This window comes from Oncorhynchus tshawytscha, linkage group LG16, assembly GCF_018296145.1.
Source record: "Oncorhynchus tshawytscha isolate Ot180627B linkage group LG16, Otsh_v2.0, whole genome shotgun sequence".
NCBI lineage: Eukaryota > Metazoa > Chordata > Actinopteri > Salmoniformes > Salmonidae > Oncorhynchus > Oncorhynchus tshawytscha.
In genome coordinates, this window is record NC_056444.1 from 83,079,071 (window position 1) to 83,135,710 (window position 56,640).

At 44.0% G+C, this 56,640-nt stretch overlaps 2 protein-coding genes across 23 annotated transcripts; both read right to left on the reverse strand.

Annotated features, from left to right (window-relative positions):
* Positions 1–3,350: 3,350 nt before the first annotated feature.
* On the reverse strand, positions 3,351–28,217 carry tpd52l2b (tpd52 like 2b). 21 transcript variants are annotated; one of them, XM_024376421.2, is made up of 11 exons: positions 27,942–28,217; positions 19,843–19,997; positions 18,333–18,481; positions 17,437–17,496; positions 15,857–15,904; positions 13,659–13,760; positions 9,228–9,254; positions 8,393–8,437; positions 7,831–7,879; positions 5,864–5,897; positions 3,351–5,522 (listed from the first exon to the last, which is right to left on the reverse strand). In XM_024376421.2, the coding sequence occupies exons 1-10, from the start codon at positions 27,958–27,960 to the stop codon at positions 5,889–5,891; spliced, it is 663 nt and encodes a 220-aa protein (XP_024232189.1). In that variant the 5' UTR covers positions 27,961–28,217; the 3' UTR covers positions 3,351–5,522; positions 5,864–5,888. The 21 variants fall into 21 exon arrangements, with proteins under 21 accessions (XP_024232189.1, XP_024232181.1, XP_024232180.1 ...); XM_024376413.2 differs by lacking the exon at positions 5,864–5,897 and having other exon boundaries at positions 8,393–8,434; XM_024376412.2 differs by lacking the exon at positions 5,864–5,897.
* A 4,268-nt stretch (positions 28,218–32,485) lies between these two features.
* On the reverse strand, positions 32,486–55,625 carry trim101 (tripartite motif containing 101). 2 transcript variants are annotated; one of them, XM_024376432.2, is made up of 11 exons: positions 55,350–55,625; positions 54,863–55,054; positions 50,046–50,179; positions 49,584–49,761; positions 49,076–49,171; positions 47,999–48,232; positions 40,947–40,969; positions 40,549–40,673; positions 39,884–40,377; positions 37,363–37,498; positions 32,486–33,823 (listed from the first exon to the last, which is right to left on the reverse strand). In XM_024376432.2, the coding sequence occupies exons 2-10, from the start codon at positions 55,034–55,036 to the stop codon at positions 37,412–37,414; spliced, it is 1,545 nt and encodes a 514-aa protein (XP_024232200.1). In that variant the 5' UTR covers positions 55,037–55,054; positions 55,350–55,625; the 3' UTR covers positions 32,486–33,823; positions 37,363–37,411. The 2 variants fall into 2 exon arrangements, with proteins under 2 accessions (XP_024232200.1, XP_024232199.1); XM_024376431.2 differs by having other exon boundaries at positions 54,863–55,625.
* Positions 55,626–56,640: the final 1,015 nt, after the last annotated feature.

Consider the following 56,640-nt stretch of genomic DNA (forward strand, 5'->3'; position numbering starts at 1 on the left):
AATAACACCTGTGGGGAGAGGGGCATTCTTCTGACCAAACCACATTACCTTTGTTTTGGAGGTGTTCAGAACAGGGTTAAGGGCAGAGAAAGCTTGTTGCATACTAAGAAAGCTTTGTTGTAGAAAATGGATGAGAGAGCTTCCTACTGCCTGAGCTATGTGGTTGATGTAAATTAAGAAGAGCGTGGGGCCTAGGATCGAGCCTTGGGGTACTCCCTTGGTGACAGGCAGTGGCTGAGACAGCAGATGTTCTGACTTTATACACTGCATTCTTTGAGAGAGGTAGTTAGCAAACCAGGCCAAAGACCCCTCAGAGACACCAATACTCCTTAGCCGTCCCACAATAATTTAATGGTCTACCGTATCAAAAGCTTTGGCCAAGTCAATAAAAATAGCAGTGCAACATTGCTTAGAATCAAGAGCAATGGTGACATCATTTAGGACCTTTAAGGTTGCAGTGACACATCCATAACCTGAGCGGAAACCAGATTGTAAACCAGAGAGAATACTATTGACATCAATAAGTTTTTTCCCCCCAACACTTTTGATAAAAAGGGAAAAATAGAATTTGACCTATAACAGTTCGGATCAGCTTGATCTCCCCCTTGAAATAAAGGACGTACTGTGGCTGCCTTCCAAGCAATGGGAACCTCCCCAGAGAGGAGAGAGAGTCTCGGCGACCTTAAAGAAGAAAGGGTCTAAACCATCTGACTCAGATGTTTTTTGGGGGTCAAGTTTAAGGAGTTCCTTTAGCACCTCAGGCTGTGACCTCTTGCAGGGAGAAACTTTGTAGCGGGGCAGGAGGAAAAGTGGGAGGAGCAGCAGAACTAGTCGCATTAGAAGGGGTGGGAGATGAGGAAGTGTTGGACAGTCAATGAGGTATGGCTGAGTCAAATAGGAATCGTGACTTAATGAAGTGGTGATTAAAGACCTCAGCCATGTACTTCTTGTCAGTAACAACCACATCATCAACATTAAGGGACATGGGCAGCTGTGAGGAAGAAGGTTTATTCTCCAGGTCTTTAACTGTTTTCCAGAACTTCTTGGGGTTAGACCCACAGAGCGAGAACTGAGCCTTAAAGTGACTAACTTTGGCCTTCCGGATAGCCTGAGTGCACTTATTTCTCATTTGCCTGAACGACAGCCAGTCAGCCTAAGTATGCGTGTGCCGAGCCTTTCACCAAATGGTATCCTTGAGGTGGAGTAACTGCAAGATCACGGTGGAACCAGGGGCTGAACCTGTTTTTAATTCTCATTTTCTTTATGGGGGCGTGTTTGTTAACAATACCACTGAAAATTTAAAAAAAGAAGGTCCAAGCGTCTTCTACAGAGTGAATCAAGCTGATTCTATACCAATTTAAAGAGGCTAGGTCATGAAGTAAGGCTTGCTCATTAAAGTTTTTTAGCAAGTGTCTATGACAAAGCAGGACAGGTCGTTTCACTGAGCAGCCATTACGAACACAGGCTGTAAAACAGTGATCACTAAGGTCATTACAGAAAACACCAGACTGATACCTATTAGGATTATTTGTGAGGATAACATCAAGGAGAGTAGCCTTTTCTGGGTGTTTGAAGTCATACCTTGTGGGATTGGTAATAATCTGAGAAAGATTTAGAGAGTCCCATTGCTTTAAGACTTGGTCAGGTGGTTTAAGCATGTCCCAGTTTAGGTCACCTAAGCAGGACAGATTCAGATTTAGTGTAAGGGGTCAGGAGAGAGCTTAGGGCAGGTTGGGTACAGGCCGGTGCTGATGGTGGACGATAACAACCAGCAACAGTCAACAAAGAGCTATTTGAAAGTTTAATGCTTAAAACCAGCAAATCAAATTTTTTGGGGACAGACTTGGTGGAGACAACCGAGCACTGAAGGTGATCCTTGGTAATGATTGCCACTACACCACCTTTGGAAGATCTGTCTTGATGAAAAAAGTTATAACCAGAAAGGTTAACATCAGTGTTCAAAACACTCTTTCTGAACCACGTCTCAGTAATGACCAACACATATGGATTGCAGCTGTGAACCCACACCTTCAATTGATACATTTGAGTTCATAAGCATCTAGTGTTAACGTAAAGAAAACACAGGCTTTTATGAGAGCAGAAATCAGTGAAACATATATCAGAGCACAAGTCCGAATTGGGGCTAGCAACATTAGATTGGCCAGGGCGTACATGCACATTTCCAGATATCATCAGCATTAATACAATCAGGGCACGGCAGAGGACCGGGAGAGCTCTGCAGTGTTGATTTTTTTTAATGACATTTGAATGTGTATCAGATGGCAACAAGATCATATTGTATAGCAATTTCATCAGGTAAAATGAATACAAAAATAGGCAAAAGAACATTGAGCAATAAAGAAATTGAATAATTTACCTGATCAAACCAGAAACCTTTCAATATATAAATTCAAACAATACATTAGAACCATTTAAATATAATAAATTGGAAGGTTGTGCAGGACTATGGCAGATGAAGGAATCAATCTATCATTTCAGACTGTTAAAGAGTATTGATCTGGTCAATATGTTTGTGTATTAAGTGTTACGTTTGTAACAATGTGTTATATGTGAAAATGTGATTGTATTATAAATTGTATTTTAACGTTTAAGGGCTCTTGGAAGACCAGTCCAAATGAGGACTAAAATATAATTATTGCTACCAACACACAAACAGAGCGTGCGTTAGCTAGCTATATTGAAAACTTTATTTTTTAGTGACAGAGTGTTTTCCAGGCAAAGGTGTGATATAGATGGCTTCCAGATTGAGCTACTCTTGTTGGCTAATGTTAACTTGTTTACGTTAGCAAACGCTAGACAAAGAGAACGAACAAACATGTTTACTCTGCTGAAGGTACCAGTTTAGCAGTAACTACCATGGCATAACCTAAATTGATAAGACAGTGTGTATACAAAAGATACTTCACTGCTGAAAATTAAAGTGCATGGAGAACGGTGTAATTTATATCATAAAAAAACAAAGTAGATGTTCACCTCGGAACCAACAGGTTGCTTGACCTTATTCATCGTGCATAAAGTCAGTAGCGGTGCGTGGCCAATCACAGTGGAAGCCAGGAAAAAAGTAGAACACAACCGTTTTTGAATAATTTGAGGTCAGAATATGGTGTAACTGTAGACACACCTTAATTGATTTGATCTCCACCCTAAACAAATAGCGGGTGAATATCGTGCTATTCTCACGCTTTGAGTTCAATGTCAGAATACACGTAGACAAAAGTTTGTTAATAAAAAGAGAATTACGTTCCATTTACACACGCTTAACTCAGATAGGAAATCCCTCCTTTATGATCTGCGGAGGTCAAATAAAATGTCAACACTAACCACACAACTCTCCTTTAAATGAATGCTTTATTTGAAATCCAAACATAAACCACAATTATTATTTTTCAGCCAACATTCGCTTATCTGATCCCTTTAATGTCTACAACTAGACTCACGTCCTAAATAAAGCAATTATATAGTCATTCTTTCATCCCGTTGCAAAAAATGTACATTTGATCCAAACATTTGCAGCTCTACACAAAGTTACATAATGCCTTTCTCTTTGCCATGTCATAACCAGAGACAATAGAAACCTACTGTACTTAACGGCGTTTACTCAGGCAAGCCCAATTCTGATCTTTTAACCAATCAGATATTTTAACAATAATTGTCCAAAACATCAGAATTAGGCTGCCTGTGAGAACCGGTCTGCCAACACTGATTAAAGACCAGTCCTGGACTAAAAAGTATTCTCAATGGAGATTATCTGGGTCTAGGAAACCAGTATCGGTGTTATTATCTTCTGTTCTCGTCTACAATAGTTCTGTAGGTCATATATTTAGTTTCATGTAGACCCCAGGAAGAGTAGCTGCTGCATGTGCAACAGCTAAATGGGCATCCTAATGAAATCTAAACTTTAGGATTCGAGAGAAATATAACAGGCAGGTTTAATAAATCAAAACGATTTACAGATGGCACTTAAATACAAAAATGACTCTTATACTCCACCCAAGAGAAGAATCTAAAATGCATCACCCAAGTAGGACTACTAAAAATGAAGACAGATTTAAAAAAAAAAAGTAAATTACTTAAGTAGGATAGATAAAGGCTAAATGAACATCCAATCCCATGGATAGAAAGAGATCAGGCAAAAAAAAAAAATAGGTACTTCATGTTGAAAATAACCAAAAGTGACGGTGCTACCAAACCAACGGCTGCTGTTGAAGGTTGTGGCAGGATAACGGTGACAGCTAGTTGATCATCCGCGTTAAAAAAGGCTGGATTAGTCCACACTGGCTAAAACAGGAAGTATTGGTGATCATAACAGTGACGTTAGTCTGTGGGAGTGTATGGTGTGTGCACGAGACAAGTGTGATATATATATATATATATACACACACGGTGGGGAATTAGTTCTGTGACATGGGGACAATTCTTCATATAATAAAGATCAGAATGTCTGGACTGAATTTCAAAGTAGATCATCTCAGATGTGGCACATCAGCAGTGAGCCAACACAGTGATAAAACCCCCTCCCCTTTTAAACCCTTTTCTACAACTTAAAAAAACAAAAATCCCCAAAAGAAACCTTTCTACCAACAAAGTAATAGGAGTGAAAGAATAAGGCCAAAAGACAGTTTCTACATTCACCAGGTAGCTATACAGCAAAGCATTGCTTCACATTCTGTTCAGTGTAGAAAATAAACTGAAGTAAAATGCCCAGCAGGGTAGAAAACAGAGATCGTTGTTTTATTCATAGTGTTTGTTTATTTTAGACATATATTCTCTCTCCTCTTTTGGAAATTTTTTGCACTCGTGTTTCCTCGAGACTCTCCATCCTCCTTACCTACTGATAAATGCCGACTTGCAGTATTGTTTACAATATATCTATTCATATATAATTTTACACATAGATAAAAGTTATGTAAAAGCAGTGTAAAATAGTTATAAATACAAAATGGTTTAACAGTTTGTTGTTTTTTTACAAGCGGTGGTGATTTGATGTTGTGTAACCTGTTGTCCTTTGCGGTCGACTGAGATGAGATATGCACATGCTTTTAGTAGGCGAGGAGGCTGAGGGAGATTCTAGATCGACCCTTAAGCCCATAACTCCCGAGGTACTTGTGTAGAGATGAAGTTGACTAGATAGGCGTGCAAGCAATCTGGCAACAACTCAGATCGGTTTAAACAATATGGTGAGTGGCTCCACCTTCTCATAGGATACGTGCAATTGTTGCCGTATTGCTTACACCTATCCAGTCCTAATCAGATCTCCACAAGGGCCTAGGAGCCAAGGGCCCATTTAGGACTGGGCTATAGGTAACTGAGGGAGGCAGTAGTGAGTAATGGCATATGGTGTGGAGGGTGATGTCACAGGTCAAGGGTCACTCTGCGATGATGTCGTCCCGGTGATAAGCGCGGAAGGAGGAGCTTCAGAAGGGTGCGTTGTCCTGAACGGGGTTAGTTTCGGTCGGGGACTGGACAGCTTCTCCGTTACGTCTGGGTCCAACCACCATGTACTGAAGGATGAGAGAGAGAATTATTATTATTATTATTTTAAATGGTCTGGTAAATCTTCTCAGAAGTCATTTCACTCAAAAGGAGCTGTGTGCGAGAGATTAACCCAGTATTTTGAAGTTAATTCATACTGATCATGCATCTGTTAAGAAGTTTCACACTTAAAAAAAATAAAATAAAAAAAAAGCCTGGGCTGCAGCACCAGTAAAAAATTTAAAAATAAAGTGACAAACTCTGAGGGTGACACCAAGCTAGAATACAATCTAACAATAACCCAAACAAGCCCGTTAGTAAATACTAGGTACAACTCTTATCAACTTTCCCCAGGCCACGTTTTGTTTACCTGTGCTGCAGCGAAGGGACACAAATCAGCCCAACTGTGAACAGAAGAGATGGTCAATCTTCAGGGAGACAGTCATTTAAAAAAAAAATAGATGTTTGAGAGACAGTCATTTAAAAAAAAAAAAAAAATAGATGTTTGAAAAATTTAAAAAAAAAAAAAATAGATGTTTGAGAGACAGTCATTTAAAAAAAAAAAAAAATAGATGTTTGAGAGACAGTCATTTAAAAAAAAAAAAATAGATGTTTGAGAGACAGTCATTTAAAAAAAAAATAGATGTTTGAGAGACAGTCATTTAAAAAAAAAATAGATGTTTGAGAGACAGTCATTTAAAAAAAAATAGATGTTTGAGAGACAGTCATTTAAAAAAATAGATGTTTGAGAGACAGTCATTTAAAAAAAAAATAGATGTTTGGACAGTCATTTAAAAAAAAATAGATGTTTGAGAGACAGTCATTTAAAAAAAAAATAGATGTTTGAGAGACAGTCATTTAAAAAAAAAAATAGATGTTTGAGAGACAGTCATTTAAAAAAAAATAGATGTTTGAGAGACAGTCATTTAAAAAAAAAAAATAGATGTTTGAGAGACAGTCATTTAAAAAAAAAATAGATGTTTGAGAGACAGTCATTTAAAAAAAAAAAATAGATGTTTGAGAGACAGTCATTTAAAAAAAAATAGATTTTTGAGAGACAGTTCAGAATAATCCAATATCATTTTTTATTTTTTTAAATGGGATACTTAACCAAGGCTCGAGGGGGTTTGGTATATGAACAATATACCACAGCTAAGGGCTGTTCTTAAGCACGACGCAACACGGAGTGCCTGGATACAGCCCTTAGCCGTGGTATATTGGCCATATACCACAAACCCCCCGAGGTTCCTTATTGCTATTATAAACTGGTTACCGACGTAATTAGAGGAGTAAAAATAAAATGTGTCATACCAATGGTTTATGGTCTGATATACCACAGCTTTCAGCCAATCAGCATTCAGGGATGAACTACCCAGTTTATCGAAGCATTTATAACCTCCAACTCATTTGTAGGGTACACTTGTTGGCAGCGCAGCAAAAATATGCTGTTAGTGCACAATGCAGATAATTATTATTATTATTACTTAAAATGTACAAACTAGAAAAATATACTTTTCCATTTGACTTGGCTTGTTGGTACATTTCAGTTCAAAATAGAGTTGTGTTAAGTCAGCGTCTACTAGAATAGAGGTTCTCAAAGTTGGGTTCAGGTCCTTCAGATCCGCGACCAGACGGCAAAACACACACATATACATATATATATATTTTTATTTTTGTAATATTGCAAGCAATAACAGATTAAACTAATTTTTGGACAAGGGATGTGGAAAACGTTGAGGGTGAGATGTAGTATTATTCATCCACAGCGTCTTGACCCTCAGATGCAAAGCCTGGGCGGCTCGCAGGGGATATTGGTATCCACAAGTCATCAATGATACAATTCTTGTATTTGCCAGAAGGTTCCTTTTTGAACATAAATGCACTAATTCAAAGACGTGAGCCCGGTTCTTTAGCGACACACACGTTTTAAACCTCCCGTTTTGGGCTGGATGTGTCTGTGTAATTCATACATGCATAATCTATGAGCAGAATTACTGTTTTACTTCAATTAGCCACAAAATCACTAGTTTGAAAGTGACTGTTTTCTTGAAGGTGTGCCGTGCCACAATAAGCTTTAAAAAACAGCAACATTCTCTGATGTCAAGATGGAACCTTTAAAATGTTCTTTCCCAGGGCCTGAGACTTAGTCAGGCCCTGCACTGCAGAAGTCATAGTAAAATTGGTTGTATGGGATATTTAAATGTATATATATATATAATTTTTAATCACTCTAAATTAAGTTGTGTTCTGATATGGTCCCTGATGAATTGGTTATCAAGAGTGGTCCCTGACGCAGTACAACGTCATCATCTGCCCATGAACCACTTTTCAGCTCACCTTGATGTTACCAACTTTGTCCTCGAACGACTTGAAGGTAGGAGAGTTTCTGCAAAACAGATATTACAAAACATTCAAGCAAATAAATAAAAAAATAAAGTCTACACATGAGCACATAGGAATATCACTGACTAAACAACACAACTTCCAGAAGTGTTCATTCACAATAGAAACCCCCAGATGCTAAAAGAATAATCCTCCCCTTTAATTAAAGTACATTTAGAATACTAAAGATGCTCAACCACCAGATTCCTTAAATCCAGGGTTAAACTGACGGAGATGACATCTTTACACATCTGGTCATACGCTCGTCTTAAGAGAGTTGCTTTAAAAAAAAAACGTAGTCAACTCTGTATTGTGTGAGACTATGATTCTGATTACCAGCAATCTCCAATTACAAAAGCCAAATTATTTTATTTTAAACACACCATCACAAACAAGACCACACAACTGTTAATCTAAAATGCTAATTTCATTAAAGTGATCAATAAAATAAACTATAATTTCTAAAAAAAATATTTTTAAAAAAAAGAGAAAAAAATAAAAGTCAGAGCCAATTTACCTCATCGTTGGCATACTTATCGATTGGCGGATGGCGTAGTTGCTACTTTGTAAGCGTTAAAGGGAAGGAGACAAGGAAGTGTGAGTGTTAGGAGCCAAGCAGAGAGAGGACTCTAGACTCCCAAACGCTCGTTTTAGCATTGGGTAGCGCCATTGATGACTTTCACCATTTTGAAGTAGTCATCTAGGGTTAATGATCACATGATGCCAACTAGGTCATCAGGAGGGATCAGCCAACATTTCATAACTGCAGGTGGCAGTAAATCACCAGCCTTGGCTTCATACCTGTTCAAACACCCTCCAGGTGGCAGTATGCACCCTTTCAGTTTGTTTACCAACTCATAGAGATAGTAGAAGAAGAAGAAAATGGACTACTTCAAAATGGAGATGTCCTCAATGTCACTGCCCCATGCTTTCACAGATGCCCTAATGGAGACAGATACAATGTTGCTTCTTGAAACCATCTTTAAAAAGGGACAGAAAGATTCAAGAGCAGACAAGCAGACCCAGTTAAAGAATGTCTGCAGACAAAGTCTGTGCAAGTTGAGACTGGTGACCACTTCAGTCAACAAATCAGATTAACAGGCATACTCATATACAGGGAAACTGACTTCCCCCCCAAAAAAATACAAATAAAATAATAATCAATAGGATATTCATGATCATAACAGCAAGAGGGATGACAAATTAGCATTCAATAAAAGTTCAAATGAATTCACTTCTGCAGCAGATCAGTATACAGACTAGCAGTATTTACTGTACAGATCTGCTATAGAAGTTGATCAAGTAGCTTAATTGGGATGTTTCGGGTCCCAGCAGCAGCAGAGTACTCTTACCCAAAGGAGTTTGAGAAAGGCAGCGCTCTGTAGACCAATCGCAGCAATTAAAAAACAAAACAGGAAAAACGAAAACAGGGTGAGGAACAAGCAGTGGTGGGTCGAGCAGAGTTAGCCTATCAGGTTGGGGCATAGATAAGCTACTGTAGGGCAGGGTTGCAGAGGAAGTGTCCTAGACGGCATGGCACACTATTTAGGGCATCACTTTTGACCATAGGGTTCAGGTCTAAAGTAGTGCACTATATAGGGAATAGGGTCCCATAGGACTCTGGTCTAAAGTAATACACTAGATAGGAGAAAAAGGGAGCCATTTGGGACAACATACGTTTAAGAGACAAAGAATTTTACGCAGGTCAGCCATGGTGGCTACATGTGTTAGATGGCATGAACAGGGACATGTCATGAAGCCCCACTGTAGGGGGTGTTAGGACCTATTATCAGAAATCAATTAGTCAGGCTTGGTGATGAAAATGACAAAAACAAAACAATGATCAAAGACCGGGGGCGTAACGGAGCTGGGAAACCACGGCTCGAACCGGGAGCGTAACGAGCTGGGAAACCACGGCTCGAACCGGGAGCGTAACGAGCTGGGAAACCACGGCTCGAACCGGGAGCGTAACGAGCTGGGAAACCACGGCTCGAACCGGGAGCGTAACGGAGCTGAGAAACCACGGCTCGAACCGGGGCGTAACGGAGCTGAGAAACCACGGCTCGAACCGGGAGCGTAACGGAGCTGAGAAACCACGGCTCGAACCGGGAGCGTAACGAGCTGAGAAACCACGGCTCGAACCGGGGCGAACGGAGCTGAGAAACCACGGCTCGAACCGGGGGCGTAACGAGCTGAGAAACCACGGCTCGAACCGGGGCGTAACGAGCTGAGAAACCACGGCTCGAACCGGGGGCGTAACGGAGCTGGGAAACCACGGCTCGAACCGGGGCATAACGGAGCTGAGAAACCACGGCTCGAACCGGGAGCGTAACGAGCTGAGAAACCACGGCTCGAACCGGGAGCGTAACGGAGCTGAGAAACCACGGCTCGAACGGGGGCGTAACGGAGCTGAGAAACCACGGCTCGAACCGGGGGAGCGTAACGAGCTGAGAAACCACGGCTCGAACCGGGGCGTAACGAGCTGAGAAACCACGGCTCGAACCGGGGGCGTAACGAGCTGAGAAACCACGGCTCGAACCGGGAGCGTAACGAGCTGAGAAACCACGGCTCGAACCGGGGGCGTAACGAGCTGAGAAACCACGGCTCGAACCGGGGGCGTAACGAGCTGAGAAACCACGGCTCGAACCGGGGGCGTAACGAGCTGAGAAACCACGGCTCGAACCGGGGGCGTAACGAGCTGAGAAACCACGGCTCGAACCGGGGAGCGTAACGAGCTGAGAAACCACGGCTCGAACCGGGAGCGTAACGAGCTGAGAAACCACGGCTCGAACCGGGAGCGTAACGAGCTGAGAAACCACGGCTCGAACCGGGAGCGTAACGAGCTGAGAAACCACGGCTCGAACCGGGAGCGTAACGAGCTGAGAAACCACGGCTCGAACCGGGAGCGTAACGAGCTGAGAAACCACGGCTCGAACCGGGAGCGTAACGAGCTGAGAAACCACGGCTCGAACCGGGAGCGTAACGAGCTGAGAAACCACGGCTCGAACCGGGAGCGTAACGAGCTGAGAAACCACGGCTCGAACCGGGAGCGTAACGAGCTGAGAAACCACGGCTCGAACCGGGAGCGTAACGAGCTGAGAAACCACGGCTCGAACCGGGAGCGTAACGAGCTGAGAAACCACGGCTCGAACCGGGAGCGTAACGAGCTGAGAAACCACGGCTCGAACCGGGAGCGTAACGAGCTGAGAAACCACGGCTCGAACCGGGAGCGTAACGAGCTGGGAAACCACGGCTCGAACCGGGGGCGTAACGGAGCTGGGAAACCACGGCTCGAACCGGGGGCGTAACGGAGCTGAGAAACCACGGCTCGAACCGGGGGCGTAACGGAGCTGAGAAACCACGGCTCGAACCGGGGGCGTAACGGAGCTGAGAAACCACGGCTCGAACCGGGGGCGTAACGGAGCTGAGAAACCACGGCTCGAACCGGGGCGTAACGGAGCTGAGAAACCACGGCTCGAACCGGGGCGTAACGGAGGGAAACCACGGCTCAAACGGGGGGTAAGGAGCTGAGAAACCACGAAGAAACCTGGGGCGTTAAAATGTTAGCTGAAAACCACTGCCCGAACCGGGGGCGTAATTAGGAGCTGAGAAACCACGGCTCGAATGGACAGGGGCTTATTTAAGCTGAGAAACCACGGCTTGAACCATGAAGGCATCTTCAATGTAGCTGAGAAACCACGGCTCGAACCAAGAGAAAGTGGGGGAGCTGAAATAAAAGATCCCAGAAATGGGAGAAACCACGGCTCGAACCGGGAGCACAAACGGAGCTGGGAAACCACGGCTCGAACCGGGGGCGTAACGGAGCTGACCACGGCTCGAACCGGGGGCGTAACGGAGCTGGGAAACCACGGCTCGAACCGGGGGCGTAAAACGGAGCTGGGAAACCACGGCTCGAACCGGGGGCGTTAAATTGGAGCTGGGAAACCACGAGCTCGAACCGGGGAATTTAACGGAGCTGGGAAACCACGGCTCGAACCGGGGGCGTAACGGAGCTGGGAAACCACGGCTCGAACCGGGGGCGTAACGGAGCTGGGAAACCACGGCTCGAACCGGGGGCGTAACGGAGCTGGGAAACCACGGCTCGAACCGGGGGGGGCGTAACGGAGCTGGGAAACCACGGCTCGAACCGGGGAGCGTAACGGAGCTGGGAAACCACGGCTCAAACCGGGGAGGATTCCAACACACACACACACACTGAAGTGGACCTGGAAACGTTAAAATGTTAATGAACAAGCATATTCCCAGGTCCCTTAGATAGTGGAGTTAGTATGTAATTAGGAGGGTGATTAAAGTGTAGGTGATGAATGGACAGATGGGCTTATTTAACATATGTATAAACATGAATGACAGCGTTGCTTTGAACCATGAAGGCATCTTCAATGTAGCTGTACAAAAAGTATGGTCCACATGCCATCTCCACTGAACACAAATATAAACTCAACAAGAGAAAGTGTTGGTCCCATGTTTCATGAGCTGAAATAAAAGATCCCAGAAATGTTCTATTCACACAAAAAGCCTCTCAAATTTTTGATGCACAAATTTGTTTACATTGTTAGTGAGCAATTCTCCTTTGCCAAGATAAATCTATCCACCTGACCGGTGTGGCATATCAAGAAGCTGATTAAACAGCATGATCTTTACACAGGAGCACCTTGTGCTGGGGACAATAAAAGGCCACCAAAATGTGCAGATGTGTCACACAACACAATGCCACAGATGTCTCGAGTTTTGAAGGAGAGTTAAATTGGCATGCTGAGTGCAGTAACATCCACCAGAGCTGTTGCCAGAGAATTTAATGTTAATTAGACGGAGAGGGGGAGAGAGAGATGGGAGTAGAGGGAAGATGGTAGCATAAGCCAATGTCGTTTTAGAGAATCTGGCAGTACGATCTAACCGGCCGCAACCACAGATCACATGTATGTGAACCTTGTGAACAAAGGGCCCCGTGGTGGTGGTGGTGGGGTTATGGTATGGGCAGGCATAAGCTACAGACAACGAACACAATTGCATTTTATCAAAGGAAATTTGAATGCACAGAGTTACCGTGAAGAGATCCTGAGGCCCGTTGTGGTGCCATTCATCCACCACCATCACCTCATGTTTCAGCCTGATAATGCACGGCACCATGTGACATGGATCTAGACACAATTCCTGGAAGTTAAAAATGTCCCAGTTCTTCCATGGCCTGCATACTCACCAGACATGTCACCCATTGAGCATGTTTGGGATGCTCTGGATCAACGTGTACGACAGCGTTCCAGTTCCCGCCAATATCCAGCAACTTTACTTAGCCATTGAAGAGTGGAACATTCCAGTCTACAATCAACAGCCTGATCAACTCTATGTGAAGGAGATGTGTCGCACTGCATGACGCAAATGGTGGCAACACCAGATACTGACTGTTGTTCTGATCCACTCCCTTACCTTTAAGGTATCTGTGGCATCAGGGGTAGTCAACCCTCTTCCTGGATAACTACTGGGTAGTACACAGGTATTTGCTCCAGTCCTGCTGTAATCCCCGATTCAGCTAATCAAGCTCCTGAGGTACAGCTGATTAGTAGATTTGCTACAACCTAGAGGGTTGGTCTATATAAATACTACAATTAACATACCCAAGTCACTGTTCTGTAACAGTGAAAACATTTGTTATCCGAGGGGCTTTAAAAAATAAATGTAAAAATCTTTTAAAAATCTAGTTATGGTTTTCCACCCCTGTTCTACAGGAAGGGCCGGCGGCAGCCATTTTGTGTCTTGGTCTGTACCTCATGTCTCCCAGTTTCCTGCTGAGGACAGTGCCCATGGTGGAGAAGGCAGCGGTGGTCTTCTGTCCAGCCACAGACAGGGTCTCAGAAGTCTTCTTATACCTGTAAGGGGAGAGAAGAAAATAAGGGAGAGAGAGAGATGGGAGTAGAGGGAAGATGGGAGTAGAGGGAAGATGGTAGACCGAGAGAGATGGGAGTAGAGGGAAGATGGTAGTAGACGGAGAGGGGGAGAGAGAGATGGGAGTAGAGGGAAGATGGTAGACCGAGAGAGAGAGAGGGAGAGAGAGATGGGAGTAGAGGGAAGATGGTAGACCGAGAGGGAGAGAGAGAGATGGGAGTAGAGGGAAGATGGTAGACCGAGAGGGAGAGAGAGAGAGATGGGAGTAGAGGGAAGATGGTAGACCGAGAGGGGGCGAGAGAGAGGGCGAGAGAATCTCCTTAGAACATGACTGAAAACCAGCCTCACTTGGTTTAGAACAGATTAAGCAGTCAGGAAGTCAGCCACTAAAGGAGTCAAATCACAGACAAAAGCTGCCTTTAAAAAAAAACAGAGCAGCCCAATTCTGATAAGTTTCCACTAATTGGTCTTTGAACCAATCAGCTCCTTTGACAAATTGGACAAAAACATCAGAATTGGGCCTTTGACTGACTAATTAACAGCCATATAGGAGAAATACTGCAGAAACACAGAGGACACAAGTGAAGAGAAAATAGCACACAGCAACAGCTTGTATCCAATGTGACCAATGTCTCCACCAAGAACACTAAATTAAGCATCAGGTCTCCGCTCAATGGTTTGATTGAAAATTATATTAAAAATGGCTTCATCAACAGCCAGTAAGTTTATAAGGGACAAAGACTTCTCTACTTTATGTCTACATTACACTACCAGTGGGAGCTCCGACGGACCCCAGTGGGCAAGACGGGACTACTGACCCCATATACAGTATTTTTAAGTTCAACTGGGTGGGTGGATCAATTGCACAACGCAGCAGCCTAAAACAAATCTCGAAACTCAAAAAAAAAAAAAAAGTTATTTTAAATTGTACTATAAATTGAAAACAGTAGTAAAAGAGTCTTTACATTAAACGATCTCGGCCTCCTTAACAAACCTCAATGTGACCAACCTAAAGCAGGAATCTACCCTGACAAGACTGTGCTGAGGGGAGGACGGCTCGTAGTAATGGCTGGAATAGAATGGTATCAAAACCATGGAAACCACGTGTTCCATTCTACACACATTCCTGACAATGCCCATAATATTGTATAATCCCATCATATACAGATATCCCTCAATGCATGACTGTTAGTGCCACCCCTGTATAGGCCTCCACAGACAGACGACTGAGCAGAGGTGGCGATTGTCTCTAGCGTGGCATCAATAGCTACGTCACCCTGATAGCGCAAGCATCACTTACTAGACAGCCATTCAGTACACAAGTCTATAGGGTCTAAGTCCTCATCCTTAAAGATTGATTTCTATTCAGACTGACCAATACAAAAAAAAAAAAATGGTATTGGGGAAATACCAACACAGTTGGGGAAACTATGCAGCTAGTGGACAATGAATGAATGAATGATTGTTACACCTTGTAAAGCAGGTCAATCTGAGTGTCTGCAGGAGATGAGATGACTAAGAAGAAGGCCGGTACACCCAGCCAGGCCAGGCCGGTACACCCAGCCAGGCCAGGCCGGTACACCCAGCCAGGCCAGGCCGGTACACCCAGCCAGGCCAGGCCGGTACACCCAGCCAGGCCAGGCCGGTACACCCAGCCAGGCCAGGCCGGTACACCCAGCCAGGCCAGGCCTTCAAGAGGAAAAAAAAAAAAAAAAAAAGCCTCAACTTCAGTCCTCAAGTCACCAACAACTTATGTTGTTGCCCCACACAAGCTATAATAATAATAAAATGTAGGCATGTGCAAGGCTAAGCCAAAAATGTGACTTTTTTGGGGAGGGCTCCAGGGCTGCAGTTGAGGAACAGGGCCTAAAGAACCAAGAGAGAGAGAAGCTACCATCAAACCCACACTGAAACCCCTCACCATCCACCACACACCACCAGCCGAACAGAACAGAAGCATGGTCAGACAGAACAACTCCTCCCTCCAAGCACCAAGCAAATGGCATGAAGACAGAAGCCCCTTTACCCCTGCTGAAACCAACAAATGAACAAAAAAAGTAATGTATATATATAGACTCACGCTTCAGATTGGGCAATGCCATCCAAAGTTTCAGACGCTGTCAGATATCTACGGACACACAGTACGACATTGAACATTTTAACCCCCAAAAAATATACTTTTTACATGGAAGGAAAGGGCAGGTTAGAGACTTGACATTTATATGAAATTGGACTTCACACACACACACACAAATTCAAAATCACTGCGTCAGGACAACAGTGACACAATATTTTTTTTAAATATATTTATTAAAAATAAGTCTTTGGAAAATTTCAGACGTGACAAATGACCAATTCCGCAGAATTTCTAGGGCTTCAAGTACATAACGGGGGTTGCACTAAACTAGTCTATGTTTAGGGATTAGAACTCCCTTAGTAACCCACTAAGAGTATCCAGCATAGGAATATTTGATAAGTCATTCAGTTCGCACTAACCAAACAGTGCCTGAAACAAAACATGGAATTAGTGGTATCCTGCAGATCCTGTTTTGTCGGAATGGAAAGGAGGATGTGGCTACGTTTCTGCTGACTAGAAAGGAAACCGGAAAGCAATACATACCATAGCTGTAGTCTTTCTAAAAATAGGCTAAATTAACACTTTACTTTCTTCTATATCGGTAAATACTGATACAAATCAAAATGTATTTATAAAGCTTTTGTAAGAAAAAGTGCTGCGACAGAAACTCAGCCTAAAAACACCAAACAATGCATATTTAGAAGCACAGTGGCTCAGAAAAACTCCCTAGAAAAAGGCAGGAACCTAGGAAGAAACCTAGAGAGGAAGCAGGATCTGAGAGGTGGCCAGTCCTGGCTGGAGATTATAACAGAACATGGCCATTAAAGCTAGATTGTTCTTCAAAATGTTCATAGATGACCAACAGGGTCAAATAATAATAATAATAATAATCATCACAGTGGTTGTAGAGGGTGCAAAAGGTCAGCGCTTCAGGAGTAAAATGTCAGTTGGCTTTTCAAAATGTGTCTGGTCACAATGCAATCTCACAGGTGCACACACAGCCAACTAGCTCTCTCTCTCAATTGGTGTCTCTCTCTCTAACATTCCATTCCTCACCCACACAATCCTGTTAAGAGTAAAACTATGTGTGTGTATGTACACTGAAAGAACAGTGCAAGATAGCTCACAAATAAGCCACTTACCAAGCCTGTTAATATTGGCCTACAGCCATTCAGATTTTTTTGTTTGTTGCTGTAGCAACAGTGGTGGCGTGAGAAGGTTAGTTTTACTACCTTTTCACATAGATGTAGGATATAAATACTGTAGCAAGGAAGAGGGGGGGCATTAGGTCTCCCCCCCCCCGTTTCCCTAGCTTTAAGCGCAACTAACTACCACCAAACTAATAACAGAAGTGTAAAAACAAATATTGGTTGTTGGTTCAGATGGTCTCACAGGGAACGGGAGTTTCCACCACGTAGCAGGCAGAGGAACATGCTCACTACAGACAAAGACAGGTTTTATAATAAAATGGTGAGATACAGCAGCCATGTTATTAAAGTTCTGAGCAGGGGGGAAGAGCGCAAACAAACTAGTTGCAGGCGACAGGTGGCGATCGATTTGAGCAGTAAAAACAGGAGACTCACAACTCTGAACCGGTAACTTTCTCATTCCACTCGCCAAGTTTCTCAGTGGTTCTGACATAGCTAGAAGACAGAGACTGGGGTCAGAGATGTACAGCTCAGCGGTGTGCCCACGGTTAGCCGTCTGTCTGGTCACCTGATTCATGCTATAAGGGTAGATCCAGAACCGTAAACGGGCTCAGATATTTTCTATTCACCATGTCATTTACAGAACGGTTCCAGAACGATAACCAGGCTTAGCACAGCACAGCCCTACAGTAAGAGTCAAGCATTTGTAAGAGGCTTAGGTTGATATGATATCTGAGAAGGGAATGATCCAGTAGCTACTACCACAGATAGAATAATGAGCCAGATGTTTCACCGGATGTATAAAATGTGAAGCATCCACTACCAAATATGGTGACGAGAGGAAGCCCAGTGGCCGGCAGTGGGAGGAGACAGATTTGGGCCAACATTCTGCCAATTTTCTCATCGATTAAACATTGGACCGCAATCCAGTTTTCAGTTCTCAAAACTAAAATCTGGTATGAACAGAGTGGACTAAGTTTTGTAGACTTGACCCTTTTCCAAAGTATAAAATGTTGTTGTTTACGAGTGCCAGGGCAAATTGAGTTACTGCACATGTGCACTTCAGAGTAGGCGTTCCCTAAAGGAAATATATTTACAAATACAACGCGTCAAAAGGATCTCGGTAGCTCATGCTTGGCTCTGCCCACTAGGACTCATTTTCTCCCATTGAAAAACGACAGGTTATCATCGTCGGTCATTAAAAATCAGTTACAATGACTCATACAGAAACTTTAAAAAACACAAGAGGTTTCACCCATCTAGTTTGACTTGGTGTTTTTTTTAACCAAGGATTTGAACTTTTTTTTTTTTTTAAAGGATATTCTACTTACGCATTGGAGGTCTGGACATCCTGCCACCCCTTGGTGAGGTTCTGTTTGAGCTCGTTGAGGGGGCTCAGCCCCAGCTTCCTCTTTAGCTCAGCAGAATGCTTCTCTTTGGCCAGGAGCACCTGTCTCAGGGTGTTGATCTCCTCCTCCACCTGACAACAACACACAGGAGAGGTCAGAGGTCAAGTCAAGGCTCCTTTCTCCAGTGTGGGTTAACTGAAGAGACCTTTGGGTGAATAGTCCTAAAGCATGCAAACTACATTGAACCAAAATATAAAAACGCAACAATTTAAGATTTTACTGAGTTACAGTTCACATAAGGACGTCAGTCAATTGAAATAAATAAATTAGGCCCTAATCTATAGATTTCACATGAATAGATATACAGACAAGCATGTTGGTCACAGATACCTTAAAACAAAGGTTGGACGTGGATCAGAAAACCAGTCCGTATCTGGTGTGTCCACCATTAGCCTCATGCAGCGCGACACATCTCCTTCAGAGTCGATCAGGCTGTTGATTGTGGCCTGTGGAATGTTGTCCCACTCCTCTTCAATGGCTGGGTGAAGTTGGTGGATATTGGCGGGATCTGGAACGAGCTGTCCTACACGTCGATCCAGAGCATCCCAAACATGCGCAATAGGTGACATGTCTGGTGAGTATGCAGACCATGGAAAAACTGGGACTTTTTCAGCTTCCAGTAATTGTGTCCAGATCCATGTAACATGGGGCTGTGCATTATCATGCTGAAACATGAGTTGATGGAGGTGGATGAATGGCACCACAATGGGCCTCAGGATCTCTTCACGGTATCTCTGTGCATTCAAATTGCCATCGATAAAATGCAAGTGTGTTCATTGTCCGTAGCTTATGCCTGCCCCCCGTACCATAACCCCACCGTGTGGCACTCTGTTGACATCAGCAAACCGCTCACCCACACGATGCCACACTTGTTTTGCCCACTATGACTCATTTGTTCCCATTGGAAAGGACAGGCTGTGGTCTATCTTAGTTATGAAGATCTTTGGTGCACCTGTGTAATGATCATGCTGTTTAATCAGCTTCTTGATATGCCACTTCCTGTCAGGTGGGTGGATTATCTTGGCCAAGGAGAAATGCTCACTAACAGGGAAGTAAACAAATGTGAGCACCACATTTGAGAGAAATCTGTTTTTTTGTGCGTATGGAACACTTCTGGGATCTTTTATTTCAGCTCATGAAACATGGGACCAACACTTGACATGTTTATAATTTTGTTCAGTGTCCCCATTGTCTGAAACGGAGTTCCTCAAATGTTTGTTGAATGGATGATTAGTAAACCAAACAGACAGGACGACAGGGCCTACATTGGTGAGTTCAGACCTACAGACAGGACGACAGACAGATGAAGACACAGGAACCTAGCTTGGCTGGTTGAGAGTGGAGCTCCTCTGCGAGCCCTGGGGGCAGCGTGTTGATGGCTACTACACCCATGGCTACCTCTAACCCCAACAGACAGGACAACAGGGCCTACCTTGGCTAGATCAGAGTAGAGCTCCTCTGCCTCTTCCTCCGTGAGCCCAGGGGGCAGCGTGTTGGCAGCTGCTACGCCCATGGCTCCCCCCTCTGTTAGGGAGTCTACTCCTCCTGCGGGGCCAAGGCCCTTGTTGGGGGAGTTCAGGTTGATGTCTGGTTCGAGAGAGAGAGAGGGGGGCCTTGAATTTTAATTGTTAATGCCATCAACAGTAAAGGGTTTAGACATCTGCATCTTTCACCCACTGTCTTTAGTCACACCTAGCTAGGTTTCCATGGTGACAGAAATTCATTAGAATATTCTAAAATAAAATAAGCGCATTTTCCCCATCAGAGATGTTTCCATCAATTTGACTTGTTGCAGATCAAAAGGATGTGCGTTGAAGACGTATCGCACATAAAAACAATTTGTGCGGTTGAATAAAATAAGCGAAAGTCAAATGGGTTTCCATCGCCTTGTCCCAACCGATGTTGCGTTATATAGCGAATGTGGCCACTCTAGTCTTGGCACTTTGGCTCTAGTCAACAGCTCGCAAATTATTATAACCATTTTTATTTATTTTTTACCTTTAACTAGGCAAGTCAGTTAAGAATAAAATTCTTATTTTACAATTACGGCCCCCGCCCAAACCCAGACAACGCTGGGTCAAATTGTGCCCCACCCCTATGGGACTCCCAATCACAGCCGGATGTGATCCAGCCTGGATTCGAACCAGGGACTGTAGTGACGCCTCTTACACCGAGATGCAGCGCCTTAGACCGCTGCGCCACTCAGGAGCCCGAGTGACAGGTAGACAACCTATAATGAACGTGATGATATTAATGGCGAAATGTATTTTTGTGAGTCAAGCATCAATCATCTCCAGAATATTATTAAGACTGTCATAATTTAGTGGAAAGGAGCAGGGTAGCCTAGTGGTTAGAGTGGAGGGGAGGGAAGGGTAGCCTAGTGGTTAGAGTGGAGGGACGGCAGGGTAGCCTAGTGGTTAGAGTGTAGGGGTGGCAGGTAGAGTGGTTAGAGTGGAGGGGTGGCAGGGTAGCCTAGTGGTTAGAGTGGAGGGGCGGCAGGGTAGCCTAGTGGTTAGAGTGGAGGGGTGGCAAGTAGCCTAGTGGTTAGAGTGGAGGGGTGGCAGGTAGCCTAGTGGTTAGAGCATTGGACTAGTAACCGGAAGGTTGCAAGTTCAAACCCCTGAGCTGACAAGGTACAAATCTGTCGTTCTACCCCTGAACAGGCAGCTAACCCACTGTTCCTAGACTGTCATTGAAAATAAGAATTTGTTCTTAACTGACTTGCCTAGTTAAATAAAAGGTAATTAAAAAAATTTAAAAATCCTCCTGTATGTGGGAGAACACAGGGCCTTCATTCAGAAAATATTCACACCAAGACTTTTCCCAGTTACAAAGTGGGAGTGAACTGGATATAATTGCCATTTTTTGTGTGTGTGTGTGTCAGCAATCTACACAAAATACTCTAAAAACATGTCAAAGTGGAAGAACAGTGAAGTAATGTGTTGGATTTGCCCCAAACACTGTATTCAGAACAAACCATTCACTGTTTTTTTGTTTGTTGCCGTTTTACTTTAGGATGCATGTTTTGGAATATTTGTGTCCTGTCTTGACTGAGGGACATTACAGATAATTAATTGCATGTGTTGTGGTACAGAGATGAGCTGGTCATTGAAAAAAAAAAAATCATGTTAAAACCCCCATTGCTGCACACAGATAGTTCATGCAACTTATGTGACTTGTTAAGCACATTTTTACTACTGAACTTATTTAGGCTTAACATAAAAGGGGTAGAATACTTGACTTAAAAGACATTTCAGCTGTTCATTTAGAAATTAAATTTGTAGAAAAGTCTGAAAAACACAATTCCACTTTGACATTATGGGGTTAATAGGTGACAAAATAGATTTCTAAATTCAGGCTAACAACAAGATGTGGAAAAGTCAAGAGGTGCAAAATTTGCACCCAAGGCACCATCATCACATGACCCCCCCAAGTGTACTTCCGTGTGATGGTTATTATATCAATATTTGCGCCGCCATTTCTTACGTAATACATTTGACAGAATAAACGATCCCACCTTGCCTAAGGCATTCTGTTTTGTTGACATTTTGAAAGTTTACAGACAAATTTGCTGTTTCTATCAGGCCTGTCGTGACTTTATCCGGCTTATTTTTTATCACACACAGAGAGAGAGAGAGAGAGAGACACACACGGGCAGAGAGAGAGAGAGAGAGACACACACGGGCAGCGACAGAGAGAGAGAGACACACACGGGCAGTTACACAGAGAGAGAGACACACACGGGCAGTTACACAGAGAGAGAGACACACACGGGCAGCTAGAGAGAGAGAGAGAGACACACGGGCAGCAGAGAGAGAGAGAGACACACGGGCAGAGAGAGAGAGAGAGACACACGGGCAGCTAGAGAGAGAGAGAGAGACACACGGGCAGCTAGAGAGAGAGAGAGACACACACGGGCAGCTAGAGAGAGAGAGAGACACACGGGCAGCTAGAGAGAGAGAGACACACACGGGCAGCTAGAGAGAGAGAGACACACACGGGCAGCTAGAGAGAGAGAGAGACACACACGGGCAGCTAGAGAGAGAGAGAGACACACACGGGCAGCTAGAGAGAGAGAGAGACACACACGGGCAGCTAGAGAGAGAGAGACACACACGGGCAGCTAGAGAGAGAGAGAGACACACACGGGCAGCTAGAGAGAGAGAGAGAGAGACACACACGGGCAGCTAGAGAGAGAGAGAGACACACACGGGCAGCTAGAGAGAGAGAGACACACACGGGCAGCTAGAGAGAGAGAGAGACACACACGGGCAGCTAGAGAGAGAGAGAGACACACACGGGCAGCTAGAGAGAGAGAGACACACACGGGCAGCTAGAGAGAGAGAGACACACACGGGCAGCTAGAGAGAGAGAGAGACACACACGGGCAGCTAGAGAGAGAGAGAGACACACACGGGCAGCTAGAGAGAGAGAGAGACACACACGGGCAGCTAGAGAGAGAGAGAGACACACACGGGCAGCTAGAGAGAGAGAGAGACACACACGGGCAGCTAGAGAGAGAGAGAGACACACACGGGCAGCTAGAGAGAGAGAGAGACACACACGGGCAGCTAGAGAGAGCGAGAGACACACACGGGCAGCTAGAGAGAGAGAGACACACACGGGCAGCTAGAGAGCGAGAGACACACACGGGCAGCTAGAGAGAGAGACACACACGGGCAGCTAGAGAGAGAGAGAGACACACGGGCAGCTAGAGAGAGAGAGAGACACACACGGGCAGCTAGAGAGAGAGAGAGAGACACACGGGCAGCTAGAGAGAGAGAGAGACACACACGGGCAGCTAGAGAGAGAGAGAGACACACGGGCAGCTAGAGAGAGAGAGAGACACACACGGGCAGCTAGAGAGAGAGAGAGACACACACGGGCAGCTAGAGAGAGAGAGACACACACGGGCAGCTAGAGAGAGAGAGAGACACACGGGCAGCTAGAGAGAGAGAGAGAGACACACGGGCAGCTAGAGAGAGAGAGAGAGACACACGGGCAGCTAGAGAGAGAGAGACACACACGGGCAGCTAGAGAGAGAGAGAGACACACACGGGCAGCTAGAGAGAGAGAGAGAGACACACGGGCAGCTACACAGAGAGAGAGTGACACGGGCAGCAACAGAGACACGGGCAGCAACAGAGACAGGGCAGCAACAGAGACACGGGCAGCAACAGAGACACGGGCAGCAACAGAGACACGGGCAGCAACAGAGACACGGGCAGCAACAGAGACACGGGCAGCAACAGAGACACGGGCAGCAACAGAGACACGGGCAGCAGCAGAGAGAGAGACAGGCAGCTACAGAAATGGATAAGGAGATTGAAACAGCGACACGATGTAAGGAAAGTGCTTAGTGCCGTCAAATGCAGAAGACTCCCGGAGGAGAGCGGGAATAATTACAGAGTTAGGCCTAAACGTTCTTCTAAGAGGAAAGAGCCCACCACGGAAGCAGCAGCCTTTTAAAAATGTCCATTAGTTCACTCCTGTCTCTCTATCCTCTTGAGTGGACTGGGCTACGCTGGTGTCCCAAATGGCCCCACTACTTTTGATGTGGCTGCACTACATAGGGAATAGGGTGCAATTTAGGACAGAGGAAACACTTTTTTTGGTTACATGATTCCATATGTTTTATTTCATAGTTTGTCTGTCTTCACTATTATTTTACAATGTAGAAAATAGTTCAACAAAAACCCTGGAATGAGAACGTGTCCAAACTTTTAACTGGTACGGGGATATACAAGTGCATTCAGGAAGTACTCAGACCCCCTGACTTCTTTCACATTTTGTTATGTTACAGCCTTTTCTAAAAAATGGATTACACAACAACAAAATCCTCAATCTACACACAATGCACCATAATGGCAAACCGAAAGAAATTTTAGCACATTTATTAAAAATGAAAAATAGAAATACCGTATTCAAACCCTTTGGCATGAGATTCGTAATTGAGCTCAGGTGCATTCTGTTCCCATTGATCATCCTTGAGATATTTCTACAACTTTGTTGGAGACCACCTGTGGGATGTTCAATTGATTGGACATGATTTGGAAAGGCAAACACCTGTCTATAAAATGTCTCAGTTGACAGTGCATGTCAGAGCGAAAACCAAGCCATGAGGACGAAGGAATTGTCCGTCGAGCTCTGAGACAGGATTGTGTCGAGGCAACAGATCTGGGGAAGGGTACCAAAACATGTCTGCAACATTGAAGGTCCCCAAGAACACAGTGGCCTCCATTCTTAAATGGAAGACGTTTGGAACAACCAAGACTCTCCCTAGAGCTGGCCGCTCGGCCAAACTGAGCAATCGGGGACGACGGGCCTTGGTCAGGGAGGTGACCAAGAACCCGATGGTCACTGACAGAGCTCCAGAGTTCTTCAGGGAATGGTTGTTCTTCTAGGAGTTTCTCCCATCTCTGCAGAACTCCACCAATCAGGCCTTTATGGTAGAGTGGCCAGACAGAACCCACTCCTCAGTAAAAAGCACATGACAGCCTGCTTGGAGTTGGCCAAAAGGCACCTAAAGATTGTCAGACCATGAGAAACAAGATTCTCTGATATGATTAATAACAAGATTGAACTCTTTGGCCTGAATGACAAGTGCCACGTCTGCAGGAAACCTGAAACCTGTTGTGGGGGTTGTTATTTCAGCAGGTTTTTTTGTGTAAAAAAATAATAATCAATAAACCCGTTTTTGCTTTATCATTATGGGGTGTTGCGTGTAGATTATTATTATTGTTATAATTATTATTATTTATTTTTTTACATCTAATCTATTTTAGAATAAGGCTGTAACGTAACAAAATCTAGAAATAAAATCAAGGGGTCTGAATACACTGTGTATATATATATATATATAATAAATTACATTTAGGTTTTTAATTTTATAAAATGCAGACAGAATTTGTTTGTTCGACATGGTGGAATCTTTGTGTCTGTCAAATGTATTATGCGACAAATGGCGACAGGAAACGTCTTTATGTGCTAATATTAATATAATAACCATATATAATAACCCTATAAAAGTAAACTTGGGAGTCACACGATGATACTCTGTACTTTGTGTGGTCCTCCCACTACAACTCAGGAAACCATGCAGTTTATTGCAGTTTATTAGGCTACAGATTAAGTCATGATAAACTTCACAGGGTGGTGAAAGTGTATGGTGAGGAGTTTGATGCGGCTTGCTAATAAATATGGGGTGTTGTTCTGGTGACTTGACGAATCGATGTAGACTAGCCTACCCGCACTCTATCTGCCAGCTGTTGGCTAGAGGGCACGTGCCAAGACTGGAGTAAACACATTTGCTATTTAAAAATGTAACAGTTCTGCGACAAATCTATCGGTAGAGTTGAAAATGCGATGGAAACACATTGTACAGAATAAAAATCTATAAGGTCATTGTGTGCACGACATCTGCACACAGATTTTTATCCATAACAAGTCTGTTTGGTGGAAACACACCACTGTTGGGAAAATGAGCATATTTTCTTTTCTTCTTTCTCCACTTCCCCTTCAGACAAGAGATTTTTTTACTCGGTGCTAGAGGCGTCACTACAGACCCTGGTTCGATCCTGGGCTGTATCACAACCGGCCGTGATTGCAAGTCTCATAGGGCGGTGCAAAATGTTTATGTTTTGATTTTTTTAACCTTAATTTTACTAGGCAAGTCAGTTAAGAACAAATTCTTATTTTCAATGACGGCCTAGGAACAGTGGGTTAACTGCCTGTTCAGGGGCAGAACGACAGATTTGTACCTTGTCAGATCGGGGATTCGGTCTTGCAACCTTTCGGTTACTAGTCCAGCGCTCTAACCACTAGGCTACCCTGCCGCCCCAGGGCGATGATTACAAGAGTCAACTGATGAGGATTGGCCTAGCGTCGTTAGGAGAGGGTTTGGCCATCATTGTAAAATAAGAATTTGTTCTTAACCGACTTGCCTAGTTAAAAGGGTTAAATGCATTATATTTAAACTTGTCCCAACAACAAAAAGGTCTGTAACACAATTTTTTACATCATTCTATTTTATAAAGAATCACAAAATTGTTCACCAAAGAGAATCAGACAAAAGCTATTGGCTTCTTCGCATATTCAAGCCAGTGTCAAAATACAACACTGCCCCTTTAAGGCTCTTCTGGAGGATGATTGGCCACCCTTGGTAGCCTATAAAATATTGCAACATTACAATGATAACCAAATGTGTAAATCTCCTTATAAAATAACTGCCTCTGGGGCTCAAATTAAGGGCCCCCATCGTCCTTGGGTCTACGGTTCGAAAAAGACTCTGGGACGACATTTCCAAAATTCATTGGACCGCAGTTGTAAGCTTTTTCAGAATTGACATGATTACAATAGTCAACTGATGGGGACAATGTTGTTGCTACCAAATAAAAACTAAACTCCGTCTGATAAGAGAACAGAGTTGAGCGTTCCTCAGCTAGGAGCAAACTGAACCTACGGATGCCTTTAGAGGGAAATGTATCTAAACTAACATTATGTAACGTTAGCTAATCAAACAATTCGATAGCTAGGCTAAATACCACCGCCCCGGCATAATTGACCCCCCTCCTCACGATGATATCGGGTTGGGGACAGTGGATCCGTCTCGCCGTTAGTCGCACACAATCTCAACAACACTGGCCCGATTTTGAAGAAACTTGGGCGATTGTTGAGTCTTGCCATAGAGAGCCGGCATTTAACAAAATTACACTGATTTGACCCAAGGCGGGTGCTATAATAATTCAATGAAATATCAGTGTTAGTCAGACCAGTGAGGAAGATGCAAAGCGAGAGGGATAACTTGTCCCAAAATACGTCTTCTCCAGCAGGTGGCGTATAGAGTGTGTATGCTACTGGTACACACAGGCTAACTGGCTTCCATTTATTTTTTAAAGACATTTATTTTCCATTAGAGAAGACACTTGAGTATCTCTGGTCAACATAATAGATCTGTGGTCACACAACTGAAAATGTGTCACACGCTATAACTCAATGGCCCAATGGGGGGCGCTACATCTTTCGTATGACATGTTCACTGTTGTTGCCTTGTTGGTCATTGGGAACATGGCCAAGGTGTGTCACTCAATTGAACCATATCAGCTGGCAAGCTAACAAACTAGTTAACCAACCATCCTGGCTGCGTTGTTGTCTAGCCATTTACGTTTTCTAACTATCAAGCAAAATAGCCTTTGTTTACAAAAAAAATAAGATACGAGCGATTTAAAAAAAAAAAAGCTAATTGAATAATCGCATAACTATAAAAACATTAAAAAAGATAATTGATAAGGGACTAAACTAATATGATTAACAAAGATATTTAAATCACAGTAACTCGAGCTCTGCCCTCCGTTCCCCTTCCTATGACATTTCCAGAAGAACGGCTGTTGCTGCCGTCGGGCCCCACCAAGTTGCGTTCATATCCAATGCACAATCATGAACAGGAATTCGTAACAACTTCCCCCTAAATCAACGGCCAGCTGGCAAATATGTCTTAAATTCAACAACAATAGTGTCAGTAATGTACGTTACCTTGACCAACGGGGTCCATGGCGTCGAATGAGCGGAGTGTTTGAGCGCCTTAAAGCGAGAACGACGTTAGCTAGAAAAGGGTGGTGGCTAACTAGCTAGCAGTGCCGTCCACTCAATCAAACGAAACCTGTGGCGTGACAGTTCCTCAACAATAACAAACTCATTCGTCGAGGGACACAGATACGAACAGGTAGTACTCGCTCCAATAATAAAGCCACCTCAGCTCGATGACGAACTCTCAGGTTGCGCCTTTTCCGGCGTCTGTGGATGACGTTGTTCAAGGCGTCACCTTGCCCCGCTCGTCACACGGACGTAACGTCATAAACCCCGCCCATTTATACAATTTATTTTTTGTTAAAATTTGATTTTAAACCTAACCATAACTTTAATCACACTGCAAACATTATCCCAAACCTTAAACCTACAATGAAGACCAAATAGCTTATTTTTTGTTTTAATTATTATTTTCGAGACAAATTTGACTTTGTGGTTGTGGTAACGAGTGGATCCCCCCCATTTTTTTCCACCTTCTTTTTTATCCTAATCAAATGTTTTATTGGTCGCATGCACATACTTACCAGATGTTATTGCGGGTGTAGCGACATGCTTGTGTTCTGAGCTCCAACAGTGCAGTAATATCTAACAATTTACAACAATACACACAACTCTAAAAGTAAAATAATGGAATTAAGAAATGTATAAATATTAGGACCAGCAATGTCAGAGTCCAGAGTATGTATGTTTATATATATATATATAAACAGGGCCTTTGGAAAGTATTCAGACCCCTTGACCTTTTCCACATTTTGTTACATGACAAACTTGTTCTTAAACTGACGAAATAGTTTTAAAACCCTCATCACCCCAATTTATTTGTTTTTAATACAGAAATATCACACTTACATAAGTATTCAGACCCTTTACTCAGTACTTTATTGAAGCACCTTTGGCAGCGATTACAGCATTGAGTTTTTTAGGGTATGACGATACAAGCTTGACAGACCTGTATTTGGGGAGTTTCTCCCATTCTTCTCTGCAGATCCTCTCAAGCTCTGTCAGGTTGGACAGGGAGTGTTGCTGCACAGCTATTTTCAGGTCTCTCCAGAGTTGGTTGATCGGGTTCAAGTCCAGGCTCTAGCTGGGACACTCAAGGACATTAAGGGATATATCACAAAGCCACTCCTGCGTTGTCTTGGCTGTGTCCTGAGGGTCGTTGTCCTGTTGGAAGGTGAACCTTCTCCCCAGTCTGAGAACCTGCTCCTGAGCACTCAGGATTTCATCAAGGATCTCTCTGTACTTTGCTCCGTTCATCTTTCCCTCGATCCTGACTAGTCTCACCATTCCCTGCCGCTGAAAAACATCCCCACAGCATGATTCTGCCACCACCATGCTTCACCGTAGGGATGGTGTCAAGTTTCCTCCAGATGTGATGCTTGACATTCAAGCAAAAGAGTTCAATCTTGGTTTCATCAAACCAGAGAATCTTGTTTCTCATGGTCTGAGAGTCTTTTAGGTGCCTTTTGGCAAACTCCAAGCAGGCTGTCATGTGCCTTTTACTGAGGAGTGGCTTCCGTCTGGCCACTCTACCATTAAGGTCTGCTTGGTGGAGTGCTGCAGAGATGGTTGTCCTTCTAGCTCCACAGAGGAACTCTAAAGCTCTGTCAGAGTGACCATTGGGTTCTTGGTCACCTCCCTGACCAAGGCCCTTCTCCCTCGATTGCTCAGTTTGGCCGGGTGGCCAGCTCTAGGAAGTATCTTGGTGGTTCCAAACTTCTTCCATTTAAGAATGATGGAGGCCACTGTGTTTTTGGGGACCTTCAATGATACAGGCATTTTTTGGTACCCTTCCCCAGATCTGTGCCTCGACACAATCCTGTCTCGGAGCTCTACGGACAATTCCTTCGACCTCATGGCTTGGTTTTAGCTCTGACATGTGCTGTCAACTGTGTGGGACCTTATATGGCCAGGTGTGTGCCTTTCCAAATCATGTCCAATCGATTGAATTTACCACAGGTGGACTCCAATCAAGTTGTAGAAACATCTCAAGGATGATCAATGGAAACAGGATGCACCTGAATACACCTCAATTTCGAGTCTCATAGCAAAGGGTCTGAATAATTATGTGAATTAGGTATTTCTGATTTTTATTGTTAATAAATGTGCAAACATTTCTAAAAACCTGTTTTCACTTTGTCATTATGGGGTATTGTGATGTCATTATGGGGTATTGTGATGTCATTATGGGGTATTGTGATGTCATATGGGGTATTGTGATGTCATTATGGGGTATTGTGATGTCATATGGGGTATTGTGATGTCATTATGGGGTATTGTGATGTCATATGGGGTATTGTGATGTCATTATGGGGTATTGTGATGTCATTATGGGGTATTGTGATGTCATTATGGGGTATTGTGTGTAGATTGAGCAGGGAAAAAGTATTCAATCCATTTTAGAATAAAGCTGTAATATAACAAAATGTGGAAAAAGTGAAGGGGTGTGAATACTCTCCGAATGCACTGTAAGTATTCACAACCCTGAGTCAATACTTTGCAGAAGCGACTTTAGCAGCGATTACAGCTGTGAGTCTTTCTGGGTAAATCTCTAAGAGTGATTACAGCTGTGAGTCTTTCTGGGTAAGTCTCTAAGAGTGATTACAGCTGTGAGTCTTTCTGGGTAAGTCTCTAAGAGCTTTCTACATCTGGATTTTGCAACATTTTCCCATTATTATTTTCAAAATTCTTCAAGTTCTTTTGTCCTCAGGCCTGGAGGGAAGCCAAAGTAATTCCACTACCCAAGAGTGGTAAAAGCTCTTAGCAAACTGTTGGAAAACAAATGCAATGCTATTTCTCTGTAAACAAATTAACAACAGATTTACAGCTTGGTAATAGAGAAGGGCACTCAACATGCATTGCGCTAACACTGATGATTGGTGATTGGTGATTGGTGACTGATGATTGGTTGAAAGAAATTGATAAGAAGTTTGTGGGAGCTGTACTGCTAGATTTCAGTGCATCCTTTGATATTGTTGACCATAACCTGTTGTTGAAAAAACATATGTTATGGCTTTTTAACCTCTGCCATATCGTGGAGTCAGAGCTATCTATCTAATAGAGCACAGAGGGTTTTCTTTAATGGAAGCTTCTCTAATGTAAAACATGTAGAGAGTGGTGTACCGCATTGCAGCTCTCAAGGCCCTCTACTCTTTTACCAATGACCTGCCACTGGCATTTAACAAAGTATTTGTGTCCATGTATGCTGATGATTCAATCATATACACCTCAGTAACCACAGCTAATGAAGTCACTGAAACTCTTAACAAAGAGTTGCAGTTTGTTTCGGAATGGGTGGTTTTAGACTTCAGCAGAATCTGGTAGTGAATGGTGTGGCTGTTGAACAAGTTGAGATTAAAATGACTTGGCGTTACCTTAGATTGTAAGCTGTCATGGTCAAAAGATATAGATTCAATGGTTGTAAAGATGGGGAGAGGTATATCTGTAATAAAGAGATGCTCTGCTTTTTCTAACACCACACTCCAAAAAGCAAGTCCTGCAGGCTCTAGTTTTATCTCATCTTGATTATTGTCCAGTCGTGTGGTCCAGTGCTGCAAGGAAAGACCTAGTTAAGCTGCAGCTGGCCCAGAACAGAGCGGCACGTCTTGATCTTCATTGTAATCAGAGGCCAGTCCTTAAAAATTACAAGCATACCCATAACATAATGCAGCAACCAATATGCTTGACAATATGGAGAGTGGTACTCATAACGCGTGGTATTCAGGGCAAAAAGTTAATTGCTTTGCCACAATTTTTACAGTATTACTTTAGTGCCTAGTTTCAAACAGGATGTATGTTTTGGAATATTTTGACTGTTCGAGACATCCTTCTTTTCACTCTGTTAATTTGGTTAGTATTGTGGAGTAACTACAATGTTGTTGATCCATTCTCAGTTTTCTCCTATCACAGCCATTACACTCTAACTGTTTATTGTCACCATTGGCCTCATGGTGAAATCCCTGAGTGGTTTCCTTCCTCTCTGGCAACTGAGTATCTTTGTAGTGGCTGGGTGTATTGATACACCATCTAAAGTATAATTAATAACTTCACCGTACTCAAAGGAATATTCAATGTCCGCTTTTTATTTTATTTTTTACCCATCTACCAATAGGTGTTCTGCTTTGTGAGGCATTGGAAAACCTCCCTGGTCTTTGTGGTTGAATCTGTGTTTGAAATTCACTGTTCGACTGAGGGGCCTTAGATATAGTTAATTGTATGTGTGGGGGTACAGAGACGAGATAGTCATTCAAAAATCATATTAAACACTATTGTTGCACACAGAGTGAGTCCATGCAACTTATTATGTGACTTGTTAAGGGAACCTGTTCTCCTGAACTTGTACTGTTGAATTTAGGCCATAACACAAGGGGTTGTATACTTATCCACTTAAGACATTTCAACTTTTCATTTTTAATTAATTTGTAAAAATGTCTAGAAACACAATTCCACTTTGACATTGTGGTATAGTGTGTAGGACAGTGACCCCCCCCCCAAACAAATCACAATTTAATATATTTAAAATTCAAGCTGTAGCACAACAAAATGTGGAAAAAGTCATGTGAATCATTTCTGTATACAGGGATTAACAAGTAGAGTGAAAATGACAACTTATCATGCATCGATGCAACGCCAGAACAACAAAACTAGATATGCTAAAGACAATTTCCCAACAGACAACACACACACTGGATAGACCCTTCATGCATCACATGATAATAACAATCAATGAAGAGATATTTAATCGTATCTACCCCAACACATACAACATGACCACAATAACTTACAGTACGTACCAGATTTAAGACCTGCAAAATGGTCGGTGAATATTGAGTATGATTTTCTCTGTGTGCCTGGGAAAACACGTTCAGCTCTCGGCTCTTGACGTTAAAAATAATTTAATTAGAAGAATTTGACATCATTGACATTTCAACAATCTTGGCCTTGTCTCTGTCTGTCCTGTCCCCTCAGTAGCCATGATGGTTCAAACAGACCCTCGGCAGCCATGATGGATCAGACAGGCCCTCTGTAACCATGATGGTTCAGACAGGCCCTCGGCAGCCATGATGGATCAAACAGGCCCTTGGCAGCCATGATGGTTCAGACAGACCCTCAGTAGCCATGATGGTTCAGACAGACCCTCAGTAGCCATGATGGTTCAGACAGACCCTCGGCAGCCATGATGGATCAGACAGGCCCTCGGCAGCCATGATGGTTCAAACAGGCCCTCTGTAACCATGATGGTTCAGACAGACCCTCAGTAGCCATGATGGTTCAGACAGACCCCGGGCAGCCATGATGGATCAGACAGGCCCTCGGCAGCCATGATGGTTCAGACAGACCCTCGGCAGCCATGATGGTTCAAACAGGCCCTCTGTAACCATGATGGTTCAGACAGGCCCTCTGTAGCCATGATGGTTCAGACAGACCCTCGGCAGCCATGATGGTTCAGACAGACCCTCAGTAGCCATGATGGTTCAGACAAGCCCTCGGCAGCCATGATGGTTCAGAGAGACCCTCTGTAGCCATGATGGTTCAGACAAGCCCTCGGCAGCCATGATGGTTCAGACAGGCCCTCGGCAGCCATGATGGTTCAGACAGGCCCTCTGTAGCCATGATGGTTCAGACAGGCCCTCAGTAGCCATGATGATTCAGACAGGCCCTCGGTGGTACAAACAACCTCTTCTTCATTTCTTCTTCTTAGAGAGAGTGTTGAGCCAGGAGGAAGAGAAGCTGAGACGAGGGGTCTCATTGGAGGAAGGCGAGGAGGGGGAGGAGTGGGAGGAGGGACCACCTGCCTGTGGTGTGGGGTTCTCTGGCCAAGGCTCAATCTGGACAGAGAAAGGAGATGGACAGATGCCTTCAAATGCAAGGTACTACAGATAAGGAAGCCTCATCTGTTTAGGCCAATAAGCTACTGAGAAGGTCACGTAGGCTATTCAAGAGAGCACACCAAGAATGCATTATATGGAGACACAGAGAGATGCTTACCTGGAATCATTCACGTTTTGTTGGAAAAACTTGTCAATAATCAACTGACTGGCTTTCTTTGATGTCTACATTATTCTCTCTGGTATGCAATCTGGTTTCTGCTCAGGTTAAGGATGTGTCACTGCAACCTTAAAAGGTCCTCAATGATGTCACCATTGCCCTTGATTCTAAGCAATATTGTGCTGCTATTTTTATTGACTTGGCCGAAGCTTTCGATACGGTAGACCATTCCATTCTTGTGGGCTGTCTAAGGAGTATTAGTGTCTCTGAGGGGTCTTTGGTCTGGTTTGCTAACTACCTCTCTCAAAGAGTGCAGTGTACAAAGTCAGAAAATCTGTTGTCTCAGCTGCTGCCTGTCACCAAGGGAGTACCCCAAGGCTCGATACTAGGCCCCACTCTCTTCTCAATTTACATCAACAACATAGCTCAGGCAGTAGGAGGCTCTCTCTCTCATCCATTTATATGCAGATGATACAGTCTATTACTCAGCTGGTCCCACCCCGGATTTTGTGTTAAATGCTCTACAACAAAGCTTTCTTAGTGTCCAACAAGCTTTCTCTACCCTTAACCTTGTTGTGAACACCTCCAAAACAAAGGTCATGTGGTTTGGTAAGAAGAATGCCCCTCTCCCCACAGGTGTTATTACTACCTCCTGGGGGTTTAGAGCTTGATGTAGTCACCTCATACAAGTACTTGGGAGTATGGCTATATGGTACACTGTCCTTCTCTCAGCACATATCAAAGCAGCAGGCTAAAGTTAAATCTAGACTTGGTTTCCTCTATCGTAATCGCCCCTCTTTCACCCCAGCTGCCAAACTAACCCTGATTCAGATGACCATCCTACCCATGCTAGATTATGGAGATGTAATTTATAGATCGGCAGGTAAGGGTGCTCTCGAGCGGCTAGATGTTCTTTACCATTTGGCCATCAGATTTGCCACCAATGCTCCTTATAGGACACATCACTGCACTCTATACTCCTCTGTAAACTGGTCATCTCTGTATACCCGTCGCAAGACCCACTGGTTAATGCTTATTTATAAAACCCTCTTAGGCCTCACTCCCCCCTATCTGAGATATCTACTGCAGCCCTCATCCTCCACATACAACACCTGTTCTGTCAATCACAATCTGTTAAAGGTCCCTAAAGCACACACATCTCTTGGTCGCTATACTTTTCAGTTCGCTGCAACTAGCGACTGAAACGAGCTGCAACAAACACTCAAAAAGGGACAGTTTTATCTCCATCTCTTCATTCAAAGACTCAATCATGGACACTCTTACTGACAGTTGTGGCTGCTTTGTGTGATGTATTGTTGTCTCTACTTTCTTGCCCTTTGTGCTGTTGTCTGTGCACAATAATGTTTGTACCATGTTTTGTGCTGCTACCATGTTGTGTTGCTACCATGTAGTTGTCATGTTGTGTTGCTACCATGTTGTGTTGCTCCCATGTTGTTGTCATGTTGTGCTGCTACCATGTTGTGTTGCTACCATGTTGTGTTGCTACCATGCTGTGTTGCTACCATGTTGTGTTGCTACCATGTTGTTGTCACGCTGTGTTGCTACCATGTTGTGTTGCTACCATGTTGTTGTCATGTTGTGCTGCTACCATGCTGTGTTGTCACCATGCTGTCTTGTCATGTGTGGCTGCCTTGCTATGTTGTTGTCTTAGGTCTCTCTTTATGTAGTGTTGTGTGTTTTGTCCTAATATTTAGATTGTATTTATTTATTTATTTAAATCCCAGGCCTCCGTCGCCGCAGGAGGCCTTTTGTCTTTTGGTAGGGCCGTCATTGTAAATGAGAAGTTGTTCTTAACAGACTTGGCCTCGTTAAATGAAGGTTACATAAAATAAATAAATGTGTCGATAACAAAGAAAGTTAATCATGACGTCAAACCAATTTCATGCAGCAATGAGCGTCATGATTCAATAGACGAGCATAAGTGATTGCAAAATTTTTTTTTGTGAGAGCACAAGACAGCGTCACAAGTCCTGACCACAAGCTTCCAGTTGGGCTGAGATAACAGAAGAGGGTTAGGGACTTGGACCATATGGGAACCATAGTTACGAGATAGTGGCAGCAACTCAACTGTAAAGACATACTAGACCAGAATGCACCATTATATAACTTGGACCATAAGGGAACCATAGATAACAGAAGAGGGTTGGGGACTTGGACCATATGGGAACCATAGTTACGAGATAGTGGCAGCAACTCAACTGTAAAGACATACTAGACCAGAATGCACCATTATATAACTTGGACCATAAGGGAACCATAGATAACAGAAGAGGGTTGGGGACTTGGACCATATGGGAACCATAGATAACAGAAGAGGGTTTAGGGACTTGGACCATATGGGAACCATAGTTACGAGATAGTGGCAGCAACTCAACTGTAAAGACATACTAGACCAGAATGCACCATTATATAATGTTTTATTTTATTTTGTGCGATTAGGTTTTTAGGGTGATTCTTCTCACAAAACAACATTACACAAATATGATCCTCCATTACATCCTGTCTTAGTCTTACATTCCTACCAGCGCCAGCAGCCACCCACCAGAATGACTGCCTGTCATGCCCCTTTATAGCCACAAGATGGCAGCATTAGTAGTGCTGTTGGGGGGCTAAAATGTGCGTCAACGCTCTGCTCCCATCCCACCTCTCCCGTTCCTGTGGTCCCGACCGAAGGGGTTAGACCCTAGAAGAGGAGAGGGAGGTAACAGAGATGGATAACCAAGTGGAGTATCATGAAACTTCTCTCTCGCTGAAAGACCCGCTGTTTTGCTTTTGTTGCTGCTTTTTGTTTCCTCAGTCAGATGGTAACCAAGACAACAGAAAACAAAACAAATCTGACGACGTCATCAAAATACATCGGATCGACATTTGCAAGTAGTCGCAACCTATACTAAAAGCCTTGCTGCAGCAAAAATAATTATCATCTTAGAAAGACAAACAGAAAAAAAAAGATCGTCATCTACAGGTAGAAACATCTAGTTCAGATTGCAAGTCAAACAGCCACTAAAAACATCAGTTTGTTGACCACAAAACGATGATTCCAAGCCTTTAATTGTCAAGGATTGCCTGTCAATCGTTTCTCAGTTTCATGCTAAACAGTCAATATTAGCAGATAAAACTCCTGGACCAATTGTATTTCTTTCTTTCCCAGAAGAAATACCCATCGCCAACATCCCTGAACATCCCAGGGACATGAGGTGACGGTAGTTATTCATACAGTGTCCTAGAATAGGAGTGCTCATGATAATCAGATCATCTTATTCATTATTATCCAAAATACCAAAACTGATCCCAGGTAAGCACCTCCTAAACTGAATACCCTGCCGAGTCGCCCCTCCGTGCTACACCAGACCAGTACCTTAGTGTTATCAACCGGGTTGTAGTGTGAATCCTGCTGCTGTTCTCTGCTATATAAAAGAAAGGCTCTTGATGTGGGCCCACACAGTCTGGAGCATGATCACCAGGGCCAGGATGAAGAAGAAGAGTGTGACAGCCTATAGGGAGAGAGAGATGGATGGAGAGATGGAAATTATGAAAGAAAAGGGTAGAAAATGATACAAAATTGAGGAAAAGACTGACAATGACAGAAGTGCAGTGGGGTTGGAAGGACCATTCACAACACAGGGGCCATTCACTACAGGGGGCCATTCACAACACAGGGGCCATTCACAACACGGGGGGCCATTCACAACACAGGGGCCATTCACAACACAGGGGGCCATTCACAACACAGGGGGCCATTCACAACACAGGGGGCCATTCCCAACACAGGGGGCCATTCCCAACACAGGGGGCCATTCACAACACAGGGGCCATTCACAACACGGGGGCCATTCACAACACAGGGGGCCATTCACAACACAGGGGGCCATTCCCAACACAGGGGGCCATTCCCAACACAGGGGGGGCCATTCCCAACACAGGGGGCCATTCCCAACACAGGGGGCCATTCACAACACAGGGGGCCATTCACAACACAGGGTCAAAGCTATCAGAAACCCTCCATAAGTAATACAGGTGACAGAGTGGAGGCAGTGACGGCCATGTTGACTGGAGGACTGGAGTAGAAGCAGTGGCTGGAGTAGAAGCTGTGGCTGAGGCAGGGGTTGGAGTAGAGACTGGACACTGACTCTTTACTCTGTTGTCTGTCTGGACATTGACTCTTTACTCTGTTGTCTATCTGGACACTGACTCTTTACTCTGTTGTCTGTCAGGACACCGACTCTTTACTCTGTTGTCTGTCTGGACACCGTGACTCTTTACTCTGTTGTCTGTCTGGACACCGTGACTCTTTACTCTGTTGTCTGTCTGGACACTAACTCTTTACTCTGTTGTCTATCTGGACACTGACTCTTTACTCTGTTGTCTGTTTGGACACCGTGACTCTTTACTCTGTTGTCTGTCAGGACACTGACTCTTTACTCTGTTGTCTATCTGGACACTGACTCTTTACTCTGTTGTCTGTCTGGACATGGACTCTTTACTCTGTTGTCTGTCTGGACACCGTGACTCTTTACTCTGTTGTCTGTGGGGACACACTGACTCTGTACTCTGTTGTCTGTCTGGACACTGTGACTCTTTACTCTGTTGTCTATCTGGACATTGACTCTTTACTCTGTTGTCTATCTGGACATTGACTCTTTACTCTGTTCTCTATCTGGACACTGACTCTTTACTCTGTTGTCTGTCTGGACATTGACTCTTTACTCTGTTGTCTGTGGGGACACACTGACTCTTTACTCTGTTGTCTGTCTGGACACTGACTCTTTACTCTGTTGTCTGTCTGGACATTGACTCTTTACTCTGTTCTCTGTGGGGACACACTGACTCTTTACTCTGTTGTCTGTCAGGACACTGACTCTTTACTCTGTTGTCTGTCTGGACACTGACTCTTTACTCTGTTGTCTGTCAGGACACTGACTCTTTACTCTGTTGTCTGTCTGGACATGGACTCTTTACTCTGTTGTCTGTGGGGACACACTGACTCTTTACTCTGTTGTCTGTCTGGACATTGACTCTTTACTCTGTTGTCTGTGGGGACACACTGACTCTTTACTCTGTTGTCTGTCAGGACACTGACTCTTTACTCTGTTGTCTGTCTGGACATTGACTCTTTACTCTGTTCTCTGTGGGGACACACTGACTCTTTACTCTCTTGTCTGTCTGGACATTGACTCTTTACTCTGTTGTCTGTCTGGACACTGACTCTTTACTCTGTTGTCTGTCTGGACACTGACTCTTTACTCTGTTGTCTGTGGGGACACTGACTCTTTACTCTGTTGTCTGTCTGGACACTGACTCTTTACTCTGTTGTCTGTCAGGACACTGACTCTTTACTCTGTTGTCTGTGGGGACACACTGACTCTTTACTCTGTTGTCTGTGGGGACACACTGACTCTTTACTCTGTTGTCTGTCTGGACACTGACTCTTTACTCTGTTGTCTGTCTGGACACTGACTCTTTACTCTGTTGTCTGTCTGGACACTGACTCTTTACTCTGTTGTCTGTCTGGACACTGACTCTTTACTCTGTTGTCTGTCTGGACACTGACTCTTTACTCTGTTGTCTGTCTGGACACTGACTCTTTACTCTGTTGTCTGTCTGGACACTGACTCTTTACTCTGTTGTCTGTCTGGACACTGACTCTTTACTCTGTTGTCTCTCAAAGAGAGAAATGTTTAGGGCAACAATACAATTAAGTCCTTTGTTCTCACTTTTCTGTATTATTATTCATATTCTCATAACATGTCTGAAATTAATTCATGTATGTAACATAACATGTCTGAAATTAATTCATGTATGTAACATAACATGTAGCAATTAAATTTATTTTCTCTCCAATTGGCGAGGAAATACATGTCATGTATAGCGTACTATACCTGTTGTGTATTTAAGCCCCCTTGGTCACAGAACTCCTCTTTCTGCAGGTTTGCATCATATCCCTCTGTTTGATCCCTGACCCCCTCTGTCAGCTCTGCTGGGTCCTTCAGTCCCCAACACTCTCCCACTGTCTTCAGCTCCAACACAGGCTCTGCATCCAGGACCTGACTGGATGCTGACTCTGGTTCTAGAACTTCCAGCGGCTCTAGAACTGTCACATGTTCTGGAAATGCTACTGGTTCTAGAACTGTCCCATGTTCTCGAACTAGCTGTCGCTTTGTCACTGGCACCTGCTCTGGTTCTGTCTGTAGGTCTTCCTCTAGCACTGGCTGTGGTACTGATTCTGGCTCTCGTTCTTGCACCAGTACTGGCAGTGCCATTGGTTCATGAACTGTTGCTTGTTCCAGAACGGCCTCTGGTTCTAAGTCCAGAACTGGTTCACATTCTGGTTCTGGTTCTGCCTCCTCAGGAACCTCCTCTCCCTCCTCCTCCTCTACAATGAACAGATACAATAAAACAGGTTAGGTGTGTCTTCTCTACTGCTGATGTGGAATATCCACACAGAACATCAGTAGAACACACTGATGGCCAATGGGGCTCTGGCTAAAAGATAGTGGTGCTTTATATAGGGAAAATAATGATAGTTCAGACGCAGCCATGGTACCTTTGATGAAGTCCAACTTGTACAGAGCCCTCTTCTCTGCGTTGAAGTTGACTCTGTAGTGGTCCATGTTCTCATAACCAGGCTCCAGGGTCTCCACGATGCAGGTACTGGACGCCACATTCACCCTGGCAAGGAGATGGGGATATAAATGAGGTAGCACAAACACAGAGAGAAGGATAGAGAGAGGATAGACAGAATGTGGGACAGACAGAGAGTTTGAATGAGACGGAAACAAAATAGAAAGACTACAAAGTATTGATCAGTAGAATGTCCCAAACCGTTCCAAACTTCTAACAAATCGTACTTCTTATTAGTTACTAATTATTAGTTACGTCTTATTAGTTATTTATCATGGGTTACTTATTATCAGTACCAGATTAAAAATAAGACTCACTCACTTTACAATCAAGTCTTTTGCAATCTGAGAAAAAGGGAAAAAGACAAAATTATTAAAAGAAATTAACGTAAAAGATAGATAACAACAATTCCAGTATGAAATATGTTTTCAAAGTCTTTTAGTATTGTATTGTATTGTATTGCATCCATCAATATTGAGTGAATATACATCTTCAGTCACAGTCTTCATGTACCCACAATAACAATCTGGACGTACCCCAACCAAAAACCCTGGACGAACGGAGATATCCGTACCATGCTGAGAGCATTCACTGTCAGCAGAATGAACCCCGATGACTCGGTGACACACCACGCGTACAGGGCAAGCAGGTATGAGGTCCGTAAATCCATTAGGGACTCAAAAAGACAATAGAGACTCAAACTTGAATTGATTTTCGACTCGGATGTGGCAAGGACTACAGACTATCACAGAATACATAGGCAATTCCAGTGGTGTGGTTCCCACTGAAGCCTCCGTCCCAGACGAGCAAAAAACACTCTATGCTCGCTTCGAGGTAGACAATACCGAGCCATCCAGGAAGAATCTCACTGCTCTGGACGACCAGGTGCTTTCATTCTCCAAGGCTGGCGTGAGGAAAACTAAAAAAAAAAAGAGTGTAGACTCACAAAACCACCAGCACTGATGGAATCCCTGGTCGCGTCCTCAGGGTGTGTGCTGACCAACTGGCGGGCGTCTTCTCGGACATCTTTAACCTGTCCCTGTCTCAGGCTCTAGTCCCTACCTACTTCAAGGAGACCACCATCGTCCCAGTACCCAAGAAAAACTAAGGTGACATGCCCAAATGACTAAATCGCACCCTTGGTGCTCAGGCTGGTCATGGCCCACATGCCAGGCACGCTGGACCCACTCCAACAGAACCACGGAAGATGTTATTTCCATCGCTACTCACACGGACGTAACACATCTGGACAAGAGGAACACCTATGTGAAAATGCTGTTCATTGACTACAGGCTGTGAGGATTGGGAACAACACTTCCTTTACACTGACTCTTAACACCGTGGTGTCCTCAGCTGTACTCCCCGTTCAACCATGACTGCGTGGCTTTGCACAACACCACGGTTATAGGCCTGGTAACCAACAACGACGAGTCAGCCTATAGGGAGGTGGTAATTGAACTGGCATTCTGGTGCCAGGACAACAACCTCTCCCTCAATGTCAGCAAAAGAAAGGAGTTGATTGTTGACTTCAGGAAGTAGAGGAAGGAACATGCCGCGATCCTCATCAACAGGACTGCAGTAGAGAGAGTCAGTTCCTCACCATCCACATCAACAGGACTGCAGCAGAGAGAGTCAGTTCCTCAGTGTCCACATCACCGAGGACTTAACATGGACCAACACCACCATCCTCATCAACAGGACTGCAGTAGAGAGAGTCAGTTCCTCAGCGTCCACATCACCGAGGACTTAACATGGACCAACACCTCCACCACTCTGGTCAAGAGGGCGCAACAGCGTCTCTACTTCCTACGGCGGCTGAAGAAATATGGCATGCCGGCCCAGGTCCTCTCCAAATACGACCGAGAGCATCCTGACTGGTTGCATCACGGCCTGGTACAGCAATTGCTCTGTCCACGACCGAAAGGTCCACCAGTTGGCCCAGTACATCACTGGGACCCCACCCACCCGGGACATCTATTCGAAGCGGTGCCTGACGAAGGCCAGCAGCATCATCAAGGCCCCCCACACACGCCAGCTACGGAGCTGTTCACTCCCTTACCGTCGGGCATGAGGTCTGATACCAACAGGCTCAGAGACAGGTTCTATCTACAAGCCATCAGACTGCTGAACACTTGAACTGGACTGACCACCTGTTCTGATTCTCCACATCTTAGCACGCACTCACTCACTCACTCACCACACTTCACTCACTCACTCACTCACCACTCACTCCCCTGACACTTTACCCCTACCCCTGTACAAATTACCTCGACTAACCTGTACCCCCGCACATTGACTCGGTACCAGTACCCCCTGTATATAGCCTCCACATTGACTCGGTACCAGTACTCCCTGTATATAGCCTTCACATTGACTCGGTACCAGTACTCCCTGTATATAGCCTCCACATTGACTCTGTACTGGTACCCCCTGTATATAGTCTCCACATTGACTCTGTACCGGTACCCCCTGTATATAGCCTCCACATTGACTCTGTACCGGTACCCCCTGTATATAGCCTCCACATTGACTCTGTACCGGTACCCCCTGTATATAGCCTCCACATTGACTCTGTACCGGTACCCCCTGTATATAGCCTCCACATTGACTCTGTACTGTAACACCCTGTATATAGCCTCCACATTGACTCGGTACCAGTACTCCCTGTATATAGTCTCCACATTGACTCTGTACCGTAACACCCTGTATATAGCCTCCACATTGACTCTGTACCGTAATACCCTGTATATAGCCTTCACATTGACTCTGTACCGTAATACCCTGTATATAGCCTCCACATTGACTCTGTACCGTAATACCCTGTATATAGCCTCCACATTGACTCTGTACCGTAATACCCTGTATATAGCCTGCACATGGACTCTGTACCGTAATACCCTGTATATAGCCTCCACATTGACTCTGTACCGTAATACCCTGTATATAGCCTCCACATTGACTCTGTACCGTAATACCCTGTATATAGCCTCCACATTGACTCTGTACCGTAATACCCTGTATATAGCCTCCACATTGACTCTGTACCGTAATACCCTGTATATAGCCTCCACATGGACTCTGTACCGTAATACCCTGAATATAGCCTCCACATTGACTCTGTACCGTAATACCCTGTATATAGCCTCCACATCGACTCTGTACCGTAATACCCTGTATATAGCCTCCACATTGACTCTGTACCGTAACACCCTGTATATAGCCTCCACATTGACTCTGTACCGTAACACCCTGTATATAGCCTCCACATTGACTCTGTACCGTAATACCCTGTATATAGCCTCCACATTGACTCTGTACCGTAATACCCTGTATATAGCCTCCACATGGACTCTGTACCGTAATACCCTGTATATAGCCTCCACATTGACTCTGTACCGTAATACCCTGTATATAGCCTCCACATTGACTCTGTACCGTAATACCCTGTATATAGCCTCCACATTGACTCTGTACCGTAATACCCTGTATATAGCCTCCACATTGACTCTGTACCGTAACACCCTGTATATAGCCTCCACATGGACTCTGTACCGTAATACCCTGTATATAGCCTCCACATTGACTCTGTACCGTAACACCCTGTATATAGCCTCCACATTGACTCTGTACCGTAATACCCTGTATATAGCCTCCACATTGACTCTGTACCGTAATACCCTGTATATAGCCTCCACATTGACTCTGTACCGTAATACCCTGTATATAGCCTCCACATTGACTCTGTACCGTAACACCCTGTATATAGCCTCCACATTGTTGCATTGTTCTTTAAGGAACCTACAAGGAAGCATTTCATTGGACGATGTATACCATGTGTATCCTGTACATATGACTAATAAAACTTGAAACTATCATGTTGCATCGTACTGCGTTGTGTCGTCCCGTATCGTACTGTACTGTTTGGTATCGTACTGTATCGTATGGTATCGTACTGTATTGTATGGTATCGTACTGTACGGTATCGTACTGTATTGTATGGTATCGTACTGTGTTGTATTGTACGGTATCATACTGTACTGTATTGTATGGCATTGTACTGTATTGTATCGTATGGCATCGTACTGTATGGTATCGCATGGCATAGTACTGTATTGTATTGTATCGTACTGTATTGTATTGTATCGTATGGTATCGTACTATATTGTATTGTATGGTATCGTACTGTATTGTATGGCATCGTACTGTATTGTATTGTATGGTATTGTACTGTATTGTATTGTATGGTATCGTATGTTATCGTACTATATTGTATTGTATGGTATCGTATGGCATAGTACTGTATTGTATTGTATCGTACTGTATTGTATTGTATGGTATCGTATGGTATCGTACTATATTGTATTGTATGGTATCGTATGGTATCGTACTATATTGTATTGTATGGCATCGTACTGTATTGTATTGTATGGTATCGTATGGTATCGTACTGTATTGTATTGTATGGCATCGTACTGTATTGTATGGCATCGTACTGTATTGTATTGTATGGTATTGTACTGTATTGTATTGTATGGTATCGTACTATATTGTATTGTATGGTATCGTACTATATTATATGGTATTGTACTGTATTGTATGGTATCCTACTGTATTGTATGGTATTGTATTGTATGGTATCCTACTGTATTGTATGGTATCGTACTGAATTGTATTGTATTGTACGGTATCGTATTGTATTGTAGGGCATCGTACTGTATTATATGGTATTGTATTGTATTGTATGTTATCCTACTGTATTGTATGGTATTGTATTGTATGGTATCCTACTGTATTGTATGGTATCGTACTGAATTGTATTGTATTGTGTGGTATCGTATGGTATCGTACTGTATTGTATTGTATGGTATTGTACTGTATTGTATGGTATTGTATCATACTGTATTGTATTGTATGGTATCGTACTGTATTGTATTGTACGGTATCATACTGTACTGTATTGTATGGCATTGTACTGTATGGTATCGTATGGCATAGTACTGTATTGTATTGTATCGTACTGTATTGTATTGTATGGTATCGTATGGTATCGTACTGTATTGTATTGTATGGTATCGTATGGTATCGTACTGTATTGTATTGTATGGCATCGTATGGTATCGTACTGTATTGTATTGTATTGTATTGTATCGTACTATATTGTATTGTATTGTATCGTACTGTATTGTATTGTATTGTATCGTATGTTATCGTACTGTATTGTATTGTATGGTATCGTACTGTATTGTATTGTATGGTATTGTACTGTATTGTATGGTATTGTATCATACTGTATTGTATTGTATGGTATCGTACTGTATTGTATTGTACGGTATCATACTGTACTGTATTGTATGGCATTGTACTGTATGGTATCGTATGGCATCGTACTGTATGGTATCGTATGGCATAGTACTGTATTGTATTGTATCGTACTGTATTGTATTGTATGGTATCGTATGGTATCGTACTGTATTGTATTGTATGGTATCGTATGGTATCGTACTGTATTGTATTGTATGGCATCGTATGGTATCGTACTGTATTGTATTGTATTGTATTGTATCGTACTATATTGTATTGTATTGTATCGTACTGTATTGTATTGTATTGTATCGTATGTTATCGTACTGTATTGTATTGTATGGTATCGTACTGTATTGTATTGTATGGTATCGTATGTTATCGTACTGTATTGTATTGTATGGTATCGTACTATATTGTATGGTATCGTATGGCATCGTACTGTATTGTATTGTATGGCACCGTACTGTATTGTATTGTATGGTATCGTACTGTATTGTATTGTATGGTATCGTATGTTATCGTACTGTATTGTATTGTATGGTATCGTACTGTATTGTATTGTATGGTATCGTATGTTATCGTACTGTATTGTATTGTATGGTATCGTACTATATTGTATGGTATCGTATGGCATCGTACTGTATTGTATTGTATGGCACCGTACTGTATTGTATTGTATGGTATTGTACTGTATTGTATTGTATGGTATCGTATGTTATCGTACTGTATTGTATTGTATCGTACTATATTGTACTGTATGGTATCGTATGGTATCGTACTATATTGTATGATATTGTATTGTATGGTATCGTACTGAATTGTATTGTATTGTATTGTACGGTATCGTATTGTATTGTATGGTATTGTATGGTATCGTATGGTATCGTACTGTATTGTATGGTATCGTACTGTATTGTATTGTATTGTATGGTATCGTACTGTATTGTATGGTATCATACTGTATTGTATGGTATCGTACTGTATTGTATTGTATGGTATCGTACTGTATTGTATGGTATTGTATCATACTGTATTGTAATGTATGGTATCGTACTGTATTGTATGGTATTGTATCATACTGTATTGTACTGTATGGTATCGTACTATATTGTATTGTATGGTATCGTACTGTATTGTACTGTATTGTATGGTATCGTACTGTATTGTATGGTATTGTATCATACTGTATTGTAATGTATGGTATCGTACTGTATTGTATGGTATTGTATCATACTGTATTGTACTGTATGGTATCGTACTATATTGTATTGTATGGTATCGTACTGTATTGTATTGTATTGTATGGCATCGTACTATATTGTATTGTATGGTATCGTACTGTATTGTATTGTATGGTATCGTACTGTATCATACTGTATTGTATGGTATCGTACTGTATTGTATGGTATTGTATCATACTGTATTGTATTGTATGGTATCGTACTATATTGTATTGTATTGTATCGTACTATATTGTATTGTATGGTATCGTATTGTATTGTATTGTATCGTACTGTATTGTATTGTATTGTATGGTATCGTACTATATTGTATTGTATGGTATCGTATTGTATTGTATGGTATCGTACTGTATTGTATTGTATTGTATCGTACTGTATTGTATTGTATTGTATGGTATCGTATTGTATTGTATTGTATTGTATTGTATGGCATCGTACTGTATTGTATTTTATGGTATTGTATGGTATCGTATGGTATCGTACTGTATTGTATGGTATGTTATCATACTGTATTGTATTGTATGGTATCGTACTGTATTGTATTGTATGGTATCGTACTGTATTGTATTGTACGGTATCATACTGTACTGTATTGTATTGTACTGTATTGTATTGTATGGTATCGTACTGTATTGTATTGTACGGTATCATACTGTACTGTATTGTACTGTATTGTATGGTATCGTCCTGTATTGTATTGTACTGTATTGTATTGTATGGTATCATACTGTATTGTATTGTATGGTATTGTACTGTACTGTATTGTATGGTATCATACTGTATTGTATTGTATGGTATTGTACTGTATTGTATTGTACGGTATCGTACCTTCATGAAGGCAGCCATCTCAGGTTCCTGCATGGTGGTCATAGCAGTCTCTACCAGTTTGGTGCTGGTCTCTACGCTCTCTCTGTAGGATCGCACCAGCGATTGAGCGTGACCCGTCTTCTCCTCCTGCTCGTAAGTGACTCGCTGCTTCATGATCCTCTGTCGCTCCTCCAGGATGGCGAGCATGCGGTTAAACTTCTCACACACCGTCTGCTTCTGGGTCTTACTGTTCTCCTGTAGAAACACAGACATGCGCTCAAACTTTTCAGTCCTGACAACTTTAGGGGATCATTTTGGGATGTTCCGGGATGTCGCGAGGACAAGTTTTGTTAGCGGAGTGTTACTGATCAAAACCAAGCAGCACTTTATGGGTGTACACGACAATACACCAAAGTAGAACAGACACAAAAGGCACTAACGTCAACATTCTTTATAACTGAACAACTGGAAAAGTATAACTTATAGATTGGGGCGGCAGGGTAGCCGAGCGTTGGACTAGTTGGACTAGCAAGTTCGAATCCCCGAGCTGACAAGGTACAAATCTGTCATTCTGCCCCTGAACAAGGCAGTTAACCCACTGTTCCTAGGCCGTCATTGAAAATAAGAATTTGTTCTTAACTGACTTGCCTAGTTAAATAAAGGTTTAAAAAATATATATATATTGGGCTCCCGAGTGGCACACCGGTCTAAGGCACTGCATCTCAGTGCTAGAGGCGTCACCACAGACTCTGGTTCGATTCCAGGCTGTATCACAACCGGCCGTGATTGGGAGTCCCATAGGGCAGCGCACAATTGGCCCAGCGTCGTCTGGGTTTGGGTTTGGCCCGGTAAGGCCGTCATTTTAAATAAGAATTAGTTTTTAACTGACTTGTCCAGTTAAATAAAAGGTTAAATAAAATAATAAAATAAAGAAAAATATTGTATTAGTTAGAGACTGAGTAGACAACAAAACTTTGGCTCGTTGATTTGAATCTTGATCTTGTAACTGAACAACACCAAGCAGCACTTCAAACTTTATAGGTGCAAAAAAAGTCCCTGACGACACACCAGAAAAGATAGAACACGAACAACGCTAACCTCAACATTCTTGCAGGTCACTTCCAACTCATTGATGAAGGCTTGGACCTGGTCGTTCGATGCCACCAAGGAGCTAACCACCTCACTCAGCTCAGCCTGTTGAGAGAAAGCAGAGGTTTCACAGAGGAATTACCGTAGCTACTGTGGGCCACGTGTTACTGGTGAGTCAGGATCATTTTATTTTCATGTTCTACACATCTTTGTGATATCATCATACATCTAAAGTGTAAAACATTTCACAGAAGCGAAACCTGTCACTGCCTGGTGAGTCAGACTACTTTCTTTCCTCGTCTAATGTGATCCGGGGTGAGCGCCCAAATATGTTACAGCACAAATTAACCAATGATTGCCAAGGCACATCTCTACACCCAGGTATCATCCCACAGAACTTGTCCAATAAGATTGTTTTTCTTTGCTACAGTGTGCCCTAATAAACACTACCCAGGTGAAAGTTGCCGTCTGTGATGTCATCAATGTGCGACCCATGCCTGTGGCCACACTCACTCACCTTCTGCTGCTGGTAGACCTGTGTTAGCGGTGCCACCTGGCAGGCGTTGTGGGCACCGAACACCTTGCAGAGGGAACAGGTAGGCACCTGGCAGGTGATGCAGTAGATGTTGACCTTCTCACCGTCGTGCTCCTCACAGGTGGGCTGGCTCGCAGGCTTTGACGACTGGGATCTAGAGCTAGGAGGATTGTGGGAAGGAGATGAGGAGGAATGTCAGTCAGGATTAGGAAGCCAAAGTAAAAACTAAAATGCCTTCTAGATGTAATTTGTTGATATGCCTTCGGCATCCTTATTTTAAAACCTTCAGGAGAGCGACCCACATTCCACTCCCTCACCTGGTGGACTCCTGTTTGTAGACATCACGAATATAGTCCACCAAGAGGAGGATTGACCTGGCCACCCCTGTCTAATCCCATCCTCTCTCTTACCAAACATCTTTACATTAAAGACCTCTGTCCTCACCTGGTGGACTCCTGTTTGTAGACGTCAATAATATTCTCTACCAGCAGGTTGCGCTGCAGCCCGTAGACACCGTGACGGTCCAACACAACTTCCTGACTGCAGGACGGACAGCGGAACCTCCCTCCAGACCCCACCTGGAACAGAGCGGGCAACACACCTTACTCAGCACGCCGTCTATAAACACACACAGCGATGCAGGAAGTAAACAGCTGTACCGGGCCGACTTCCTCCTGTTGCTCGTGGCAATGTCATATTGCTGAGTCTCAGTTTAAATATAGAACATTATATATACACTGAATGTAGAAGACATTAAATCAAATCCAATTTGATTTGTCACATGCGCCGAATACAACAGGTGTAATGCTTACTTACAAGCCCTTAACCAACAATGCAGTTTTAAGAAAATCCTTAAAAAAATAAGAGAAAAATAACAAATAATTAAAGAGCAGCAGTAAATAACAATAGTGGAGCTATATACAGGGGGTACCGTTACAGAGTCAATGTGTCAATGTGAGCAGGCACCGGTGCTGAGGTAATTATGTACATGTAGGTAGTTATTAAAGTAACTATGCAAAGATAATAGAGAGTTGCAGTAGCGTAGGGGGAGGGGGGCAATGCAAATAGTCTGGGTAGCCATTTGATTACCTGTTCGGGAGTCTTATGGCTTGGGGGTAGAAGCTGTTTAGAAGCCTCTTGGACCTAGACTTGGCACTCCGGTACCACTTGCCGTCCGGTAGCAGAGAGAACAGTCTATGTCAAGGGTGGCTGGTGTCTTTGAACATTTTTAGTGCCTTCCTCTGACATCGCCTGGTATAGAGGTCCTGGGTGGGAGGACGCTTGGCCCCATTGATGTACTGGGCCTTATGCACTACCCTCTGTAGTGCCTTGCAGTCGGAGGCCGAGCAGATGCCATCTCCTTTGTCTTGATCACGTTGAGGGAGAGGTTGTTGTCCTTGCACCACACGGTCAGGTCTCGGTCCTCCTCCCTATAGGCCGTCTCATCTATGTCGGTGATCAGGCCTAGGTTGTGTCATCAGCAAACTTAATGATGGTGTTGGAGTCATGCCTGGCCGTGCAGTCATGAGTGAACAGGGAGTATATCAGGGGACTGAGCACACACCCCTGTGGTGCCCCCATGTTGAGGATCAGCTTGGCGGATGTGTTGTTGCCTACCCTTACCACCTCGGGGTGGCCCGTCAGGAAGTCCAGGATCCAGTTGCAGAGGGAGGTGTTTAGTCCCAGGATCCTTAGCTTAGTGATGAGCTTTGAGGGCACTATGGTGTTGAACGCTGAGCTGTAGTCAATGAATAGCATTCTCACATAGGTGTTTCTTTTGTCCAGGTGGGAAAGGGCAGTGTGGAGTGCAATAGAGATTGCATCATCTGTGGATCTGTTGGTGCAGTATGTAAATTGGAGTGGGTCTAGGGTTTCTGGGACAATGATGTTGATGTGAGTCATGACCAGCCTTTCAAAGCATTTCATGGCTACAGACGTGAGTGCTACAGGTCGGTAGTGATTTAGGCAGGTTCTTGGGCACAGGGACTATGCTGGTCTGCATTAAACATGTTGGTATTACAGACTCGGACAGGGAGAGGTTGAAAATGGCAGTGAAGACACTTGCCAGTTGGTCAGTGTATGCTCGGAGAATACGTCCTGGTAATTCGTCTGGCCCTGCGGCCTTGTGAACGTTGACCTGTTTAAAGGTCTTACTCACATTTGCTGCGGAGAGCGTGATCACACAGTCATCTGGAACAGCTGATGCTCTCATGCATGTTTCAGTGTTACTTGCCTCGAAGCGAGCATAGAAGTTATTTAGCTCGTCTGGTAGGCTCGTGTCACTGGGCAGCTCTCGGCTGTGCTTCCCTTTGTAGTCTGTAATGGTTTGCAGGCCCTGCCACATCCGACAAGCATCAGAGCCGGTGTAGTGTGATTCAGTCTTATTCCTGTATTGACGCTTTGGCTGTTTGATGGTTCGGAGGGCATAGTGGGATTTCTCATAAGCTTCTGGGTTAGAGTCCCGCTCCTTGAAACTGGCAGCTCTACCCTTAAGCTCAGTGCGAATGTTGCCCGTAATCCATGGCTTCTGGTTGGGGTATGTACGTACAGTCACTGTGGGGACGACATCCTCAATGCACTTATAGATAAAGCCAGTGACTGATGTGGTGTACTCCTCAACGCCATCTGAAGAATCCCGGAACATGTTTGATGATGTGTGATAGCAAAATAGTCCTGTAGTTTAGCATCTGCTTCATCTGACCACTTTTTATAGACAAATTCGTCAACTTTCTGTCTGGAACCAGGTAGTAACTGTCTGTAACCAGGGAGTAGCTGTCTGGAACCAGGGAGTAGCTGTCTGGAACCAGGGAGTAGCTGTCTGGAACCAGGGAGTAGCTGTCTGGAACCAGGGAGTAGCTGTCTGGAACCAGGGAGTAGCTGTCTGGAACCAGGGTTGTTTGTGTCGCTAGTGGGGCTTGGTTGAGTAGCTGTCTGGAACCAGGGAGTAGCTGTCTGGAACCAGTGTTGTTTGTGTCGCTAGTGGGGCGTGGTTGAGTAGCTGTCTGGAACCAGGGAGTAGCTGTCTGGAACCAGGGTGCTGTTTGTGTCGCTAGTGGGGCTTGGTTGAGTAGCTGTCTGGAACCAGTGTTGTTTGTGTCGCTAGTGGGGCTTGGTTGAGTAGCTGTCTGGAACCAGTGTTGTTTGTGTCGCTCGTGGGGCTTGGTTGAGTAGCTGTCTGGAACCAGGGTTGTTTGTGTCGCTAGTGGGGCTTGGTTGAGTAGCTGTCTGGAACCAGTGTTGTTTGTGTCGCTAGTGGGGCTTGGTTGAGTAGCTGTCTGGAACCAGTGTTGTTTGTGTCGCTCGTGGGGCTTGGTTGAGTAGCTGTCTGGAACCAGTGTTGTTTGTGTCGCTAGTGGGGCTTGGTTGAGTAGCTGTCTGGAACCAGTGTTGTTTGTGTCGCTAGTGGGGCTTGGTTGAGTAGCTGTCTGGAACCAGTGTTGTTTGTGTCGCTAGTGGGGCTTGGTTGAGTAGCTGTCTGGAACCAGTGTTGTTTGTGTCGCTAGTGGGGCTTGGTTGAGTAGCTGTCTGGAACCAGTGTTGTTTGTGTCGCTAGTGGGGCTTGGTTGAGTAGCTGTCTGGAACCAGGGTTGTTTGTGTCGCTAGTGGGGCTTGGTTGAGTAGCTGTCTGGAACCAGTGTTGTTTGTGTCGCTAGTGGGGCTTGGTTGAGTAGCTGTCTGGAACCAGTGTTGTTTGTGTCGCTAGTGGGGCTTGGTTGAGTAGCTGTCTGGAACCAGTGTTGTTTGTGTCGCTAGTGGGGCTTGGTTGAGTAGCTGTCTGGAACCAGTGTTGTTTGTGTCGCTAGTGGGGCTTGGTTGAGTAGCTGTCTGGAACCAGGGTTGTTTGTGTCGCTAGTGGGGCTTGGTTGAGAGGTTTTGACAGTTGAAAGCTGTATCCTATTGGAGGGTTCGTCCTGCCAAACAAACTTCACAATAAAAGCACAACCATAGAGACAGTGATAGTCGCAGATAACGTTCATGACCTGATACGAGGCTTCACCTTCACTAAGAATTCCTCTTTTGTCCATCTCTATGGCCTGGAGTCTAGGCCTAACATGGGCCTAACTAACTAAACAACAGCAGTAGAAGTAGGCTTTGGCCTCCATTATGAAGATAGTCTCCGATGTCTTCACCATGGCTCAAATTAGCAGTTCATAATCCACACACCTGTTACGGATCTGTGCTGCAGCAAAGTGTGAGAGTGTCAGAGGTTAAACATCTCTCTCTAACCCCTGTTTGGAAATCCTGATAGGCATACTTTGTGTATCTGTGTGGATAAGAGGGTCTGAGGCAGACCGAAGGGTCTGAGGTAGACTGAAGAGTCTGAGGTAGACAGAAGGGTCTGAGGTAGAATGAAGGGTCTGAGGTAGACTGAAGGGTCTGAGGTAGACTGAAGGGTGTGATGGAGGCTGAAGGGTGTGATGGAGGCTGAAGGGTGTGATGGAGGCTGAAGGGTGTGGTGGAGGCTGAAGGGTGTGATGGAGGCTGAAGGGTGTGGTGGAGGCTGAAGGGTGTGATGGAGGCTGAAGGGTGTGATGGAGGCTGAAGGGTGTGATGGAGGCTGAAGGGTGTGATAGAGGCTGAAGGGTGTGATGGAGGCTGAAGGGTGTGGTGGAGGCTGAAGGGTGTGATGGAGGCTGAAGGGTGTGATGGAGGCTGAAGAGTGGAGTTGAGTATCTCATAGTGAATTGAAGCTAGAGTTGAGTATCTCATAGTGAATTGAAGCTGGAGTTGAGTATCTCATAGTGAATTGAAGCTGGAGTTGAGTATCTCATAGTGAATTGAAGCTGGAGTTGAGTATCTCATAGTGAATTGAAGCTGGAGTTGAGTATCTCATAGTGAATTGAAGCTGGAGTTGAGTATATCATAGTGAATTGAAGCTGGAGTTGAGTATCTCATAGTGAATTGAAGTTGGAGTTGAGTATCTCATAGTGAATTGAAGCTGGAGTTGAGTATCTCATAATGAATTGAAGCTGGAGTTGAGTATCTCATCCAATCTCCTTGGTTATCTCTCTCACCAGCGCTCAGAGATATGCGGATGTCAACTACAGTAATCATGTTAACACAGTTATACATAGACTGACTCTTCTCTCAACTACAGGATCTATTTTGACTGCTTTCAGATCTGAGCTCACAGTGAAAGGACACCGTTTTAGACACACTGAGACACACGCTTCACAATACATGCTTATTTTCCCTTTCCTGTTGCAAAATGTTTTGCTAAGGTGTGTTCTAATGAATATGGCCGGTTTTTTAGCTCTTACCTGGTAGAGGTCGTTGGCACACTTCCTGCAGAGGTTGTGTAGGCATGGCAGGATGACCACTGGTTTGGTGAATACTTCCAGACAGATAGGACAGATGAGCTGTCTCTGTAGGGTCCCCAGACCTGCCTGCTCCCTGTCCCCTGGGTAGGAGCCCTGCTCCAGGGGGACAGACATGGTGGACGGCCTGTCTGACTGAGATCCAAAACACAAGAAGACAAATATCGGACTGACTGACTCACTGACTCAGGGGAGACAGTCAGGTCTCTGACCAGTACCCCTCAGAAAGTATATAGCTCAGGCCTGACAGTTAGGTCTCTGACCAGTCCCCCTCATAAAGTATATAACTCAGACCAGACAGTCAGGTCTCTGACCAGTCCCTCTCAGAAAGTATATAACTCAGACCAGACAGTCAGGTCTCTGACCAGTCCCTCTCTGTCTCTGTTCTTCCTCTATCGGATCATCGTCATCACGTCGCCAACACACTGACCGTGGAGTATGTCCGGATGTGATTCTTCGACAGCGCCTCTTGAAACTCTGTCAAGAGCTTCTCTCCGTCTTCTTTCTACTTTGTCACTCTTCCTCTGCTTTCTCAGTCATAACATTCCCCCCTCTTCCTCTGTCCAGGCCTTCTCTCTAGGTACATGTTAGTTGGTCTGCCAACCATCCACGGCGAGGACTGTGTGTGTGTGTTTATTCCTGAACCGTCCACTCCTCTGGGATAGATAGATCTCGGGGCAGTAGCGATGGAAGGGTGAGTGTGTTTGTCAGAGGGGGTTGGGAGTGTCGTGTTACTAGCCAGACCCCCACACACACACACAGTGGGCAGCACCCTAATGCACTCAGGCCACATTGGTCTGTGTGTGTGTGTCTCAGGCCATATTGGTCTGTATGTGTGTGTGTGTGTGTGTATCTCAGGCCATATTGGTCTGTGTGTGTGTGTGTGTGTGTCTCAGGCCATATTGGTCTGTGTGTGTGTGTGTGTGTGTGTGTGTGTCTCTCAGGCCATATCGGTCTGTGTCTGTGTGTGTGTGTCAGGCCATATCAGGTGCTGGGTGGTATGCAGGCTGAGGCAGGTCATGTGATCTTTCTACAGTTACCTCCTCTGTCTTGCTATCAGTCATATCTACACAGACCCAGCAGTAGGCCAGTATCAGTCATGTCTACACAGACCCAGCAGTAGGCCAGTATCAGTCATATCTACACAGACCCAGCAGTAGGCCAGTATCAGTCATATCTACACAGACCCAGCAGTAGGCCAGTATCAGTCATATCTACACAGACCCAGCAGTAGGCCAGTATCAGTCATGTCTACACATACCCAGCAGTAGGCCAGTATCAGTCATATCCACACAGACCCAGCAGTAGGCCAGTATCAGTCATATCTACACAGACCCAGCAGTAGGCCAGTATCAGTCATATCTACACAGACCCAGCAACAGGGTAGGAGGAGACAGTAGTCCAGCACTGTAGGTCCTCTGTAATCAAAGTCTGGGAGCTTTTCAGTAGTTAAAAAAATAAAAAAGCTATATTATATTGGTGTGTTTTGTGAGGGAATTAACACTTTTCCCAGGCGTTCAAATTATCCATTGAGATTGTATATTCTGTGCAGGGCAATGGCCTTGACAACAGCCTGGATTGCAACCAACATCCTAGTGTTTTGTAGACATATTATTTTCAGAAAGGAGTCACAAATGAGACATGTCTAAGCATCAAACATTTATTTTTTTACAACAGCACATCTGATAAATGACCTTCATTCTCTCTTTCAGACACAGTAG

Bases quoted from the DNA above. Each gene is read 5' to 3' on its own strand.
- tpd52l2b (XM_024376412.2), bottom strand. The intron at 18,482-19,842 runs GTAGGCCCTGTT...TGTTGTTGTCAG, and splicing joins TCTACTCTGATCTAGCCAAG to GTGGAGGAGGAGATCAACAC. The intron at 9,255-13,658 runs GTACAGACCAAG...ATTGGTCTACAG, and splicing joins AGGAAACTGGGAGACATGAG to AGCGCTGCCTTTCTCAAACT.
- trim101 (XM_024376432.2), bottom strand. From the start codon at position 55,036: ATGTCTGTCCCCCTGGAGCAGGGCTCCTACCCAGGGGACAGGGAGCAG. The intron at 49,172-49,583 runs GTGAGTGAGTGT...TTCTCTCAACAG, and splicing joins AGGTCTACCAGCAGCAGAAG to GCTGAGCTGAGTGAGGTGGT. The intron at 40,970-47,998 runs GTACGATACCGT...CCTTTTTCTCAG, and splicing joins AGATGGCTGCCTTCATGAAG to ATTGCAAAAGACTTGATTGT.